This window comes from Medicago sativa, chromosome 7, assembly GCF_051527215.1.
Source record: "Medicago sativa cultivar Bolivia chromosome 7, Bolivia_mono, whole genome shotgun sequence".
Taxonomy (NCBI): domain Eukaryota; kingdom Viridiplantae; phylum Streptophyta; class Magnoliopsida; order Fabales; family Fabaceae; genus Medicago; species Medicago sativa.
Window position 1 is genome coordinate 79,588,362 of NC_140755.1, and position 59,854 is coordinate 79,648,215.

Below are 59,854 nucleotides of genomic sequence, written 5' to 3' on the forward strand. Positions count from 1 at the left end.
GGTCCTTTAAGTTTGACAAAAATATTACGTTAATATTTTAAGTTTTTTAAGTTTCAAACAAATCTTTATTTTAATGATCTATTTGATATTTAAAAACTTCAGATAAAAGCAATAAATTAACATTTGAAACTTAAAAAATTGGCCGTATTAAAAACTTACTTATTTGAAATTTAACAAGCGTTAAGGATTACCCGATATTTTTTTTAAACTTATAAGATAAAAAGGGCATTTTGCCTTAATTAAAAGAAGAAAAAAATTACTATACAATTTTCACTTTTCACATTTTCGTTTACTCACTTAGCAAGAAACCATGTCTAATTACTTTCTTTCTTTCATCCCAAGAAACCCTGAATTTCCGTAATCTCTAATCATTGCAAAATAAAAAAATAATAATGCATAAAATCATGTCTTTCACGTTCGTATACCCTTACATGTTTCCGATTCTCTCGTAATTCAGTAGGGTAATCGAAGATGCAAGAAGACACAACTCAGCTCTCTTCCACTCTCTTCTTCAAACCCAGTTACTCTCTCTCTCAGTTCTCACTCTCACTCACGCTAAGCCAAGGTAAGCACATAGATTCTCCCATTTCTTCTTCCTTCTGCGATTGTTGTTTGTTTTGGGTTTCAGAATTGGGGATTGGTTTAGGGTTTTAGAATTGGGAATTGTTATTTATTTTAATGTATATCTGCTGTTTGTTTAAATGCCTCAATGAATCTCAAACCTATAAGAGGGAAAATCGGGATATATTGGTGAAATAATGAAATTAAGCTTTGTTTTTTGTTGTTATATCAAGTGTTTGTTCAAATGTCTGAAAGAATCTCACTCACATTTTAGTCTGTTTGTTATATCCAAATGATTTTGTTGATTGTGGGTGGTGTGTTGGCGAGGTGGAGAAGTCAATCCTTGTATTTTTACGTTGTGAAATGGCCTATAATGTGTGGCCGTGTTTGTTTGTTTTGTGCAGGCCGCTGTTTTTGGTTTGTCTATGCTTATGTATTTTTGTGGTATTGTAACAGAGTTAGCTTGTGAACCTGATAGGAGTTTTTAGTGGAGGTACTTTTAGATTGTTTTTGGTGTTTATTACTTTTGGTTTGAAGGTTTTGCCTGATAGGAGTTTTTATGGGTGTGTCTTGTTTGAGCGCTACTGGCTCGTCGTGTATACAACCCTGTATGTTTTTCCTTGCACTCCATTCATGGCTTGTGTTTGGTTTTGCTTAATAATATATGCAGTTCAAAAAAGAAAGTTCTTCCCACCCCTCATTCCTCTCTGTGTTTATGAATGTTAAATTTTAGCCACACCAATATTTAATGTTTAGATCCGCCCCTGTTCATAGTTCAAGCTTCTACCTAGCTAAGACCATTTATGTACGCGTTGTCGTTTTAACCTTGACCCAAATCGCCATATGTGTCATTTAGGGTTTAATTTTCGAGTTGTGTTCAAATCTCACCACAACCTGTCATGCTTTAAGCGGACAATTAACTCAATTGAGTTTCTGGTTCTTAGTTCACCGATCACAGTATCTTAAAAGTGAAATCAGTCTTTTTGTTGTTATATAAGCTTGTGAAGAAGTATAGTATTTTAGTTTTTATCATACAATTTATTTATGCTGAGTTGTTCTAATTTATGTGTAATTTTTCAAATGTTGCTTTTAGATATCTTGTCTTAGTTCGATGCTAAATTAAATATTTTCTGCGCTATAACTGTTCCTCTGAGTGATTGCAATTTAGTGTAGACTTGTCAAATATGACATGATCATCTTATTAGTGAAATTCTGATTGTTGTCGAACATGTCTGGAATTTTAGACTTGTTGTTAAATGTTTCAACATATTTATTCCTTAGTTATCAAAAGGGGAATGAAAATGTGCATAGGAGTGTCTCCTTTGCAGGTGTTAGAGTTCTTTTATTATTTGCTGTGTTTTCATCTTGTAAGGAACCTGCTCAATTTATCTTACAAATTTCCTAATTCTGCATGTTCTGTTGGTTAGTAACAGAGGAAATAACCTCTGTTTTTAAGGAGTTAGCTCTGGTTATTTTTCTTTTTAGCTTAATAAACTGGTTTTCCATTGTGTTAAGGAAATAACCTCTGGTTTTAAGGGGTTAGCTCTGGTTTTAATGAATTGTGGAGTTACTGAAAAGAGTATGAGTACATTTGTTTTCGATTTTTTTTGAAAACAATAACTTGAGGAATAATGATAAATGCATGTTTGTTTTGTTGGATCCAACATTTACATTCTGGTTTATGTTATGTTTACTTCTCTGGTATTACAATTCATGATAGGTGTAGGTTAGTGTCCAATTTTATTAATTCCTACATATCATTAAATATTGCTGTATCAACTTTGTAGTTTCTCATTATTTAGATTTAATTTGTTTATGATTTGCTCTATATGTAGTGATGTCTCCCGATGAAAAGCTGCTTGCGGTTATGGGTTTTATTATGTTACTAGTGCGCCCTGCACTCTCCCCACTCTCCCCACTCTCCATTTATATTGATGTGTTTCGTAGCACACAAGTAGTGGTTGATGCATGGGAAGTCTTAATCTTAGTCGTACCTTTTATAGTATGGAGTGTATGGTTTCTGGCATGTTCCATCTTTTCAGGAATGGTAATATGGAATGAGAGTAACTTCATTAGGTGGTCCTTCATAGGCTTCACCATTTCTGCCTACATATACGGGGCTTCCACATTTCTGTTTACTATGATGAGGTTTGTAATTAATTACAAATCAGGTGAACTAAATCTAGGCTTGGGTGTCTTTATTATTTGTGCTGGGTTGCTGTTACTTTCGACATTTCTCTGGGTACTACACTTGAAGTTGAAGCCTCTCTTGTTGAAGTTTTGGCGGCTTACTGGTTCCTCCTATTTTGCATCTAAGGCAAAACTCTCATAATTGGTTACCTAATTGAAGTTGTAAACATGACAATCCAACATTTTCTTTTAGCTATTTTAATTTGTGTATATGATATGCTCCGTGATCCAACCCATATTTTACGAGAATCTGTTCTAGGTAATGGAAAATCTGATCCTACCTGATTGATCACTTGCTGATTTTGAATTTCTAACATATCAACTCAATGACATATCATCTATTATTTTTCTCCATTGTTTGTATATATTTTTAGTTTCAGAATGTTTGCTTGAGAGTATATTACTTGTAATTCAGATTTGCGGTTGAACTTTGAAATTTCACGATTTTTAGTGTTCAAGTTATGAAAGTGTTTTGATTTGGTTATAATTTTGAAAAAAGTAGAAAATATGCTTCTCTTTTAGGCCACTAGAAACTATTTGAAAAGGGGTCAAAAAGTAGGCAAAAATGCACTGGAAATGTGCTTCTCTTTTAAGCCGACATGAACAATCAAGTTTCCCTGCTTTGTGTTGGAGTTGCATCCTTGCTGATCATGCAACTAATAAATTCGAGTTGTCCGTTGCTACAAAATAGCACAACCATCGATTCATAAATATGAAAAATGTTCTTTTCTGTTAATTATTTGTTAAATAATTAAAAGTTATTAAAGTTAAAAATTATTAACCCGTTATTATTTACTTCTTACAAAAATGTGGTGATAAAATCCTAATTTTAAGTTTACATTAGAAACAAAATGTGGTGATAAAATAACTACATCAAATAGTTCCTCAAGTTTACTTGTGTAATGTATTTGTGTACAACATGCACGCCATTCTTTTGTCTCATTAATTATGGCCAGAACACTCAGCACAAAAGTTTTATCCAGAGACGTTAATTGGTTTCTCTTTCATATAAATAAATGACAATGCAAAAAAATATTTTATTATATCAGTAACACTGTCAGAATCCACATTTTTCTAGTTAGATTGTAAAGAAGAGACAATTATCTGTACAATGTTGTATAATTCAACCATACTATAACATAATTCATAAATACGCAAGTCAAGACTGAATATAGAATCGGGGAAAATAGAGTAAAAGATGCAAGTGGAGACAACAAGTAACATAATTTAATTAACAAGTCATTAATTGGTTCACTACGTACCCTCTACAACTAGATTGCATGCATCAAGAAAATGAAGGAAATTTTCAAACAGCTAATTGTTGTTGCTTTTGATGTGAAGATTCATCTTCATTGAAGCATACATGGGTATTTAGGGATTTTCCTAAACCTAAGGAAGAATCTGTAAAATTTAGAGGTTGTATCATCATCATTTCACTTTGTAGGTGAACACAATAGGATTGGAAAGTGTTTGGAGTTACATTTAAATGGAACCCTAAACCAAATAGGAAGTCCAACTCAAGAAAGTTCATCTCTATGGTCGTGATTCCTCCAACTTTTGCATAGTAAGCATTGTTGTAGTACCTGAGGATTTAAAAAAAGGGAGGACTTAGTTTTCAATATTCTTACAATTATAATTAATTGAGAGTGTTGAACTCTTCAAAATTCTTTACACCGACAATATGTATGAATTAAATCTATTTTCAATTTCAGAATTATGTACAAAAATACTTTTTAGAAAATTTCGTGACTATGCTTAAAAGTTAGTTGCTGGCATGCTGCCTGCATGCAATAAGGATCACATGGGTGGGTTGTCTACATCTAATGGAAAGCCAGCCTGGACATAGTATTATTCACAAGCAAAGCTATATTCTTTTAACATGTATGGTCATTTTCAATTTACTTAAAAATGTCACATAATTATTGTAGAAACTAGAAAGTTAAAATCAAGGAATTTTACAAGGTAACTAACATGCAACATTTGGTTTCCCAGAGATTTTATGAAAAAAAATGTCACTAACAATAAATTGAGTCATTTTTTTCTTTTATTTGATTAGGTGTCCTTAACAACAAAAATTTTATATGAAGATGTTTAAAAATAAAATCCCCCAATTTTTCTTAAATATGCTCTTCCAAATCAATTAACTTATTAAAGGAATATTTCACGGAAATTCTTTAGAGATCAAGGACTAAACAAAACAAAGGACTAAACCAAACAATATGTTTACTATAAACTTTCTTGCAATTATTGAATGAAAGAAATTTAGCATCGTGATATTGCATGTGTCTGGTGTCCGACACTGATACAACATCACAAAAATGGTTACATTTAATCATATCATATTTTTTTTCTTTCTAAAATTATTCCCGGTGTCACAGCGATGTAGCCCGTGTATATGTTTGTGTTAGTGCTTCATACTCTTAACAATAATTCAAGATGAAGAAACTTACATGTCATCCATGAATTTAGCAGCCACCATAACACTTGTAATGAGTAACCGATGAACATTGAAGGAGTTGATAGGCAAAGAGGGTTGTCTTTGAGTAAAACGATCAAGATAGACATATGCAACAATGAAACAAGATGGACTACAATTGGCATACTTGAAAATTCTCTCAAGGTAGTTCTGAATTGAGATATTGGGACAAGTTAAGCCTTGAAAAACTGAGATCTTCTGTTGTAGGAGTTTCTGGTTGATATCATTTGATTCAGCTACCCTTTTGAGTAGAGAAGAAAGAAAAGCTATAAGCTTTGGCATCTCATTAGGATTCTCAAGCTCTGCCATTGGTAATAAGCAAAAATTTTGTACAAGAGTGCTTGGAATTTATGTCAGATGGTATATGGCTATATATATATATATATATATATATATATATATATATATATATATATATATATATATATATATATATATATATATATATAGGGTTATGTTACAAGCCACCCTTTGGTGGTGTCCTTTATCAAGTCACACCTTAAGATGTGATTTTCACTTTTTAGTTATAACCTTGCTAAAAGACACCTTCATAAAAGTAAGTTGGTGTCTTTTCGCAAATGCTCATAGAGTAACTTGATAAAAGACACCTTCACAAAAGGTGTCTTCTATCATAACCCATATATATATATATATATATATATATATATGGGTTATGTTACAAGCCACCCTTTGGTGGTGTCTTTTATCAAGTCACACCTTAAGGTGTGATTTTCACTTTTTAGTTATAACTTTGATAAAAGACACCTTCCTAAAAGTAAGTTGGTGTCTTTTCGCAAATGCTCATAGAGTAACTTGATAAAAGACACCTTCATAAAAGGTGTCTTCTATCATAACCGTATATATATGTGTGTGTGTGTGTGTGTGTGTATTATATAATATAAAATATGTACATTAAAATTTTTGTTAAAAATGGTAAAAGTGGTTGTCAAGGGTAGGTACTTTAATTGGCCAAAATGCCCCCTTTGAGATTTAAATAGTGACATGCATATGGTGTCATTTGTGGTGGATTGTGTCTTTTTCAGCTTAAAATGTTTTTGGTGTTTGAGTTGGGTATAATAAAAGAATATCTCTTTTTGTTGAGTTGTATTATTTTGAAATCAAACTTTTATAACAAATTATATGGTTAAGATGCATTGTTATATTTATTAACCATGTATTATATGTAATTGGTTATATATTTAAATTAACCCTGAGCTGTTGGTATGATGATGTATAGGTTTAAGACTCAAAAGTGTGTTCTTTAGTTTAAATTCTTTAGGTAGTAACAATTTCTATGTTGGGCAAATGTTTGTTCTAATTTCATTTGAACTACACTGGTGAAGATGAGATTGGTCCACCGAATTAGTCGATCACTGGATTGGATACTGGGTCGGATATTGAATTCTAAAAAAATCATATCTGTTTTCGTTTAGTTGTATTATTTTAAAATCAAACATTTACAATAAATTACATGATTAATTATGTTTTGTGGATGATTAACTAGTTATGATACATTGTTGCGTTCATTAAACATGAAACATCTACGGTATATAATTAATAACATATTTAAATTAACCCTCACTTATTGGTTTAATGGTGCAGGTTTAGGATTTAGAAGTATGCCCTTCTTTTGGTTTCACTTTTGAAATCTCTAGGTGGTAACAATTCATGTGTTGGTCCCTCAAATTAACCAATCTTTGGACCAGATACCGAATTTAAAAAAAAAACATATATTTAAATTGTTATCTAAATTTAATTGTCAAATTTGTGTTATCTTCTCAATTACAAAATTTGATTTGCAAAAGAGGGAAGGTGGGCATGTTTATTGTGGATTCTATGTCTCTTTCTTGCAATGAAACTGTGGTCTAATGGTGATTTATTTGTGACAACAGAGATGGCATTCCATACCCATCATGTGAATACATGTGACAAATTTGTTACGGTGTATAGGGTCCCACGTTTTAGGGGACCTTTGCATGTGTTTTGATTCTGTTCAAGTGGGTAATACAACATGGATTTGCAATGTTGGTCTTTAGTATTAGTATATGCTGCTTTTGTTCCTACTTCCTTGCTTAACCAATAGAACAAATGCAGAGAAAGGTGGTGCTTTGATTTAAGATGGTTCATGTGACTCAAAATCAATTTCAGATTATTAATGGTATAATAATGAATAGTCACTAATTTGTAAGGTTCATGTGAAGGGATCCGACTTTGATTAGATTTAGAGATTTGGCATATCAAACAGTCCATTACTTTGTGTCTGGATCGGTGAAATATTTGGGTGCATTCCAATTATGAAATTCCTATTTTCTTCTGAGACAAAAAATTAATTAAAAATACATTTATTTTTTCTCTCTAATTTTCATCACCACATTTTTCTTCATTTATATAGCGAAGTTCTTTTTTACTATAGTAAACTCCTCTGTTACATTTCAAATTTGAGAGAGCATCATTGTTTTTGTTTTCCTTACATTACCGTGTTATTGGTACGAAATTTCCTACGTCGTTTAAGAGTGACTAATCTTCATCGGAAAATCTGTTGGATACACATGATGAGTTCTCCCTTCTCAACCGATTTTTTTTCCATACGTATAATCATGAATCGAACCTTTGATCACATGTTTAAGGGTTCCAAATCCCTTACAACTTCGACCGATTTATTGTTGGTAGAGCATCATTGTTTTTGACTTATCAATAATATGAAATAACTTTTCTTTTGTAACAAATGAAAACAGAGGAATATCATATTGTTAGTAGTTAAAATTACATTATAAATCTGTACCAAAAATAAATATTACATTATAGGTAATGATGTGATCACAAATCACAATATGAAATGTAATAATAAATGTAGCCACTTATAGTAAAAAAAAATGTAGCCACTCGACTAACAATATGATCAATGACATAGATTTGTAAAGTCTATAAGAGAGTTTGGGGAAATGGATAAATTTAAAAACTAAAATAGAAACTCTATATATTCAATTTAATCCTCTTGAAAAAATTGATGCTTTCAAGTCATATTTTAATCCACCTCTAAGATTATCGTGGTTAAATTGAGTTTGATTGCTCAATGAATGCTATGCAAAAGGCTTAAAGTTTTAACTTGTTAGTTGTTACACCTTTTTTCTTTTTGACGTTAAATAAATAGTAACTTTTTTTTTTTTTTGAGCAAGTAACTTGTTACACCTAAAATTCGGAAAAGTGTGAAGAAGCTTTAACTTTAACTTTAAAATTTATCATATCCCATAGCATAAACAATTTAAATATTGGTTATAACCTTTTGGTAAAAAATGACTAATCAATGTTTATAACATCCTCCAACAATTTCACCGAAATCACATGTATTACCTCGTGGTTTATGGGAATTAATCTGCCCATCAAAAAGAGGTGGAGCTGTCATGGAGTCTGGAGATTGATGCACGGATACTCAACTGCAGCACTCCAATAATGTCTTGTCATGTTTTAGATGGCGGGTGTGATTACCATAATAGAAGCGTCTTGCACACCAAACTTTTATGGATATGTTGTGTTTGGGTCAGGGGCGGATCTAGACTTTTGGTGTGGCAAAATTATAAAAGAAACCACTTGGTAATGCAAAAATAAAACAAAAAAAAGCACTACAGCAAAATGGATAAGGCAAGTCAATTTCACCTCTGTGCCTCAAGTTCAAATTCCGTTTAACACACAAAAGAAACTACTTAGCAATGCAAAAATAAAACAAAAAAAGGCACTACAGCAAAATGGATAAGGCAAGTCTTTGTGCCTCAAGTTCAAATTCCGTTTAACACACTTTTTATGATTGGCGCTGGGAATTGAACCATGGACATGACTATAGTTCGTTTAACACACTTTTTATGATTGGCGCTGGGAATTGAACCATGGACATGACTATAGTTAAAGGACACTCTACCAGTGGGTCACACGTTGATTTGTGAAACCTTGACACATTATTTGATATATATTATATTTTCGGGCTGCTAAATTAAAAAAAAATATTGGGCAATAATCTGGTGTGGCAACTGCCACACCATGCCTTATGGTGGATCCGTCCCTGGTTGGGGCGTCATCCCCAACACAAGATCTGCCTCCGTTCTTCCACCAAATTGAATTTGAGGTTTTGATATAACTTGTTAGAAAGCTCAAGGGTCAAAGGCAAAACAACGGATTCAAATGCTCCATGATCACAAAAGAGAGAGACACCACATCTCCACTTAAAATCGTAAAACATGTAAGATCAGACTTAACCACCTACGTTTTGTTCAAAGGAAATATTGAAAAAAAAATAGGAAGAACTTCTAGAGAAGGGGATGCTCCTACATAATAAAAAATATGAGAAGGCCTACAAAAGTGGTGAAAGAGTAAAAAAAAAAAATACAGGAAAACGATTCTACCACAATGCTTCTAAACTCTAAAAAGATTTATTTACTTTGGAGATTGATCAAGAGAAAAAATAAAACTAAGTAAAATTATTAATAATCAAAATTGTAATACATGATGAATCTTCATCACAACAAAAATTATTCATTGTTTGTTATTTAAGAAATCAATAAAATTACATTTACATTTCTCGAGGTCAATATGCAATTACTTGGAAACTACTAGGTACTATGAAAGTACAGCTAGAATGAGATGGATTTTGAATCCTAATTAGATACCCAAGTTGGAGCTATTGGCTGTAATTGATTATAGAAAATGGAACATAAACTCTTTTTATGACCTTTGCGTAACTAACGTGCTAGATAATTAGTATAAGATTTGCGACCCATATTCTTATGCATATATGTTGTCAAAATTTGCTATACAGCCATATTTCACTTGTCTTGTTTCGGATATATGTAGAGAGTAATTAAATAATCTTAGTCCAAACATAATGACAAATTGACAATGCTTGACTTTGGGGTAACAACTATCCATAGATAATCTTTTGTAAATTAAATCTATTAATTTTTTTTTTATATAGATTTTCTACCAATGCATTTAAATTAGGAATAACTCTTCTTAAACTGGGTTTTCTACGTGCACAACTGCATAGACCATTTCTCTAAATCTTGTTAAACTTAAATTTTGAACTCTCCCTAAAAGTTTTAATATTATTGAATGCCTAAGCTCCGTTTCAAATCTGAAACATTGTTCAAGGTAGAATAGATATGTAACATCTCATCTTAGAAGTAATAGGTAAATTAGCACAACTGTTTAGTTGTATCGAGACTCAGTGACGGATCCAAGATTTTTGAATAGTGGGGGCACTATATATAAAAATTTATAGCATTAATAATTGTCCTCTACGATTATTCATATTATGGAAACTTTGAATGATATGTCTCTATAAAAATAACTAAATAATCATTTAATCAGTCATTCCCTACTTGATTTCGCATCTGATTCTTAATAATAGTTTGAGATATATGATGATAGGTGTAGGTCAAGAGAGAAATGATTTGTGATAAGTGTGATCTATGTGGTTAAAATGTCAACTATTAATACATTATACTATCAAAAAAAATTGTTTCTAAAAATTTTGTGTGGGCACAAGCCCACAAATCCTACAACCTGCATCCGTCCCTGCTGATCGAGTCATATATCAGAACTGATGTATAATTAAGTTGTATGTAGTGATGGAAAAGCATGGATGTGAATGTGTTTGTGTATGACTATATACACTTGAACCGACAATTATTTCCATAACAGCAATTACACGTTTCTTTGTAAACAATAGTTTTTCATGCACGATGTAGAGATTAATACTGTTTTTAATTGAGATTTATTTAAGAACTTGAGTTTATTTTCTTTCAAAAAAAAAAAAAAGAACTTGAGTTTATAATAAATATTTTTTTTATTTAATCTGAAACATGAATCTATTATTTACATTTCATTACAAAGGAGATTTTTGTCATATGTCACGACAGGCACAATTCAGGAATCTCGCAAATATGTTTCGGTGTCAGACACGGACACATGTTGCTGCAACCAATGTTATTGTTTGCGAGAAACAACTATTTCCTTGCTAGAAATACTGTTTTTAGACACGCTTGGTAGCTAAAAAGAGGAATTAGGTTGCTAGTGCCTATGGCGGGTCATGATTTAGTCACACTATATGAGCATGATAAGGCTCAATGAGGTCAATTTCAGCAAACTATACATTTGTAACAAATTTAATAAATTATGAACAATGAGTCCACATAAAGAAAATGCATCCCTATTAACGAGAGGATTTCATTCACTATTGGATTTGGAACTAGACCTGTGCATTTAAAACTGATGAGATTTGACACAACCAAAGTATCGATATTGTTTAGGAAAATACTCAAGGTTTATGCATAAATTTTGTGTAAACCTCCTTATCTTTGCGATCACCTCTTTCTAAATTTTAAATTGCATTTGTGATTATTACACAATGATGAGAATAGTTAGTTTTGCTCTCTTACTTGCCATGCAAGTAACAGATATTAGGGTTACTGTATGCTATAGCTTGTTCATGTTAGGATATGGTACTCCCTATTATGTGTATATATAACCAATGTACTCATTCAATCATCAATAACAATTTACTTTTCTTCATTTTCTCTTGCTTCCTAATATGGTATCACGCGCCTTCTCTCAATAAGGGAAATGTTGTTACGATCCATAACGGTTTCGCAACCGTTTTACTCCTCCGCTGCACCTTCTTCTCCGATCATCCTTCTGATCGTTGTTTCTTGTTTTTCGGTGTTGATTCTTGTTTATCCACCGTGATTCTTGTTTTCTTGTGGTTGATTCAACCTTTTCGCCATTGAATTTCACAGTTCCATTTTTTTTCTTGCTATTCTTCATCTTCTTTCTTTAAGTTTTTCATACTCTGTTTTTGCTACCTGCAATCTTCTCTGTATTTCTATGGCGCCTCGTAATTCATCTCCTGATACTGAATCGGTTTACTTTGTTCATCCTAGTGAGAATCCAAATTCTCTTCCTATTACTCCCAAACTCACCGGTTCCAACTACATTGCATGGAGTCGTACAGTTGAACGTTCTTTGGGAACGAAGAACAAGCTAGGTTTCATCAATGGTTCTATTCCTATGCCTGATGAAGATGATTTGAACTATGCAGCTTGGGAACGATGTAATCATCTTGTGCAATCATGGCTCATCAATTCTGTTTCAGAATCTATTGCACCAACCATTGTTTTCTGTGACACTGCTCTTGAGGTTTGGCTTGATTTGAAAGAACGTTTCTAAAAAATTGATCGTATTCGCATAGCTAATTTGCGTTCATCTGTTAATAATCTGAAACAAGGCTCTAAGAGTGTTTTGGATTATTTTACTGAGATGAAATCACTTTGGGAGGAATTATCCTCACACATACCAATTCCAAATTGTGTTTGTGTTCATCAATGTCGTTGTATTGCTTCTAGAACTGCTAAGATTCATAGGAATGAAGACCAGATAATGCAGTTTCTCACTGGTTTAAATGATCAATTCTCTGTGGTTCGCACTCAAGTGCTTCTTCTTGATCCTCTTCCCTCTTTGAACAAGGTTTACTCTTTAGTTGTTCAAGAGGAGAGTAAGCATGGTTCTCTTCCATCTTTAAGTGTTGTTGATGATACTTTTATTCAAATCAATGCCACTGATACTAGAAGACCTCAAGGGCGTGGCAAGAGTTCTTCACAAACTAAACCTTCTAGGTTTTGCACCTTTTGCAACCGTGATAATCACACTGTTGATTTTTGTTACATGAAACATGGGTATCTGATGACAGTCAGTCATGCACTATTTTTAGAGTCTTTTTCATGATATTTTTGAGTTCACAAGCAAGTTTAAGCAGCAAGAAGAGCAAGAAAAGCAAGAAAATTGGAAGACTTGGAATCCAGGAATCGCGGTACGATTTTCACCATCGTAATACGATTTTTGAAGTCAGAACGCATGTTTTTGAAGAAGCTTAATCGCAGTACGATTCAACCAATCGTGATACGATTTCAAAAAGGATCTGGAAGGAAATTAGGGTTTAATGGACTAATCGTGGTACGATTTATCTAATCGTAGTACGATTTTGGGCGAACAGAATTGCCTATTTAAACTGAAGTCAGTCTCAAGCAAAAGAGAAAAAGTAATACATGGAGGTGTCACTAGCATTAAGAAAACTAATTGGGCCTAAACAATAATAGGTCACGTGGAGAAATTGGGAAACAAACAACTTGTGCAAAAAGAAAGGAAGTAGGTTACTTGCATTAACCTATAAAAAGAAAGTTGCTGCACAGTAGGATTCACGTTTTGCTTTTGGAAGCCAATTCACGATTTGGAAAGGCAAGAGGCACGCATCGCGAGAGAGGAGGCCACACAATGGAATCACGTGTTGATATAAGGGAGCTACAAGCATAAAGGGAAGATAACAGGAAGGGAAAATAAAGCTCACAAATGGTTTCATGGTTAATTTTGTTTTCCTTTCTATTTATTTGTATCTTTATGTCTAGCTAATTTCCTCGAGATTAGGTCTGAGATGAATCTGATGTAACTCTGTTTGAACCATGTTGCTGTGAAACTCTGTTTATTGTGAATGACAATTTAGTTTTTATTCAATTCAATTGTTCTTAATGCTTTTTATATCCTGATCAAATATAAACATGATTTAGTGAGAATGAATGACTACTGACCATAGCTTTCTACTTAGACCTAATTGAATTGTTCTAATAAACATGGTTAGTCTAGGAATAGATAATCGTTTGTTAGTGATATTAGGTTAACGTGCTTAAACCTTCAAAGATTATTAGACCACCTAAGGAATTAGGGGCTGTAGTTTGAGAAGAGGGTCCTAACTCAAGGGATTGATTATGACTATTTTGTTAACTATCGTGGAATTAGAAAATCATTCATAAGAATAGGTGCAGCATACCAATTAGGGGAACTCAGAGGATTCGAAAGACCTGATCTCATCTCTCCATATATTTTCCAAACAAATCTTTATTTTATGTTATTTAATTTTATGCAAATCAAATCTACTGCCTAGTGGCAAACAAAATATTTTACACATCCTAGATATTAACCTTATTGCTGAATTGAGATTAACACAGTCCTCGTGGGATCGATATTTTTACTACTTCGATGCATTTTTAGTACACTTGCTAAAAGTCTATCAAGTTTTTGGCGCCGTTGCCGGGGACTGTTAAGTCATTTCAGTTTGGCAATTTTGTTTTTATTTAGGATTTCAGTCATTTATATTTTTGTATATATATATTAAAAAAAAAATATTATGCTCTTTGTTTTCTTTTCATTGTACTGTGCTACTGAAAAGTTTATCCAAGTTTTGCAGCTATGATAGACAGGGTACTCCTCTATGACACAGAAGAGATTGCTAAGTTGCAGTATGAAAAATATATGCTATCTTTTAAGATCAAAATTTTGGACAACAAAATCTCGAGTTGTGGTCATTATGAGGCGAATCAACCAGGTAGTGATGGTGAAGGAAAGAAAGAGGTGATCAACATCGATTACAATACTCAACTTCAGAATATTTTAGATGATTTCTTGGTGTCAAATCAAGTTTTATTTGAAATGTTTGATGTTCAGTGTGGTGATCTTGTTGAGAAAGCACATGAGTCTCAGAGGAAGCTGGTTCAGATGGAGATTGAGTGTCACAAGGTTGTGGTGGAAGAAAATCCAAAAGTGAGGAGTGCTGACATTTTCCCGAAGTCTGAACAAACAGGGGTTAAAGAAATCACTCATGTGCAAATGGATAGACGTCCTTCTCTAAGGTGGGAGAGCTTAAATTCCAAAGGTTTAGCTGTGAGCGCATGGGAGCATCTACTTCTTTGTTACAAATACATGGAATTCCTACCAAACAAGAGGAAGAAGAAGGATGATGTGTTCTTTCTGACATATTTGCCACCCTAACAGTGGTTGAAGCGTCAAGCTCAATGACGTAAAAGAAAGCGCTTGGTGGGAGGCAACCCATCCTTTTTATTATGTCTTTATTTTCAGTATTTTATTTTTATTGTTGAGTCAGACAATTGTCAGTATGTTTGAATAACTCAGTGGTATCCCCCTGTTATGTGATTGAATCTGAACTTGTTTATTATTGATGAATTTGCTTGTTTGTTGACTTTTTACAGTTTAGTAACAAATATTTGTTCAAGTGGTATTCCAAAAGTTCAAAAGGAGGAGTGACTTGGTATTTCAAAGGCGAAGTGTACGGCATTAAAGATAGGTAGTCACAACTCCCAGATATCTAAACTGTAAGGATTCATGGCCAAATTTTATTTTTCCAATTTACTTATATAGAGTGTTCCATGCATTTACATTTCTAGAACTTGCGATTTTTCTTTACTGTTGATTGATCTTTGTCATTAGCACACTGAGGCAAAAGTGCTTGGTCCTGTGAGCCTTTTGAAGCCTACCCTGATTTTAATTGTATATATTATCCATTTATTAGCCAATTTGAGCCGGTAGGATTAGAACTTTTTGTTCGGTGACAAACTACATTACAAGCCTAGAGACTTTTAGGATTTGTCCCTTAATGTATTTTCTGAGTTAAGACATTGTAGTATGTTGCTAATGATTAAGTTTGGGGTTGCTATTGGAATTTGCAACCAACTAAGTTTGGGGTGGGGGTACTAGAGAATTAGAGAACAAAAAAATGAAAGAAAAAGAAAAATTGTCATGCAAAATATACACAAAAATGGTGTATGAAAAAAAAAAATGAAAATGAATGATGAAAAAGGGACAAAACATTGAAAATCCGAGTAACTTCAAACTCGATTGTCCCTAAATGTTAAAAATATTCTCTAGTACCTTTACATTGATTGTTATTCCAAAAGGGTGAATGAATGATGGATTGAAATTTTGTGCTATAACTTCCGTAGGAATGCCTAACTCAAATTTTGTGTAGCCTACTTATCCAAATTTATCCCACCTTCACCTAAGCCCCGTTATAACCCTTAAAGACCTCAAAAGTGTGTATTGACATTGATATTGATTGACGTTTAGAAACTTTTCAAGCGTATGGTAATATGTAGATTGCATGTCGACTGTGAACCCTATTCAAATTGTTGCGTGGAGTTGTGAATTGGTGGTTGCTAACAAGTCAAACTAGCTCATCTTTAGCTAGTAAGGTGTTGAACTTTTGGGTACTATCGCTTGATCAGGTAATTGTTATTTTACTGTCGATTGTCAATATTGCAAGTAGATTCCTTGAGGACAAGGAATGGTTTAAGTTTGGGGTTGTGATGACAGTCAGTCATGCACTATTTTTAGAGTCTTTTTCATGATATTTTTGAGTTCACAAGCAAGTTTAAGCAGCAAGAAGAGCAAGAAAAGCAAGAAAATTGGAAGACTTGGAATCCAGGAATCGCGGTACGATTTTCACCATCGTAATACGATTTTTGAAGTCAGAACGCATGTTTTTGAAGAAGCTTAATCGCAGTACGATTCAACCAATCGTGATACGATTTCAAAAAGGATCTGGAAGGAAATTAGGGTTTAATGGACTAATCGTGGTACGATTTATCTAATCGTAGTACGATTTTGGGCGAACAGAATTGCCTATTTAAACTGAAGTCAGTCTCAAGCAAAAGAGAAAAAGTGAGTCCAGGAAGCAATTCATAGTGGCATATATTTGAGTTGATAATACATGGAGGTGTCACTAGCATTAAGAAAACTAATTGGGCCTAAACAATAATAGGTCACGTGGAGAAATTGGGAAACAAACAACTTGTGCAAAAAGAAAGGAAGTAGGTTACTTGCATTAACCTATAAAAAGAAAGTTGCTGCACAGTAGGATTCACGTTTTGCTTTTGGAAGCCAATTCACGATTTGGAAAGGCAAGAGGCACGCATCGCGAGAGAGGAGGCCACACAATGGAATCACGTGTTGATATAAGGGAGCTACAAGCATAAAGGGAAGATAACAGGAAGGGAAAATAAAGCTCACAAATGGTTTCATGGTTAATTTTGTTTTCCTTTCTATTTATTTGTATCTTTATGTCTAGCTAATTTCCTCGAGATTAGGTCTGAGATGAATCTGATGTAACTCTGTTTGAACCATGTTGCTGTGAAACTCTGTTTATTGTGAATGACAATTTAGTTTTTATTCAATTCAATTGTTCTTAATGCTTTTTATATCCTGATCAAATATAAACATGATTTAGTGAGAATGAATGACTACTGACCATAGCTTTCTACTTAGACCTAATTGAATTGTTCTAATAAACATGGTTAGTCTAGGAATAGATAATCGTTTGTTAGTGATATTAGGTTAACGTGCTTAAACCTTCAAAGATTATTAGACCACCTAAGGAATTAGGGGCTGTAGTTTGAGAAGAGGGTCCTAACTCAAGGGATTGATTAGGACTATTTTGTTAACTATCGTGGAATTAGAAAATCATTCATAAGAATAGGTGCAGCATACCAATTAGGGGAACTCAGAGGATTCGAAAGACCTGATCTCATCTCTCCATATATTTTCCAAACAAATCTTTATTTTATGTTATTTAATTTTATGCAAATCAAATCTACTGCCTAGTGGCAAACAAAATATTTTACACATCCTAGATATTAACCTTATTGCTGAATTGAGATTAACACAGTCCTCGTGGGATCGATATTTTTACTACTTCGATGCATTTTTAGTACACTTGCTAAAAGTCTATCAGTATCCCAATGTGAATAATCGTATGAATCAACCTTGTGTCAATGCTGCTGCACAAGAAGATTCAGATGCTGCTACTTCGTCTGCTGGTTCACATACTTCTGTAAATTCCAATATCAGTTTTTCTCAGGACAAGTTGTCTCAACTTGTATCCATGCTCCAATAGGCAAACTTAGTTGTCCCTGCATATTCCACTCCACAAGCAACTTCCAATCACATTGCTGCTAGTCCTCTTCTTTCCACCAACATTTCAGCTACTAAGTCTTCTGTAGGTATACCTGTATCTCTTTCCTCTTCTTCCACACAAAAACGTTCATTTTGGCTTGTTGATTCAGGTGCCAATGAGCACATTTGTTGTGATTCTACTTGTTTTACATCATTCTATAGAATTAAACCTGTCCATGTTTCTTTTCCCAATGGAAATATTGTTTTGGTTCATTATGCTGGCACAGTTGAATTTAACTCCAAGTTTTATCTTAACCATGTTCTTTTTTCGCCCCATTTTTTGCTCAACCTCATTTATGTAGCCAAATTATGTGAGTCTTTAACCTGTTTCTTTCATTTTTCTCTTGACAAATGTCTCATACAGGACCAACAATCTTTGAAGATGATTGGTTTGGCTAAACAATTGGATGGCTTACACAAATTTTATCCATCTAGCAGTGAATGCAATTTAGAACTTCCTAGTTTCAATAATAAAGCTTGTAATGCTATGTTATCTTCCCCTTGTAATAAAGATCAATCTTTTGTTCCTTCTGATGCCTTGTGGCACTTCAGATTAGGGCATTTGTCTTCTCAAAGACAACATACTATGTCTCTTTTGTATCCATCTATCAAGATTGATAATAATAAAAATGCTTGTGATTTGTGCCATTTTGCTAAACATAAACATTTACCATTTACCTCTAGCACTTCTTATGCCTCTAAATGTTTTGAACTCATTCACCTTGATATTTGGGGTCCTCTTTCTACTGCATCTGTTCATGGACATAGATATTTTTTAACCATTCTAGATGATCATAGTAGATTTCTTTGGATCATTCTTCTTAAAACCAAAGCTGAAGTTTCTGCTCATGTTAAAAATTTCATCACCTTGATTCAAAACCATTTCCACACCACTCCAAAATTCATAAGAACTGATAATGGTCATGAATTCATGTTATCTTCTTTTTACTCTTCACATGGTATTGTTCATCAAATATCTTGTGTTGAGACTACCCAACAAAATGGTAGGGTTGAAAGAAAGCACCGGCACATCCTCAATGTTGGTAGAGCTTTGTTATATCAGTCTAAATTACCCCCTTCCTATTGGTCCTATGCCATTCAACATGTTGTTTTCCTTATCAATAGAGTCCCCACACCTACTCTCAATAATCAATCTCCTTATCTTGTCCTCCATCACAAACTTCCTAATAGTTCTTTATTCAAAGTTTTTGGATGTCTTTGTTATGCATCTACTTTACATTCTCACAGAACAAAACTGAATCCTAGAGCTAGAAAATCTGTCTTCATAGGTTATCAGTCAGGATACAAGGGATTCACATTGTATGACCTTCATTCTAGAGAAATTTTTATCTTTAGACATGTCACTTTCCATGAAAACTTCCTTCCGTATCCACATTCTCCTTCTTCAACTTCTCCTGACTGGCAATATTTTTCACACTTTCATTCTTCACCTGTTGACACCGTCAACCATTCTCCACCCATCATTGATGATATTATTGCTCCTACTCAACCTTCACATGACCCTCCCTCTCCTCCACCATCCATACCACCCAATATCCCAAGACATTCAACGAGAAATACTACTACTCCATCCTACCTTCATGACTATATCTGCAATAATATTCATGCTTCTACATACCCTATATCTCATTATGTTTCTCATCATCATTTATCTAACAGTCATTCCTCTTTTGTTATGTCTCTCCATACTCAACCTGAGCCCAAAACCTATGCTGAGGCAAGTAAGCATGAATGTTGGAAGCATGCCATGCAAGTTGAACTTCAGGCTCTTGAGAAAACTGGTACTTGGAAATTGGTGGATTTACCACCAAATGTGAAGCCTATTGGTTGTAGATGGATTTACAAAGTAAAATTTCATGATGATGGTACTATTGAATGTTACAAGGCAAGATTAGTGGCAAAAGGGTACAATCAAATTAAGGGTTTAGATTATTTTGACACATACACTCCTGTTGCCAAAATTGACTACTTTCAGACTTGTAATTGCCTTGTCTTCCATTCATAATTGGCACATTCATCAACTTGATGTAAATAATGCCTTTTTGCATGGAGATCTGCAGGAAGATGTGTATATGATGATTCCTCCTGGCATCACATCCACCAAACCTAATCAAGTCTGCAAGTTGACCAAGTCTCTTTATGGTTTAAAGCAAGCCAGCAGAAAATGGTATGAAAAGCTGACTTCTGTGCTTTATGATCAACAATACACTCAGGCTGCATCTGATCACTCTCTTTTTGTTAAGAAAACTTCCACATCATTCACCATTCTTCTGGTATATGTTGATGACATCATCCTTGCAGGAAATTCACTCACTGAATTTGATCATATTAAGTTTGATCATATTAAGTCTATTTTGGATTCATTATTCAAAATCAAAGACTTAAGCATATTGAAATACTTCTTAGGCATTGAAGTGGCACACTCCAAATTGGGAATTTCATTATGCCAAAGAAAATATTGCCTAGATTTACTTGATGATACAGACACTCTGGGCTCTAAACCTATATCCACTCCTTCTGATTCATCCCTCAAGCTTCATTCAGATTCCAGTGCCCCTTTTGAAGATATTCCTGCTTACAGAAGATTGGTTGGAAGATTCCTATATCTTAACAACACCAGACCTGCTATTACATTCATTACTCAACAATTGAGCCTATTTCTTTCCAAACCTACACAAGCTCATCATTCAGCAGCTCTTAGAGTTCTCAAATTTCTCAAGAGTTGTCCTGGCAAAGGCTTATTCTTTCCCAGAAGCTCATCTATCACTTTATAGGGATTTTCAGATGCAGATTGGGTTGGATGTATCGATACAATAAGATCCATCTCTGGCCAATGTTTCTTCTTAGTCAATTCTTTAATCTCTTGGAGAACTAAGAAGCAAATCACTGTATCCAGATCCTCTTCTGAAGCTGAGTATAGAGCCTTAGCATCTGCAACTTGTGAACTCCAGTGGATCCTTTATCTTCTCAGAGATTTACACATCACATGTTCTAAGTTGCCAGTGTTATATTGTGATAATCACAGTGCTATTTACATTGCAGGTAACCCTGTCTTCCATGACCGTACCAAACATCTAGAAATTGATTGCCATTTAATTAGAGAAAAGTTGCAATCAGGAATTCTCAAGCTTCTGCTAGTGTCTTCACAAGATCAAGTGGATGATTTCTTCACAAAAGCATTGCTTCCCAAGACTTTCAATGTTCTTTTATCCAAGTTAGGGTTGATTAACATTTATCAACCACCAACTTGTGGGGGGCTATTATACAATGATGAGAATAGTTAGTTTTGCTCTCTTACTTGCCATGCAAGTAACAGATATTAGGGTTACTATATGCTATAGCTTGTTCATGTTAGGATATGGTACTCCCCATTATGTGTATATATAACCAATGTACTCATTCAATCATCAATAACAATTTACTTTTCTTCATTTTCTCTTGCTTCCTAATAGTGATCGTAGTTGCAACCAATGAGAATTTGAAATTGTTGGTATTGTAATTGTTGTCCGTCGTAGAGTGGGTCATGAAGGTTTATATATTCAAGATAGACTTGGGGAATTACCCCATATCTAAACCCCTTTAAGTAGAATACATTGTAAAAAAATTTGAATATTCATGGAGAGTTGAACTTAAAAATTCCCAATTTTGTGACATGAACAAAATTTATCAATCCAGTTGAACACGAACAGTCGCAAATCAACAATTAAAATACCAAGTTTAGTACCCAGAATACAACTATTAGACATGAATTAAACAAAACAAAATAAATCCAACAGCAATACGCCACAACAGTGCTCCAAAGGTATTACAGTCAATATATTACAAGCACATAAAACAGCATGAAACACAAGAACAAATTAAAATTTTGCAGATTTCCCTCCAACATTCTCCAAACTTTCCCACGAGCAAACACCCCAAAGCAAACTATTCCAGAGTACCGGAACAAACATTGCGCTGACTGAGTTTACGATTTAACATGCATCGAGATGGCCCAAAAGATAAGCACAAGACTCTGCATTCGGATAAATGGTACACCATCAAGAATCATTATAGCAACGGCCCAAACAAACGCCATAAAACCAAAAAGTCTGAGTGAGGAGGCCCATATTTGACCATGTTGGACCTTCATAAGTGATGGTTCGATCCACGCGTCGAAGAAAAGCCCAACAAAAATAATGCACAAGACTATAAGAAATGGAGCAATTTTTGCAATTTCACTACGTATGAACCGTAATTTAGGATATGATCTTGGCATAGTGTGTTTGTGGTTTTGCTTGTTTAGATTATTACATCTAATGGAGTTGTCTTTGAGCTGTGAAGTCATTTTTCCATCTCTGGCTAATAATGGTTGTGTAAATTCAACGTTTTTGTTATGTCCAGATAACTTGTTTCCGGTGGTGTTGTTCATTTGCAACTCTTTCAACTGCATAGAATGTTAGGAGGGTCAGGGAGGATAGTAAAAACATCAAAAAAATCACAATAAGTCTTAGATTTTTAAAATTAAGTCTAATGAAAATCAATTATTTTTCTACATCAATCAACTTTAGAGGTAATTTACATGCCCCTTAAATTCATAATATTATCATTGAAATAATTTAAATGAAATTCAAATAAACTATTTCACATTTATTGAGAGAAAAAAAAAACTATTTCACACTGCCAATAATGACCATAATTCACAATTTTTAAATGATTGGTGACCTGATAAGTTGAATATACATACATAACGATCATACACACATACCTGCAACCCCTGGTGCTGAGATTCCATTCTGCGCAGCTTCTTCTGTTAGACGAGTGTTAGTAATTTAGTGAGTAATAAACAGCTAGAACTAAACTTACCAAATTGTATTTTCTAGATAATAATAAGTTTTCATTAAAAATTACCACAACAATGCAGAAGAGACGATGAACAAAAGCAAATTGATTTTTTATTTTTTTGAAAAGAAACGGAGACAACGAAAACAGGAAAATAAGGTCATCAGCTTCAGCTTTATTATCTATCATTCAGAGAAGAATAATATATAAACATCCTAAACTAGATTATGCTACACCCTATGTTGTTCTATAAATTTCAGCAGAAAAGCTAGCAAAATGATTATTAATAAGAGAAGAGAAGAGAAAAGGAAACTAGAATGGATGTGAACTTACCGAACAATCTTGAACGAAGCCAGAACGGTATTAAAGAAGAAATTCAACCACAGATAAATGATCAATCATACAATGATATGTGAAACTGAGGGATTACAAGTTTTTCAGCTGGACCAATACAACAAAAGATTACAAGGGACAATTCAAAGTAAGAGAGACGTGTTGAAGTGTGAAAACAAAATATTCAACACACAACACAACAAAAGTGAGAAATAAACTAAACCACACAAAAAATGAAATTAAATCTAGTAGTATAGAATACAACCTTGAAAGCAAAGTGGGGATTACAAAAAAGGAGGTATTCAAAGGAAGAGACGCGTTGATGAAGGAAAATTGAAAGAGAAAGGTGAGTAGTTTAAGGGACCTCATTCACCGCCCCTGTGAGAAAAGTTGAATAAATGCAACAAAAACATTTATTAATTTAACAAGACTTTGAATTAATGGAACCAAAATTCTATTTGTTAATCTCACTGGTCTTTGAATAAACAAAAACAAAAACGAAGCCACGGATGAAGACGTAAGCTACCTTGAATATCGTACACGCAAACACGTCTTGTCTTGTGCTTTTCCATTCCTCCGTCTCTTTGTTAATCAGTTATCTGTAATTGGTGATCGAAGAATTACACCTTTTATTCACTACGTTCTGTAAAGAGAAAGATCAAAATGGAGGAGGACAAAGCAAGGATGGCGGAGTTAAGAGCAATGGTGGCGGAGTTAAGAGAACAAAAAAAAAAATTAATGGAGTTAAGAGCAATGATGGCGGAGTTAGTAGAACAACAAAAAAAAGAATCCTTCTTAACCAAGGTCATCACAACGTTACTTTTGCATACATATTCATGTTATTAATTATCTGTGTGTGCTTTGCTTTCGTTCAATTTCCTGGCTGATATATGCTCCCTGCTTTCAAAGACCATGCATATAGTAGAAAAATAATAATAATTTCTTCCTTTGCTAACATATGCGGAATTTGTCTATCTGTGAATGGTTGCAGATGCGTAGACACTACGAAATTCTGATGGAACCGCGGCGTGATACAGGGGAGGAGGAACCCGATCAGGTAAACTTATCATCACTCAATCTATTCCTACTTAAGCTTTTGAATTAACTCTAAGTAAAGTAAGATACAATTTTAGTCAAAGTCCTTAACTTCTAGTTTGAGAAGTGTTTCATGTAGTCATGGATCCATAAGACTCTAACAGGTAACAACCATTCGTCGGAGAAATTTTCGGTATTATTTTCTCACAGTTGAGACTGTGGGTCAAGGGTGCAAGTTTGGTAAAAGATAACAGAAACGAATATTAGTAACTTATATTCATTGTCTTGTGTTTTTGTTGAATCTGTAAACTTTATTATCGATTTAAACATGTAAACAACATTAACTACACGTTTAAATCAGTAAGCGGAAGCAGAATAAGAGCATTTACCTCCAGCCATTGCTTGATGAAAAGACCTCACTGCTTATGCTTGCTACTATCACGGACTGATTTCACTGCTGTTCCAAACCTTCACTTTGCTCAAACTCGATGGTGCAGTATTATGAAGAGAGAAAGTAGGTTCAGTGTCTATGAAGTTGTGAATATGTCCTGGCTTTATAGTACCTTACCCATCATAAGGTCTACAGACATGTAACACAATATGAGGGAGTACTCAATTGAATATGGGATAAGTGGGAACAAAAGTTGCACAAATTCAGCAAACTTTTTCCCATAAAAACAGGATTCAAGTGGACCACTTCAGCAAACTTTTTCCCTGAAAAACAGGATCCACAACAACCAACTTTTGACTTAATATTGGTACATGTGGAATAGTAAAAACAGGGAAAAATCTAACATTCTCCCACTTGGTCCATTTGACCCATAATCAATCTTTAACAGAAAACTAAACATAAGAATCATGGCGATATGTCCTCTTATTATGAGTAGTATCTTCCATGTATTACAATATATCAAGTCTCTCATATCAATCCTCAACTGAATGAAATAACCACATGTTTATTTCTAGTCTAAATGAAGTGAATTTTTCTCAAAATAAATAGAAATATGTGCACATAAAATGAGGAAAATTCAAGCTAAATAAGAGTTTCATCAAAATAACAAAGGTTTAATGAAAGTTACATCATGGAACCAAGTCCCATCCGTACTACATGATCCTTAAAATTCTTTGGTGGCATGCCTTTAGTCAAAGGATCAGCAATCATCAACTCTGTGCTAATGTGTTCAATGACCACTTTATTTTCCTTAACACGTTCTCTTACAGCTAAGTATTTAATGTCGATGTGTTTATTTCGACTTCCACTTTTGTTGTTCTTAGCCATAAAAACTGCAGCAGAGTTGTCACAATACATCTTTAATGGTCTCGAAATGGAGTCGACAACTTTAAGACCAGATATGAAACTCTTCAACCACACACCATGCGAGGTAGCCTCAAAACATGAAACAAACTCAGCTTCCATAGTGGAAGTAGCAGTCAAGGTCTGCTTTGCACTTCTCCAAGATACAGCTCCACTGGCTAGCATAAAAACATAACCCGATGTAGATTTTCGGGTATCAATGCAACCAGCGAAGTCTGAGTCAGAGTAGCCAATTACTTCCAAGTTATCTGTTCGTTTGTACATGAGCATGAAATTCTTTGTTCCTTGAAGATATCTCATTACCTTCTTTGCAGCTCTCCAGTGGTCAACACCTGGATTACTCTGATATCTTCCCAAAACTCCAACAACATATGAAATGTCAGGTCTGGTACAAACCTGAGCATACATAAGACTTCCTACAGCTGAAGCATATGGGATTTTCTTCATGTGTTCCCGTTCAAAATTATTTTGTGGGCATTGACTTAATTCAAATTTATCACCCTTCACGATGGGAGCCACACTTGGTGAACAATTTTTCATATTAAATCTCTCAAGAACTTTGTTGATATAGGCCTCTTGGGACAAACCCAAAATGCCTCGATTTCTATCTCTATGGATCTTAATGCCAATGACATAAGATGCCTCTCCCATATCTTTCATATCAAAGTTTCTTGAGAGAAATTGTTTCACGTCATATAGCATACCCTTATCATTTGTCGCAAGCAAAATATCATCAACATATAACACAAGGAAACAAATATGGCTCCCACTGACCTTCTGGTATATACATTGATCCATGATATTCTCTTCAAAACCGAATGAAGTGATTACCTCATGAAATTTTAAATACCATTGGCGGGAGGCTTGTTTCAATCCGTAAATGGATTTATTAAGCTTGCAGACTAAGTTCTCACCTTCACTAGAGTAGAATCCTTCAGGTTGTTTCATGTAAACCTCTTCCTCTAGTGAGCCGTTTAGGAATGCTGTTTTCACATCCATTTGATGCAACTCAAAATTAAAATGAGCTACCAATGCCATAATTACTCGAAAAGAATCTTTCTTAGACACAGGAGAAAAAGTCTCTGTGTAGTCGATTCCCTCTCTTTGAGTGAATCCTTTGGCAACAAGTCTTGCTTTATATCTCTCAATGTTGCCTTGTGAGTCTCGTTTGGTTTTAAAGACCCACTTACATCCAATGGCTTTTACACCACCAGGCAACTTGACAAGATCCCAGACTTTGTTTGATGCCATTGAATTCATCTCTTCTTTCATAGCATCGTGCCACAAGTTTGATTCCTTAGAACTCATGGCTTGTGAAAATGTTTCAGGGTCATTATCGGCTTCTATGTTGTAGTCTGATTCTTGTAGATACACTATAAATTCATCAGGAATTGCTGACTTTCTGACTCTAGTAGATCTTCTTAATGTTATCTCATTATCTTCTTGAGGATCTTGTTGTTCAACCGGTTCAATAACAGGTTGTTCAACATTTTCTTGATGCTCCTCATTAATAACTTGATCTACATGATCATTTTCAACAGTTTGTGGAATTTCAGTTACTGGTTGTCTAGCACCTCTTTGTACTTGAGGGGTGTGTATGACAATCAGTCTGTCACTTGATGTAGAAGGTTCAGCCTCATAGTGATCTTTCTCAAAATTTATATCTTTGAACTGATCACTCCCACTAATCAAGTCATTTTCAAGAAATTTTGCATTTCTTGATTCCACAATCCTAGTTCTAAGTGATGGACAATAAAATCTATAACCTTTAGACTTTTCAGCATATCCAATGAAATGCCCGCTAATAGTCCTTGGGTCTAGTTTCTTTTCTTGTGGGTTATAAATTCTCACTTCAGACGGGCAACCCCATACACGTATATGTTGCAAACTCGGTTTCCAACCCTTGAATAATTCAAATGGTGTCTTTGAGACAACCTTGGTTGGAACTCGATTTAATATATACGCAGCCGTCTTTAGTGCTTCAGTCCACAAAAATCGAGGAAGATTAACATTACTCCTCATACTTCTAACCATGTCCATTAATGTTCGGTTTCTTCTTTCTGCTACACCATTCTGGTCAGGAGAACCAGGCATAGTGTATTGGGCAACAATCCCATGCTCTTGAAGAAACTTCGCAAATGGACCGGCTACTTGTCCACTCTCAGTGTATCTACCGTAGTACTCTCCACCTCTATCAGATCTCACGATTTTAATCTGTTTTTCACATTGTTTCTCTACTTCAGCCTTGAAAATTTTAAAGGCATCTAAAGCTTCATCCTTGGCATGAAGTAAGTAGAGATGCATATATCGTGAATAATCATCTATAAAGGTGATAAAGTATTTTGGACTACTTGCGTCCATGTCTGGACAACAAATATCTGTATGTATGATTTCTAATAAGTTAGAACTCCGTTGTGCACCCTTTTTGAACTTGTTAGATTGCTTACCCTTAATGCAATTCACACAAGTCTCGAAATCAGCAAAATCTAGGGAACTAAGTACCCCTTCATTTACTAATCTCTTAATTCTATCGATTGAGATGTGTCCCAATCTTCGGTGCCATAACATTGAGGATTTTTCATTCATAACACATCGTTTTAAACCAGCAGTAACATGCATTGAATTATAAGCAGCATTATTTTGTAAATTAATAGAATAAAGACCATCACGCAATTCACCATAACCAACAATTCCAGATTTATTACACAAAGTAAAACCAGAATCCTTGAAATTAACTGAAAAACCCAAAGGCGATAGTTTTGAGAAATTAAATTCTTCGAAAAACAAGGAACATAAAAGGTCTTTTCTAAAATTAAAATAAAATTGCTGCTTAAAATCAACTTGCACGTGCCAATGGCTTCCACATGTGAACGCATCCGCCCTCCTGAATAGATGAATTGTTCACTTCCCACCGGTTTCCTTAGGTTTTCCATACCCTGCAAGGTATTAGAAACATGGATTGTAGAACCAGAGTCAATCCACCATGTGTTATGATTTATATTAACCATATTAGATTCATAACAAACAAAGGTAAATGGAGTACCTTTCTTGTCCATCCAACTCTTAAACTTCAGACAGTCTTTCTTCAGGTGTCCTTTCTTTTTGCAAAAGAAACACTTAGACTCTTTCTTAATGGTTGGCTGAGGAGGAATGTTGCTCTTATTCTTCGCAGCTTCCTTCCTTTTCTTTCCTTGAACAGTCAGATTAACCTTCTCACCTTCCTCCATCATCAGCCTTTCCTCTTCCTGCACACACATGGTCAATAATTCATTGATTGACCACTTATCCTTATGTGTGTTATAGGATATCTTAAAAGGACCATACTGATGAGGTAGAGTGGTTAAAATGTAGTGAACAAGGAAAGAGTCAGACATTGTCACCTCCAAATCCTTAAGTTGAGCCGATATATCCCTCATGCGCATGATGTGATCACGCACTCCTCTCACCCCAGTGAGCTTCATGGTGGAGAACTTAATGATCAGAGTGCTGGCAAGGGCCTTATCAGATGTAGCAAACTGCTCATCAATAGCCTTAATAAGATCCTTGACATTTTCATATTGCTCGATGGAACCACGGATGCCAGCAGATATTTTGGTCTTTATGAACATAACGGAGAGACGGTTAGATCTCTCCCACTTTTCATAAAGATCCACTTCAGTGATGGCAGATGGTTCATCTTTCCTGATAGCAAAATCAATATCCATCCAGCCCAAATGAAGGAGAATTCTCTCCTTCCAGATTTTGTAATTGTCTCCATTCAATTCAGGAATGTCACACTTAAAGTCAGAAAAATTCGCAGATTGAACAACTGCAAAAATTCAGCAAACATGCTCATTTAATCAAAATTGAGACGAAGTAAATAAATTTCATGGTTTACCAATGCAAATCATGCTTAAATATATAAATCTAGTGACATAACACCTGCCTGTGGGCTAAGGTTTTACTCAATTAGATTTATATTATAACTTTATGATTAAACTATCAAATTATGTTCCTTTTCTTAATTCCTGTGGGTAAATCAAGAAATATAATCTGATATTTTATCCTAATTAAACACACAGTCATAACAAAATTCCTGTGGGTAGATTTTATTATACAAGCATGTTTAACTACAACTAATGCTTTGAATGTGATTCTAAATTCTTTATATAAAAATTCTAATTAATCAAAGATGCTATGGCTATTCCTTAATTAATCACAATTTTATTAATCACTTAACATTAATATTAATTAAGGCTTAAAGCTGAGCAATGCATTCAGCAAAGTAAACAGCAACTATACATAATACAGAAGCAGTAAAATTAAAACAATTGAATACTGCAGCACGTTTGGTTACAGACCCTTTTTGGATAGAGAAGGACACAGGTTCGATCCCCGGAGAGACCAAACGCGCTTCCCTTTACAATATTTTTAATCAGTGCGTTTTTTTTTTTTAATGCAAAAAGAAAATGTGGAGAGGAGATTCTGAGAATGTGGAGAGGAGATTCTGAGAATCGAACTCGCGACCTAAAAGCAATTCATGGCTGAAACAAACCGCTGCGCCGCATGCATTCATATTACTAAATTCCTCGTTGTTTAATATAAATACAAAACGTGCACTGATTAAAAACAGAATATTCATCGTCTTCAACCTTCAGCCGGGTCGTTTCGACCCGCGTCAGACCCGAGGTCCCCGAATAAAAACCCGACGGTTTTAGATGCATTTCGACGTCAAAAACGATGAATTATTATCCAGAAACACTTTATAAATCATTTCCAATACGTTTATGATTTTATTTTTGACTAAAAGGGTCATAAATGAAATACCCAAAAATTGAAATTTTCAAAAACATAATGGAAACGATTTAGCAAGACAGAGGCATGAAGGCTCTGATACCAAATGTAAACTTTATTATCGATTTAAACATGTAAACAACATTAACTACACGTTTAAATCAGTAAGCGGAAGCAGAATAAGAGCATTTACCTCCAGCCATTGCTTGATGAAAAGACCTCACTGCTTATGCTTGCTGCTATCACGGACTGATTTCACTGCTGTTCCAAACCTTCACTTTGCTCAAACTCGATGGTGCAGTATTATGAAGAGAGAAAGTAGGTTCAGTGTCTATGAAGTTGTGAATATGTCCTGGCTTTATAGTACCTTACCCATCATAAGGTCTACAGACATGTAACACAATATGAGGGAGTACTCAATTGAATATGGGATAAGTGGGAACAAAAGTTGCACAAATTCAGCAAACTTTTTCCCATAAAAACAGGATTCAAGTGGACCACTTCAGCAAACTTTTTCCCTGAAAAACAGGATCCACAACAACCAACTTTTGACTTAATATTGGTACATGTGGAATAGTAAAAACAGGGAAAAATCTAACAGAATCAACGTTGATAAGATCACTCTCTTGGCAGATACATAACACAAGAGATGGATGGCCATCATTGTTTGCTCCAAGGGAGGTAAATTATCTCTCAATCTATAATTACAATTTCTTATTCTTCTTCTTCCATTTGAAACATGTAAACGTCGGTTACTAAATTTACGAGATATTTAGAGTTAACTTCCTTTGCTTAACGATGCAACTTTATACAGAATGACATCTTTCCGAATAGTTAATTGAGAAAGATGGGAAAGTTAACTTCCTTTGCATTGCATGACTAATGACAATTCAGTTGGGCGTCCTTTTTCCTTTTTTGGCAAACATATGTTTTTACATGCATATGCTTTTTATTTACCCTTTGCATTGACTTTATTTTTTGTCTAACTAAAATTATTTGATTTATTGTTCATTTTTTACAGAGTGGTTTACCTGTAAGGCCGGATAGCATCAGTCCATTGTCTCTTGAATTTTTAGGTAGACCTGTTTTTTCTCAAAAGTTTTAAATATGTAGTTAGTGTTAGACTGTTAGACCCCATTTTCATAAGCTATGGAGTTTTAATTACAAAGTATTTGATGAAGGCTTACGGATTTTCTAATGTTTTGTTGTATGCAGCATCGGAATGGCCTCGTCGCTTGTACTGGAATTTTGAAGAGTATGTGAATGTGAGTTTGCTTTACTCTTTGTTTCGTCACATTATACCATGTTAAATAGTAGACGCCAACAAAGAAAAAATAAATTAAAAGAAAGATCGATTATTTGAAATTGATAAAATAAGAAAATTTGATTATAATGAGTATAGAATATATTTTATACAGTAACCACTAAGTTAACGAAGGTAATTCAAAAAAAAAAAAAAAAAAAACTAAGTTAACAAATTTTAATTAACTAGCACTCAATATTAACCATCCTGTGTCTATCGTTACCATACAAATAGCTTAGGTCATTATCACCCATATTCGGAAAACTGCTTTCTCTTCACATTTCATTTCAATGCCCTTTACCCTTAATCTCATTGATTGCATGTTGTGCTATATAACATTGCTGTTATCATTTGGAAACTACATTGATTGGATATTTCCTTCTTTTCTTTTAGGCAAACAGAGAATCTGGTCTTCCTATATTCAGTCGCCCGGATTTAAGAGACACTTCACCCGGATTTATGCGTTACCTACGTGACAGTGTGTTGAACATTCCCCCAACCTATAATTGGGGCTTACTGCTGCTATCTGGAAGTTACTTCACTTCTCAAATGAAAAACACAACTGCCCCATATCAGTATTTCCAATTGCTGGAAAAAACAACTGAGGCACCACCACAGCCAATGATGCTTACATGGGGGGAATCATACGATGCATTTTTCCCTGAAATGACAGATATGACAAAGTTCATATTGTGTTATATCCTATGTTTGACATTGATTTGTCCCCTGCACCCTGCAGTGCAGATTGTTTGTCTGCTACTATGGGTTCTTATCCCTTTCACTTACTTTCCCGACCTTTTTCGCAACTCTTCAAGGGCTGGTGTTACTTGTGGATCATTTAAGCTGGCTCCGATTTGGTTTACAAGTTTGGGAGCCGTTGGGATTTCCATTATCTGTCTGGCAGCGACTATGCTTATCTTCTACATGAGGTTTAGATTATCTAATGGGAACCCAAGAGTTGTAGTTAAAGATGTGGATGGTAGTCTAAATGGCTTGGCCGAAGTTTTAGAAGGATGAAACTGAGCACATTATGGCGTTGATCGTGTAAAACTACAATATCTCTCTCTCTCTATCTCTCTCTAGTTTTTTGGCGCTTTTGATTTGAAGCTTTTAGAGTTTGCAAATGGTTTGGTTTGAAGCTTTTATGACATGATAGATCACAATGTGTTTTTTTTTTTTTTTGGTTACGATCACAATGTGTTTGATGTGCAAGTTCTAATTGCATATATTATACAATACTATTCACAATTAGGTATATAACCCGTGCGTCCCACGGGTTTGATTAGAATGTTTTTAATACACTCTTAGTGTTGAATTGTTCTTTGATACTAAAAACTGACTTTAAAAATAATTTAAAATTTTTTTTCTCGTCGAGTGAATATAGAATATAATGAGTTAGATATAACATTGCTATTGACATAATGAGTCATTCATCTTTATATAGAAATCAATAGAAGTGCAATCGAATTAGTCTTGTCCTATTTAAACCTCAATGTATTTTTCAATATATATTTTAATTAAAAAAATAGTGGATTACAATTAAAAAATCTTTAATAATTTGTTGCACAAATTTTATAATAACATGTCTTTAGATTTTTGTCCCTCAAAAATAAAATAATTTTTTCATTTTTTTTTTCTATTTGGAAATTGAGAACAGTGTGACATTTGATGAACTTGAGACTCATTCTAACCGTTATTGTCCCACAAATGAACTTAGTTCCTATGAGCACTTTTTTGATATAGGAGATATGCTATATAGCATAATCTTCATCATACATTTTCAATGTTGCTTGATATTAGTTCTTGTAAGAACACAGAAATGATAAATAAAAAATTAAGATAACAAAAAGTAATGCTATAGAAAATTACAAAGAGAAACTTAAAAAGAAATGAGAAATGATATTTTGACAATCACTTTTTGATAACTTTTGGACAACTTTCTCTCTTATACTCACATGATGTTGTTATTCTCTCTCTTCCTTTTTCTCTTTCCATTGTTTTTGACTAATAAGAAGTGAGAAAAACAAAGTTGTCATCAAATGGATGTCAAAATATCATTACTCAAAAGAAATATATCCTAGTCATCCAATGGATGAGGGTTATTTCCAAAGGATAAACAACCTCCTCCATTCTCCTCCAAGCTTCCTAACCCAAAGAAAGTGAACAATCATATTTTTCATATCATGGTAAGTATGATCATATCAATTTATATTTTCAAAAAATATGATATTTCCGAAGTATGAGAATTTGTATTGATTTATACTGTAGATTTGTTAAAAAAATATTCATGACAATTAATAATTTTTTTTTTGTGGTTCTTAAAACGATTCATATGCTTTATAAATTATATTTTTTTCAAAAAAGATATATCGTATTTCATCATAGGCACATTTATCCCATCATTCCATTGTAAAAAAGGTTCTAAACATGAATAGAAGAAAATTGATGAAATTATTTAATAGTAAAATGAAACAAAAACCGTAGTGAAATTGATGACATTAGACCCATGTAGAAGGTATTATTTTGGCTATTGAATTGCATAAATCCATCCCTCTAACCCAAACAAAAGAAACAATACATATGCATGGGAAAATTGTATTGACAAATATCGGTTGGTGATATATAACGAAGCTATTTAAATTTTTGGTGATAAATAATGTAGAGATGCTTGAAACCTGAATTAGAAGGAAAGATACCCAGGAGTAGTAATTAAAACTAAGCTTTGTATCGTCAGATTAAAATAGAATTGAGGGCTGAGTTATCTTTGTGTCCTTTCTGAACATTTACTCATTTGTGATCTATGATTTCATGTAATACATTTACATATTCCACTTGTTACAAAGTTAGACATAAGATTTGACAAAAACTTGCAATTAAATTAGTGATGAACTTTGACAGGGAATACAAAATTCCGCCTTTTGTCTTCTGATTCAAGCTGGAAGCTTTAAGAAGGAAAATTAATTGATGTACATATGGGCAACAAAAAAAAAAGACTCCAATAAAAAACTCCATAAATTACATACTTGTTCTTCATTTATAGCATAGAAAAAATCTATTAGAACAATATATGACAAACACTACAAACAAAACATAGAACAAAAATCCAACATGTGATTTATCTTTGCCCGTGACACAATATATAATGAAATCCAAACTACAATTTTTGTTAAACTTTATAAAGATGATTTGTATATCTCTTCAGCCATATGAATGTCTATACATTGTAATACTTAGATAGAATAAGAAAGATAAGAATTTTTTTAGATTCTACAATAGATGTAAGTTATATTGTCACTACCACAAACGCTACTTCATAGTTCTTGAAAAGAATGTTGCCTTACCTGACACAGAGTTAACCATATGAAGGTATTCATGATCGCTTACCTTTGGATTTCTACAAGGATACCACAACAGGTTAAGAAGGGAGGGTAGATAGGTGGGGAACAAAAAATAGAACACTGCATTAAAGAATCACAACATTTGGTTTTCAATTAGTGCAGTAAATATGTGAACCTAAAAGGTATAAAATGAAAGGTCTCATGAAAAAATGAAGAGTGAACTTTCCATTTTTCATCCCTTGATAAAAAAATTGCATTCAAGTGAAAGAAAAAAAACTGTATCATATCATTAATAATTTACGTTACTCGTGACCCATCAATTGCCATTGAACTTTCATGCTTTTCTTGAGAGGAACTTCTTGGTTACCAACGAAAAAAAATTGTACCATAAATAATTTACTATGTTTCTAACTTAGCAATTGCAAGTCAATGAATTAACACTGTAACATCCCAGACGACTTTAACCATTCTCGATTGACCCTACAAACCAACACGAGTCTTTTCTGTGTGTTTTGTCCTTACTCGCACGCTTACCGGGAAACTTCCCAGTAGGTCACCCATCCAAAGATTATATTTCAAGTCAAGCATGCTTAACTGTGGAGTTCTTATGGAATGAGCTACTAAAAAGAAGATGCATCTTGTTGATATAGGTAGTACCAAACAATTCTTATAAGTCTTCCTTCAACCAAGCAGTCTCATACCTGCACGGCCTCGGGATCCCTCTCATTCTGGTGTGATTCGGTTCGTCTAGAAGTTGTCGGGAGCCGCTCATTGTCGTGCCTTATGCACCGGCGACCACTCCCTGCCCTCGTCAGCCTTGGGTGTTACATGCCCACCAGCTTCTGCTTGGTTCGTCCCCAAACCACACCGTACTGGGAGAGGTCTGCTCTGATATCATTTGTAACACCTACACTAAATTTATCTAGAATATTTAGCATGTGCGTTAACTTAGTACTGGATACATTAAAATTACAGCATAATTTTGACCGAATGAATATAACCAACAATGCAAGTTTGTACAACTGATAACTTGATACAACTGTCAAAATTCACCATAGGTTGAGGTGAGTTTCTCTAGTTAGTCCCCACCATGGGTAGTTTATGATTTTTGCCTTCTGAGAAAATTATGATTCTTATGATATAAGTGTTAGAATTAAGTTCCCCAAGTGATTATATGATTTTTGATGCACTAGTGTTGAAATAAGCTGTTTGGGAAGTTCTGATGCAAAATAAGTGATTATGTAGTGCATAAAGTGATTTTTGCAGGTAGGTAACCAATTAACTATTACCGTATAACACCCAAGGTTGACGAGGGCGGGGAGTGGTCGCCGGTACACAAGGCACGACAATGAGCGGCTCCCGACAGCTTCTAGACGAACCGAATCGCATCGGAATGAGAGGGATCTCGAGACCATGCAGGTATGGGACTGCATGGTTGAAGGAAGGCTTATAAGAATTGTTTGGTACTACCTATATCAACAAGATGCATCTTATTTTTGGTAGCTCATTCCATAAGAACTCCACAGTTAAGCGTGCTAGTGAGGACAAAACACGCTGAAAAAACTCTTTTTGGTTTGTACGATCAGTCGACAATGCTTAAAGCAGTCTGGAATGTTACAGGCACTATACATATCATTATAACTAAGTTCTGTTTTTTTCCTCCTTCCAATGTCAAGCAATATATTCAGTGACTTACCGGAAAGTTTCCCGGTAAACGTGCTAGTGAGAATAAAACACGCTGAAAAAACTCATGTTGGTTTGTAGGATCAGTCAACAATGCTTAAAGCAGTTTGGAATGTTACAGGCACTATACATATCATTATACCTAAGTTCTGTTTTTTTCCTTCATCCAATTTCAAGCAATATATTCATATTGATTGGTCCACTAATGAAATAAAACACGAGTGGACATTTAAAATGGTATAATATAGAATTTTGTTTTTAATTTATTTTAACCATCATGTTTAATGAAAGATGAAAAGCTTCTATAAAGGATGATGACACATTAACACGATAGAAGCTTAGGAATAACCCAAGGTTCGATTACAAAGATATTAATATAATAAAGAATAGAATAGATAGGTGTATATAGAGATAGTGGTAATAGAAATAAGAAATATCTTTTCATAGATAAGCATCATATATGTAGTGAAAAGAGGAAAGATTTCCTTCACCATGGAAAAACAAAGAATATACAATAACTTTAGTACAAATAAACAACCAAAATAAAACTTCAGTACAAATGAATAAGGTATAGTAGCAATAGCACCATGGTGGAAATGTTGAAAATTAGTTCATATTTCTTATAAAAAGGACCAAAATAATTCTCATTTTTGTTCCTTATAAAAAGGAACGGAGGGAGTGCTAGGCAAGCGCTGCACATTCTCAGACAATATCATGTCAAGATGCCTTTGAAGACCTCTTATTGATTATCACTACACATATTCTGAAATCATTATATTCCTCGTGCTAGTTATAACTATTCAGTTTCGGGAAATATTATGCCAACATGCCTATAGTACAAGAAATTTAACTTTAACTACACACATATTTAGTAATCTGGCTATAATATTTGTAGTTATACACAAACATTTATAGCAAAACACACATATAAATATCATAAATAAAATTAATTCATGATTAATGCACAATGTAAAAGACATATAAAAATTTAAAAGAGTTCGGGCCACTCTTGGCTCAATTGATTCTACCATACTACCATTGTTGAGATTCCTCACCCCCCCCCCCCCCCCCCCCCCCCCCCCCTACCTTGATAGTTTCTCTTCTTATTGAAAATTATAAAAATCTTCTCAAATCTAAATATATACAAAATTTCATAAAAATGAGTTTTTCCCTAAAGAAAATAAAAACATAAATAGAATGTGCAGTGAATATGAGAAAACTTCACCTTTAGGATCTACTAGTGGGATGCACAATTTAATATTTTTACTTTAGAGTGATGAAATGGAAGCTAGAAGATGATATTAGTTTAGGAGGTTAAAGAAGGTGACTAATTATTTAGTTACTAGCTTGTGTATAGTGGAATGTTTTTGGTTTGCTTGTGAGTAACTTGAGCAAAGAGTGTAGGTATTTATAGTGAAAGTGGAAGAGTAAGAAGTTAATCTCATGGTTAAAGTTAGTGCAATGTGGCACTCAATTAAGTTAGTCATGTATTTACTAAGATAAAGTCAGATTTATTATTGGATGAATTCATTACACATGTGCTTAATTAATATACTTCCTCCATTTTAAAATGAGTGTCGTTTTAGCAAAAAAAATTGTTTCAAAATTAATGTCACTTTTAGTTTCCAATGCAATAATAACCTTTTCTTTTCAATTGTACCCTTCAATTAATACTAGGGTTAAATATGTTTTTGGTCCCTATAAATATGTCAATTTTTCGTTTTAGTCCCTCTAAAATTTTCCTTCAATTTTTGGTCCCTATAAAATTTTCAATCACTACTTTTGGTCCCTATTTTTAATTTAATTTTTGTATTTTTTAATGAAATTGTGCAGAAATGTGTAAAATATTCTAAAAAAAATTCCTAAAAAAAATTAAAATTTTTTAACAAAACACAAATTAAATATGAATTTTTAACCTTAAAACATATAAATTCTACATATGAGTTTACTTCAACTTTTAGTCCCTATTAAATTCATGTTTTGTTAAAAAATTCTGAATTTTTTTTGGAGTAATTCTTATAAGAGAAATGATATTTGTACAACCATTTCCCTATAAATATGTCAACTTTTCGTCCCTATTGCTCATAGTATTAAGGGTTAAATATGTTTTTGGTCCCTATAAATATGTCAACTTTTCGTTTTAGTTCCTCTAAAATTTTCCTTCAACTTTTAGTCCCTATAAAATTTTCAATCTTCACTTTTGGTCCCACTTTTAAAGTAAACTTATATGTAGAATTCATATTATTCAACAAAATTTTCCAGAAAAATTCAACATATTATAAGAAGAGCAATGATATATGAACAACCATTAATAGACAACTTTCATGACAACTTCATTTTCCTCTATTTCTATTGGTTGAAAATAAAAGAGAGAGAGAAAAAGTAAGAGAGAGAATAAAAACATATTGTGAGTATGAGAGAGAAAGTTGTCAAAAAGTTGTTGGGAAATGGTTGTACAAATATCATTTCTCTAATACTATATGCATTACTTCCAAAGTATTATTTTTTCTTTAATGAAAAACAAACCAATGGCTGATTAGGATAATTTGGTAAAATAACATCTTTTTTTTTTGGTCTAGACATCTCTCTTTCTTTTAATTAATGCATTTCTTAATATGTGTGTAAAAATCTTAAAACGACATTCATTTTAAAACAGAGGGAGTATATTTTTTGTCCTAATCCATGAATCTAGTTACTATATCATTAGTTCATGCATGCATTTGCAGGGGTGGAGCCCTTTATAGGCTGGGGGGCCACGCCCCACTTGGAGAAATTAAAAAATTAACAATTATAGGTCTATTATGCGAGATTTTAAACAATTTCACGATGTTTTTTGTATTCAGCACATCCAAATCACTGTAAAGCGATATAGTGGTCCTGCCACAAAAAAAAAATCATAGATCAATTTTGTGAGATTTTAAACAATTTTTCAACGGTTTTCACTACTAAAAAAAGGTCATTTTCGGACGAAATTTCGGACGGTTTTGGGACGGAATTTACGGACAATTCCCACGGAATTCGGACGGAAATGTGTTTTCGGACGGAATTCGGACAGATAGGGCGTTGTCCGAAAAGACCGCGTCGCAAATAATATTTTCGTCCGAATTTCCGTCCCAAAAATCTTTCAGACGGATTTCGCACGGTTTGTATTGGACTAAAATTCAGACGGATTTCGGACGGAATTAAATTTAACTTCCTACGGATTTCGGACGGAATTAAGTTAAAATTTCCTACAGACTTCGAACTGAATTAAGTTAAAATTTCCTACGATTTTCGGACGGATTTAAATTAATTATTCCAACGATTTTCAAACGGAATTATGGGCTTATTTGCGATAAAATTGCCAAAAAACTAATAATTTAATTTGCTTTAAATTCAAATCCGTAAAATTTATATTAAATAATACATACTATATTTAAATAAAAATAAATAATAATTCAAGAGTAACCAAATGCTCATTGTCTGACACAAAATTTTACAAACTAGATTAATATATGTGCTCAATGTTCTAGCACAATATATCACAAAATAACATGACTAAATTGTTCATTACTCATTACTCAAGTGCACTAGCAAGGACATGGGCGACAACAACTGCCCTCAAAAAGTAAATAGCCAAAAAAATAAGGTAAAGAGGTTTGGAAACATAACTCCAACCAAAAGGAAATTCCAAGACAAAGTCAAATACAAGACAGCAGCAATCAAACACATAATTCATAAACCCAGCTAGGCCAAACTCATCTTTTTTCCCGCTCCTCCTCATATGGTGTCATCTTTTTCACAAGGTTGAGGCTCCAAACACACTCACACTACAAGCATTGATGATAAACAAGTCAAAACTATGGAAATAGCTAAGCATAATAGGATTAGAAAAAAACTAGAAAAATAATTACGCTCTATGCGCAATGGACACAATACAACTGCATTTAGGCTATGTGCAGGTCCTTCAATATATCAAATGTACAAGTCCTTCAAGAACTGTGTTTAGGTTCTGTTCATGTTATTTGTATTTCTATTACATGAGCTTAAAGAACTCTCCCCATGTGAATCCCAAAATAGGGATTTTGGGATCCCAAAATCTGAACTTTAAACAAGCCTAGTTTTAATGATGTCCTAGATCTTACAAGAATGTTCATAATGTGTTGTTATTCAAGCATGCAGCTCACAAAAAATGAGCACACGCATGACAGTACAAAATACAACTACCAGGGGCTGAAAAACACAACATGCCTGAATATATTATAGTATTCGTGAATATATTAAAGTATTCACTCATGCTTTATGCCTAGCATATATATGGATATGATAATAGAATATATTGTATGGTTTAAAAAAATAAAAATAGAATATGTTATATACCATGTTTAATATGCACATTGCTATGTTTTTATCATCAAAACATAACACGTTTGAACATACCAGCTGAATCAAAACTCATGAAAACAAGCAAAAAAACTTGATGGTTGTGTGGAGACAAATCTCTTTCGCATTTCTAAAAGTCTCCCCTGTAATGTGAAATTGTAAATATCAATGTGGCTGCAACTAATAAATATATGATATAGTGTCAAAAGCACTGCGAAATAATAAGGTATTATTTGAAAGCCATTATCAATGAAACTGAGATATGTTTATTGAAAGTCACAAACAAAAGCACTTTCTGCATCAAAAGAAAAATGAAAAACAAAAGCACTTTTTTGTTATATAAAATTAAAAGGAATCACCAATTGCACTAAAATAAGCTCACAGACTATGTTATTTGTGAAGAGCTGCAAGAGCATCCATGTTCTTCGTTATTCCTCAAATGGAAACTTCAGAATGTTAAAATGAGGAGAGATGAGTGCTTTTAGAAAACTAAAGGGGGTGTGAGCGACATTTTGACATATCTCAAGGGAGGTTAGTGTAATTTTCCCTTTATTAAATGATAGAAGAAATCAAACTATTTTTTGGACAGTACAAAATACAACTAGCAAGCTTCTAAGAGCAGGTAAAGCAATTGGCATACCAGTCCCCCACCACTAAAACTGAAACAACATAAAGCTTAAAGTCTATACCAGAAAAACAAGACACGCCTAAACAAATAGCAGTGTCCCTGCCTTGTGTAAACTCATGTGCCGAACAAACACACTGCCACAATAATCTGAGCACTTCCTATCCTTTAATCAATTGTTTTTTTAAAGACAAATTTACACTAAAGACTGTAGGCCGAGCACAAATATTGCACAGGAAACACCAATCCAACAATAACAAACGATAAGCAGAACCAATACATCACTGTCAGAAATTGGATCCCATGATTCAATAAGTTATTATAACCAATCAACAACCAACTTAATTATACGCAAAAATTCAAAAGACCTGTATTTAGAGAATGAAAACACTTAAACCCTCTCTAGGTGTTGATAACAACAAAATGAACAAACCTTAAGACACCCAAGAGTGTAAATCACAAGACCACTGAGACTGGAGGACAACAAAGTCGCAGCCGATTCTTCGTCGCGTGGTTCACCTTTCTTCACTGTTGGCTTCAATTATGGATTCAAAGAATCCAAAACACATAATAGAATCAAGAAAACAAAAGAATAAGAACAAACATGGTTTCTAAAGCGGCCCATTTGAGAACAAAAGCAATTCAGAGAACAAAAAAAAACATGAGTAAAAACATGTGAACAAAAAAGCTGAAACTTAACTGATGGGGTTCAATTTTAGTTGATTCAAATCCAACTTTAATCTAAGAAAACTAAACCAATTTATCCAACAAAAACAAAAAACAAAAAACAATTTCATGAGCTAACACTAAACATTGTTTAAATCAAACACATACGGTCATTGTTATTATCCAGAAAATTGTTTTCATTGTTCTTAATCCCAATTTTTTATAGAAATAAAAAACGACCCATATTCAGAGAAATGGTTCGACGAGGGATTCAATGAACAAAAAAAGTGACCCATATTCAGAGGATACAAAAATGACCCATTTGTGATTTAATGAACATGAACAATGAGATGACGAACAAACCTGATGAGATGAGAACAATAACAGTGAGATTTGATTTCACAAACTGGAACAGCAGCAATGCCTATGTACGATGAGAACAAGAACAGAAACAACACAGTGAGAAGAAGAGCAGGAACAACACGGTGAGAATAGAAAGCTAGAACTTCACTAATGAGGTTCGATTTCAATTGATTTTGATTTTGATTTTGATTTCAATGAAAAGGGGAAATTTTATTGTTGGGTTTAGGGTTGGTGTTCTTTTGAGTTCAAGTGAAAAGAGAGAAAAAGATGAAAAGGTAATATTAGGTTTAGTTTTTTATGAAAAGATGAAGAGGGAAATTCATTGAAGGGGGAAATTTTTGGCTTTCAATTTTGATGAAAATATCAAAGGGGGAAATTCATCCGCTCAAATGAAATTGTTCTTCAAGCTTTGTAGGCTTATTAATTATAAAAACAAAAGTAAAAATATTGGCCGTCCGAAATCCGTCTCAATATTTCACACGGATTTGGGACGGATTTGTTTTTTTAACGAAATTCGTGCGAAATTTGTGGGAAAAAACCTTGCTTGAACATGTCATAAAAATTTCACACGATTTTGGGACGGATTTGGGACGAAAATTACGCTCCTTAAAAACTGTCCCAAATCCGTCCGAAAAATTCAGACAAAAACTCATCCGTCCGAAAATTCCGTCTGAAAACGCTGTTTTTTTAGTAGTGTTTAGATTTCGGCGTTTCCACAAGTAGTATACATAATTTTTGTCACATCTATGTTTGGCTGGTTAGCGGAGGTTTATATACCTTCGAATATGTGGGGGTTTCCAAACCTCCCTTACATTGTCTCTCAACTAAAACTTGTTTCAATTAACATTTGTACTTTTTTTTAAAAAAAAAAAACTTCATAATTTAGTGGTCCACTCAAGCCTTTTTTCTGACTCCGCCACTGTGCATGTGCTTATTATTAGTTCATTAGTGGAGAATTCTACTCTTTAGTGAATGTACTTACGTGCCTTATCTTATGTCATATTACTTCTAAATTAATTAATAGGTTTTAGTTACTAAATGTTGCATATTTTTATAAAGATAAATAATGAAACCTCATATTTTGAGTTGTCAAATATACCACATGTAATACATATTTTCAAGCTAATACTCATTAATGCTATATTGTATATATTACTAAAAAAAATATTGAATTTTCACTGCAAAAATTTAATGTCTTACAAAAATGGAATGTTACACCCAAGGCCGGACCTTGGGGAGTGCAAGAAGCGCTACCTAACCGAGCCTCTAAAAACTATGGGCCTCAAAAAAATTATAATACTCACCTCCATTGAAAGAATCACAATTATTTCTTTTTCGCATAAACTATTGGTTTTCCCCTTTCCTACGACGTAGGAGTGACATTCCAAACGACAGTGTTAGGTAAATTTCACCTCTCTTTCACTTAATTTTATTTTGTTTTGTTTCATGTTTAAAAGTTTTTCTGATTATGATTTTTTAATGAAGCTTAGCTACACAAAAAGAATTGCGTTTTGATTTTATTGTGGTCTATTTTAAAAAAAAAAAACGAGCCTCCTATTTTATAGGAACGGTCCCGCTTACACCCCAAAAGTATGGTATTTTGGTATATATTTTTCAATGTAGGGTAGTTAGGTATATATTTTCTAAAAATGGGTTATTTAAAGTAAAAAATTCTCAATTTTCAACACAATCATTATGTTGGTTAATGGAAACCGCGTCCGTCCAGTGGTGTCATTGAGTCAGGTTCCATTCAACTTAAATTGTTGCCTATACGAACTAAGAAAATGAAACTTTATCAATTATTTGAATTTATTTACTTTTTTTGCACAATCATCCCTAATCCATTCATAATAAAGTTTCTTTAAAAAATTTTTTTTTATAGAAATCAAAATAATACTAGTAGATCTACCTTTGTGATGTTATCGGGACATTTTTCTTCGAGAAACTTCGAATTTCGGATAAGAAAATTTAACCCAAATATGTTGTAGTGATATTTGAACAACTATTTAAGACAACTTTGATGACAACTTTCCTTTTCTCTCCTTTTATTGGTTAAAAAACAATAGAGAGAGAAAAAAGAAGAGAGAGAATAAGAGTATAATGTGAGTATGAGAGAGAAGGTTGTCAAAAAGTTGTTACAAAGTGGTTGTACAAATATCATTTCTCAATATGCTGTAGCATTCTAAAAAAAAATCTTTAGTTGTAGCCAGCATGCTATTTGGCTCCACAACTTTTTAGCGGGTTACACACGAATCTATTAACTAGCCAATTAGATAAGAGAAATGATATTTGAACAACCATTTTTTGATAACTTTGACAACTTTCTCTCTCATACTCACATTGTCCTTCTACTTTATCTTTCTATTACTTTGATTTTTGTGTCACTACCTAAATTTCTTTGTTTAATTTGGTTGTCCAATAAGTTGTCACAAGAAATAGTTGTTGAAATAATGCTAGCTATAAAAAGTCAAAGTGCTGGCCGGAAATCATGGTGCATGTGGAATAAACCAACGGTGGTGATGCATTCGTCCATTCTCGTATCGTACCACAAAGCATTTGTCTTAATTAAAATACCAAGTTTAGTGCCCAACAGCAATACGCAAAGCAGCACTACCAATGAAAGGTATATTACATTACAAGCACATAATACAACTTGAAACACAAGCACATAGATGAAAAATTCGATGATTTAACTCCAATATTCTCTAAAATTTTCCACGAGCAAGTACCCCAAAGACAACTATTCCGAGTATTTGAACACGCATTGCAGTGATTGAGTTGTGAGATTTAAGATGCATCAAAATAGCCCAGAAGATAAACACAACACTCTGCACACTGACGAATGGTACACCAACAAGAATCATTATAGCAACGGCCCAAACAAACGCCATAAAACCAAAAAGCCTGAGCGAGGAGACCCATATTTGACCACGTTGGACCTTCATAAGGGATGGCTCGATCCACGTGTCGAAGAAAAGGGAACCAAATATAATGGTCAAGATTACAACAAATGAAACATATTGTGCAATTTCCTTACGTTTGTGCTGAAATTTAGGATATGATATTGGCACGGTTTCCTTGTGCTTATTTGGATTATTACTACTAGTGGAGTTGTGTTGCAATTGTGAAGTCATTTTTCCAACCTTGGCTAATGGTTGTGTAAATTCAATGTAAAAAACACACGGTTCATTTTTGTGTAAATTCCATGCAGTGCTCTTTATTTGCTCCTCTTTATCAACACAAATAAGGAACTTACTATGATTTGTTGGATACTCTATAAAAGTATGTAAGGGAACATTCTGCAGTGTATAGAAAGTTAGAAGGAGGATCAGAGAGGATTTAAAAACAACAAAAAAATCAAAATGAGTCCTGGATTTCCTTGTAATATCTGTCTTTCTAAGAATAATAGTAAAAGTCGGTCAAAAAAAATGGTAATGGTAAATTAAGAATGAGAACTCATACAAAACAATAAGTTGAGCAACTTACCTGGATATTGGAAGGCTTCAAACCATAATGAATGGGTTTAAGATTTCCTAAGCGTGAAATCTTAAACATATAATCATCTCTATCAAAAATTTCATCATCAATCAATTTCCTTCTGATCAACTCTTGATTTTGTCGTAGTTCATCCCACGTGAAAATTTGTTTCTTCAAAACATCAACAGCAACTCGCCGAAGATTTTCAGATTTGCACACTGAATTTTCAAGTTCATCCAACAAGAGGATTTCTTGGTTCTCAGAACCACCAAATTGCAGCATGTACTTGAAGTCTTCAGTTAATTTTTCCAACTCATAAATCGTAAATATTTTAACCATCTTATCAAATTTCCCCCTGTTATCCATGAAAAAGAAATGTGTACACATTGCACAGCTTCAGCTTTATTTTATATATCACTCTACAATTACAATAGTCAAGAACAATAAATAAACATCCTAAGCTATATTATGCTACATCCTATATTGTTAGGGTTTATGAAAAGATTCACATAGCAGTTTCATAAATTTCAACATAAAAACTAGTAAAAATAAACATATAAAATTTCTATTAAATCAAAACATTTCAAGGTTGATGATTCCAGAAAGAAAAAAAAAAATTGGACAAGAGAATAGGAAATTGGAATGGATGTGAATAATTTATCTTACCTAACAATCTTGAACGAAGCTATTGAAGAAAAAGTTCAAGCACTGAAAAATGATGAATCTTAGAATGTTGATTTGAGGATGAAACGGTGAGATTCTAAATATATTTGTCAGGATAACTTTTACTGTGGAATTTGGTAAGTTAAAAAGATGAAACAGATTATGGGTGATATATGTGAACCTGAGATATTACAGGATTTCGACACATCAAATGACCACATGGACTGATTCAAAGTAAAAGATGCGTTGAAGTGTGAAATCAAACTATACAGAATGTACTTTTTTTTGAACATACGACACACACGCGTCTTGTACTTTTTGTAATGTTTTTTTTTCTTCAAAATAATGTCTGTAAATGTTTTACACATGTATCAAAAGAGAAAGGGTAACATGCGCCTTAATAGTTTGAGAAATGATATTTATACGATTATTTTGTGATAATTTTTGAACAATTTTCTCTTTCATATTTATATGGTGTTTTTATTCATTTTCCTTATTTTCTATCTCTATTCTTTTTAACCAATAATAAAGGAGAAAAACAGATTGTCACAAAATTGTCATCAATTGGTAGTGCAAATATATCACTCTAGTAAGATAGTCACGCCATCCCAATTCATAAGAAAAAAAACAAATCCACACTTATTAAAAAAATGTTTTGACTATTCAAATTTTTTTTTTTTCAATCAATATTTATTATTTGTAGAATCTTTAACATGTGTCTTGAAGACACATGTTAAGATGACCAACAAACCATACAGAAAATTGAAGTCATACGCTATAAAGAAAGAAAGGTGTGGGTGGGAGTGGGACATGAGGGAAATTTCGAGGTACTTTTTTGTTGAATATCCGACACACACGTGTTTGTACTTTTTTTAAAGAAGCTAGACGCGGCTTGTACTTTTTGTAATTTGTTTTTTATTTTCAAAATGAATGCCGGTAAATGTTTTCACACATATATTAAGAAAAATAAATGCTAATATGTACTATAATGGTATAAGTTAAGACATCATAGATAGAAATTATATATCGAAACTTATGTTAATTTATTTCTTAAAATTTTGAAAATTATTTTTTCTCAACAAATAATTATTGTTTGTGGAATATTTATTCATGTTAGCATGACCCATTAAAAAATGTATATAAAGAAAGAGAATGCCAAAAAGTTTTTGTAATACCTTTAAACGATTTTTGCTTAGGCTATACTTACCTTACGGTCGAACTCTAAATTACTAAGGCCCCTTTTATTCTATGAACCGAAGGATGGACCAAACAAAAAAACTTTTAAATGATTGAAAGAGAATATTCATAAATCAATTCTACTTTTTTGTTACAAAATCAATTTTAGCCAATCAAAATTGAAACCAAACATACAGTTGATAATTGGTGATCAAAGAATTACAACAAAAAAGTGCATGTGGAAACAAGGAATTATATTTGAACACCTTTTATATTCTTACATTATTCAACATTGTATTTTCTTTTTATTTCACTCACATTTATCACATCTTATTCTCTATTTCTTTCTTTCTTTCTTTCTCAAGTGATAGATTTGATAATGTGAAAATAATTTTCCAAAAACGCGTGGGTGGGAGTGAACATGAGGAAAAAGAGAGAAAAATGTTTTGCTAATGTGAAAATGTTTTGCCGATGAATCTTGTTTAACCCCACCGCCACCATGTGCACGTTTTCTTTATACTGTTTTGTTTGTAGTGTGAAGTAACAATTATATTTGAACAAAATCAAGTACTTTTTCTTCATGATGAAATTTTTTCTTGCATAAGCTTTTCAATTCCACTGTTTCCCATTGTGCTTCTTTAGTTTGTTTAATTTCACAAAAATTATATTATGTCAAACAACAATTCTCCTTCACGAGAAATTGCTCTCACAACATTCATGGAAAGTCCTTCTCAGTATAAGGCCACAATAAAGCTTGGTCTACCTGGGTAAAATTTTGATTCATGACCACCAGTATTTATTCTCTTACTTAAGTTCATTTCTGACAAAAATTTGTTGATATCTGTGCTTATTATTTATCTCAAACAGTAGACAGAAGGCTAGATCAAGTTCAAAACCTGATTATGATTCAGCATCTATTCACAGTTCAAGTTCACAACCTTATCATGCTGTTAGTATTGAGTGGAGAGCACCTTCTTACCCGAACGACAGCAATCTAGCTGACCTAAATTCTACTTACAACAATCAGGTAAAACCTATACAAAGTGCTTCTAATAAAATGTTACTGGAAATTCCTTGAATTAGATGAATATATGCTGTTTATTCTTCAAGGCATATATATATATATATATATATATATATATATATATATATATATATATATATATATATATATATATATATATATATATATATATATATATATATATATATATATATAGTTTTGACTCGTGGTTAGGCTTAGGAGTCAAGGAATGTGGTGATAATGAATTTTGATTATAAAGATCAATGTGTGTTTCACATAATAGTGTTATCAACTGTGAAAATCTGAGTTGAGTACGTGACCACGAAATTAAATAATTCTAAATATATTATATTTACTTTAATGAGGGTAATGAAGTGTAACTAATAATTGTACTAAAGAATGATATAGTTTGAGGTAAATACTTTCTGTAGTATACTATATATCTATATAAAATATCTTCACTGGTGTTTCTGTGTATATATATGTTAATATTGTTGTGATTATATTGTCTATTGATATTCTTTTTGACAGTTTAATATTATTTACTCACAATATTTAATTGAGTTAAATGTGTAAAGTTAAAATATGTTTGCCAAAAACTAATTTTTTTTGTGGTAAAAATTAAATTGATATGTTCACTTGTCGATTTGATGAGATACTCCATTTTATTTTTGAGAGTTCATCCATATGATGTAGGATAATGTATACCACAATGTTGGAGGTTGAGTTTATACTCTTAATAAATCTATAGCTCACATATTTGAGTGATGTACTTGACTAGTATACACTTGATAGATTTACCTATATGAGTGTTGAAGATGATGCCACTTCTATGAAAGTTTGGGCAGACTTTCTAGAACCACTAATGAAATTCAAGCATAGGTGCAATGCCAAAATCCCCCACACCGCATTGAACAACTTTGAACGAGAGGTCAATGTGAGTGATGAAATCACTGGTTCATATGTGGAATGAGGTTCATAGAGGTTATAATCTCACAAACATTCTAGTGGGTCAAATTGATTTTTCATGCTTCTAGGAACACTTAAAATTTTAAAATAAATAATTGTGCAGAATTGTTGAAATATGTGATTTTTTAATTATTATTTAAAGTATTAATATATTAATTATTATGTTTATTACTTATTAATTAATTAGTTTCCTTTGACTTAGTCATATTGCTATTTACTTGGTCTTCTACATGTTTTTTGTAACTCCTTATAACATTCATCTATTGCCATATAAAAGGGAACGCTATACAAGAGAGAAGAACAAAGTGACAAAGACTTTAAGCTATATAGGTTTATGGAAGCAAAATATACTTCTAAATATTTATGTGTAAATTATAAAGAGAATTAAGTTTTTTGTGTATTCAAAAAGCTATTTCTGAGACCTTGTTAATTTAGATGTGGTGATAGAAAGAAGTGACTAGTGTATCATGAAGAGTATTAGCTATGAGACCAACCGCGTCGAGTAACTTATCTGTGGTGCCGAAATACTTTTAAGTTCAGTGCCTTTGCACGCCTTAGTCATTTAGATCGATAAGTTTTATTATGCTTTATTTAATTTTATTCAAAGTTCTTTCAAAACAAAAAATTTATTCAAAGTCTTTTTTTTTTTGCCAATTAATCTAGCGGATAGATCACACATTTTTTAAGATGTGGAGAAATGAGAAATCCAGAGTTCGAACTCCGACTCCTGCAAATAACGTCTTTTGTTGCTACCAACTGAGTTACATTTACAAGACTATTCAAAGTCAATTTATTTGTGTTAATGTGTATATTTAATTTATTTCCTAATCATAATTCTATGTCTAATTTTTCTAATAGTTAGAAGTACTCATAATATTTTTTGCTCAAAATTACTTCATTTTACCTTTAATTTTAAGAAAAACTAAAGCATGGGATATCTCAATGAGTTCGTGAAATTAGTTTTGACGCCATGCCATATTCTTCTGAAACTACATTGATTGGATATTTCATGTTTTTCTTCAGGCAAAAAGAGAAATTGCTCTTCCTTTATACTTGAAAAATTTAGGAAACACCAAACGGAAAGAAAAATTGTTGACATGGAAGGCTTTTATACATCATGCACGTGACAGTGTGCTTAACATTCCTCCGAAGTATCACTTGGCCTTACTGGTAGTATGTGTCAGTTTCCTTGGTTATCAAGCAAAAAACACAACCGCTCCATTTGAATATTTTCAATTGGGAAAAACAACTAAAGCACCACCACAATCACTAGTACTTCCATTTGGGGAAGCATTTGAAGCATTCTTTCCAGAAATGACGCATATAACAAAGTTCATGTTGTGTTATTTTCGGACATTGATGTTGGTTGTTCCACTACAACCTGGACTGCAGATTTTCTTTATGCTACTATTAATTTCTGCACCCCTTTTTTACTTTCCCGAGCTGGTTCGCAAGGCTTCAAAGATTGGTGTTGATTGTGGATTGTTCAAGCTGCCTCTAATTTGGTTTGCAACTTTAGGGGCCGTTGGGCTTTCCCTTATTTGTGGGATACTGACATTACTATTAGCTTACTTGAGCTGGAGGTTTCTATCTAAAGGGAAACCAAAATTTGAAGATGTTGATGTTAATTTTGATGGTTTGTCAGAGGTTTTACAAGGATGGAACTGAGGATATGATGGTGATTTAAACGTGGAGGTGATGATGATCATGTAAATAACTTTTCTATTTATAAGAGACATTTGTCAACAAAAGTTAATGTATTTAGACCAAATTACATCAATTTTTGTTGATCCAAATATTTTTTATAAATAGGACTTATACTCTATCTTTCCTTTGCTTTATGCACTAAACAATTTCATGTGTGAAACTACTAGTAGTGTATATATATTGTTTGGTTGGTTTACATTGTTTTTGGCAGCTGGCCGCCTATCACCACCACAACTATTATTAATAATATATTGTAAGTTGATATAAGATCATTTACATAAATCATGCACTCTTGAGACCAATTACACAATTAAGCAAAGTTATCTCATAGTACAAGTACTTTGGGTAGAATTTTGGAATTAGTGCTAATGCTCATAGGAATGAGAAGATTACACATCGCTTAAAAGTTGCTCATTGAGACTTTTTCAGGTATATATATCAACTTACAATTTAAATAATGCATATTAAGACATGTGTAAGCTGTTTAGAAATTATTTTAGAGGTTAGAATAGATAATAAGGGGATTTTGTGATTAACTATAGTTAGAGAAAATGTAGAATGAGTTTTTAAATCTTGAGAAAATATTATTGATGTTCAGATATGACGTTGAACACTTTGCATGCTTCTTTAGGAGTGATTGGAGAGCAAACTTAGTTGATTATTTGTCACAAATATGAGTTGATAACGATCATTATCATATATTTTAATTATTGTTATTATTGATATTTTGCTTATTTTTTATGTTAAAGTATTTATTGAAAGTGAAAAACCTAGGTGCATTTTCTTAGTTGTTTTTTGTATGATTCTTAAATTAACCATGATTTCCTTAAATTTATAATTTTTTCAAAGTTTTTTATTTTTGTTGAGCAAAAGTAAACTTAGTGCATTTCATTCATAATCAAAGAGTACATAATAGACGGTAGATTATAGAAAACATAGAGACTACAATGAGATAAGGATGCTCTAACAATATTGTGAACAACCCTATTAGATTGCCTCTTTACAAACAACACTACAAAGTCAGAATTACCAACAAAGTAATTCAACATTGAGATACAAGATCTCTAAACTCAGCATAGGAAACAGTAGACTCAGAAAGGGGATCATCATGAGACTTGCAATATGTTCAAACCAGATATGATGCATTCCATTTAAAATTGCCATTTTGATAGATTATAGTAAAGTGATGGCTTCAACTACTGGAATAGAGGCATATGAGAGTAAGTAACTTGATTTACCAAGCGATAAATGTCTAAAAGAGTTTCTAAAACACATTCCATATCCTATGATAGAGTTGTTATTGAACAAGTTGCATATGTGTTACATTTTATTGTACCAAATGACGGTTTCACCCAAGAGGAGGTAAGCACCTGATTTTGCACTTGAAGCTTTGCTCTTTGCATACAACTCCATTCTTGTAGAGTGTCTTTTTCCGCAAGGGATGATTAAAGTGGAAGATGACTCGGATGCTTTCCATAACTTGGTGTTGTGATTTTTCCATATACTCCACATAAGCATTGCGGCCCATGACGGTTTCACCGCCCGGTGACCCCGAGCACGCACCTGGGCTCCAGTCCAAATTTTTTGTAATTTCTTATGTAAATTCCTCTGAATTTCTTATATAAACCCCTATAAATTGGGCAATTTCTTTAGATTTTTTTATTATTTGCTTGCAATTTCTTATGAAAACATCTGTAAATGTGTTGCAAATTTTTTTTGCCCAGCTTTGTAATAATCCAGGCCCCGCCACTGATTGCGCCTAGGAGTTGTTGGTGTGATGGAAATCTGTCAAAAATATCAAAAGATGTAGTTATAAAATTATCGGCTGTGAGAAGTAAATCACGGATCAAGTTTCCCATTCCAATATTCTCATAATATTTTGCAGCCTTTGGACGAACAAAAAATGTGTGCATATGAGTTTTCACCAAAATCTCGCAAGAGACATGTGAATGCACAAAAAATCTTCTTGAGTTGGTCAACATTGATGAGCAAGACACCAAAGCAATGACCGAAATCATGGGGGAACTTTGAGGTTCCATGATGTCATCCAGTTATGATTGTCGTGGAAGCAAGAAGGTCCATATATAGACAGCAGGCTGTTTTGACTAAGTAAGAGCTATCTACCAAAACCTTCCAAATAGAGTATCCTCACTTTGACGGGAGTAGAGAGGTGTCGCAAGTATGGTTGTAGCATCAAAGTGATTGGATAAAGATTGCACAAGCATACGGTTCCAAGAATTCATACACCTATATTCATGAGGTGAGAAACCGCGTGGTCTTCATAATGTAAAGGCATATTAGTGGAAGGCTTTAGTGAGGGAAGGTTGTGGATCCATGGCATACTTGAAACGTTAATATTAGTGCCATCACTAATCTTCCATACGTTCCCCAAATTAAGCAAGTGTTAAGTACTCCAAAGACTCCTTCAATTATAGCTTGGATTATGGTCAAGAGAGGCATCTAAGAATTTCCTTTGCATAAAATATTTGGCTTTGAGGATATGAGTAAGTAAGGAGGTAGAGTCGGTTAAGAGTTTTCAACTTTGTTACCGAGCATAGAAAAAGCTTACATGTTGTGGAAACCAAGGCCACAAGACTTTTGTTCTAAGTGAGCTTTTACCACCACATTAGTTAATACCGCGTCGGCCGTTCTTCTCAGAACCCCCAATGAAATGAATTCATCATCCTTTCAATTTCCTCACAAAGGGAAATTGAAAGGCACCTAAGGAAATGCACCTAAGTTTTGTCTTTGTTTTTTTTTTTTTTTTGCTTACTTATGATTTATAAAGTATAGGATATAAAATTGAGTTTTGACCATATTTATTTTGACATAAGTTTCAATATGTTGTGAAACATGGTTTTAGAGATGTGTTTTGACAATCACAACTATAATAATGACGACTTAGGAACACCTCGTTATGTAAAGTCAATTAGGAAGAGTTACTCATTAGATTGAGTCACCCTTATGGAATGGCCGCCATTATGAGAAGATGGCTATCAATGGGATGTAGACTCCCTAACTGAGAAATATCTTATGTTTTTTTAGTCGAGAGAAAAGAGATACGGTTAGATGGAGCTACTGCTAAGGGAAAGACCTCTCATAAGATGAAAGAGCTATCAATGAGATGGAGTTGTCTCTTGGAACTCTCATTATGATCCTTTTTCATTAAAATGAGTTTTCTATTCTTGCTTTTAAAGGTTTAACTCTGAATTTCTCCTTTTTACGTCATTGGATTTTTGAAATAGTCTTATTCGATTGGAAAAAAATACAAATTTGTAAATCTTGATGTGTACACATGATTATGGATTAATTATATTTTGTACGCTTACTAGCTTTGTAAATTGAAATTAAATTTGAGAAAAATGACTATACATGCCCTTGTGTGTTTTCCTTCTAGTTGGTAATGGTTTTTATAGATTTGGAGGTCCTCTGGTTTAAAGATATCCAATTGTGTTTATACATGTGTTTTTATAGTGTTTTTATCCCATTGTCACACCTGTGTGTGTGTGTTGTTTTTATTGATATAGTATATAAATTTACAACTAGTGAAGTTGTTGTCCAGCATTTGTGAAGTCATTTTTCCATTATTGGCTAATGGCTGTGTAAATTTGAAGTGAAGAAAGGGTTCATTGTTTTGTTCACACAGGTAAGCTCCATATAATGGCTTATTGGGCACTCTACAGAAGCATGTACCAAATCATTCTGCAGTGAATAAAAGGTAAGAAGGAGGAACAGAGAGGATACTAAAACTTTTTCACATCGATCAACATTGTAATTGTATTGTAAAATTAATGAAGTGACAAAATAATAGATTCTCATAAGACGATGTTTACATGAAATTATATGTTACACATCGTCTTATGAGAATCTATTATTTTAAATAAAATTCAAATAAAGTATTTCACATTTTCCATAATAACCATAATTGACATCTTACAATAATAACTGGAAACCAATGTTAGTGATTTTATGAATGAACTTAAATACATTATAAAAAAAAATCTGGAGGTGAATGACGTACCGAACAATCTTCAAGTAAACTTCAACTTAACTATCTTTTTTCTTTGTTTTTGTGCTTTTGAAGTTGGTTAGTTGGTTTGCATTTTTCTTTCTTTCTGAACACACAATTTCTTGTGATTTTTTTATTTTTTAATAAACATCAAACAAACTGTCCAGACAATAGACACACAATAAGCGTATTTGCATTCTAAAGAGTAAATTCATGATGCATTTATCGATCTTGATCATCTGATCTAAACTCAATAGTGAAGCTTATGTAAAAATGGTATGGCCAAAATGTAATGTGGCCAATCGATAGTCAAAATCAATTAATTCCTGAAAATGCATAATTCTTTAAATGGAAGAAATCTCCGTCGGCAATATGCATCGAAAAAAAGCCAACAAGGATGATAAACTGATAATTGAGACAAACTACATTGAAATTGTAAAGTACAAATTAAAGACTACTATGAGTGAAATATTTTTCAAAAACATTTGTTCGTGGTCACATATATGGTAGGAGAAATCACATTTCGTCTTAATTCATTCTTAGGTTTGAACTAACAGGTTACGTAGTCGTCCATGAGATTTTGGAACCTGTGCGAAATTCAAACACGTTGCGAGATTCAAGTTTTAATTCATATTCTCTTAAAAACTTTCAAAGCTTTCTGGAATGAGAAATTCAAAATATATGCTCTGCCATTCCAAAAATATCTTTAGTTGTAGCAAGAATTTGCGATGTCCCAAAGTTTCAAATTGAAGATATGACAAATGAAGTAGTTTGGCACTACTAGATTGCAAATGTGAATACTAACTCCAATAAAATTTATCAATCCAATTGAACATGAACTGTCACAGTTAATTAATTAAAATAGCAAGTTTGGTATTCAACAGCAATACGTCACACTAGTGCTCCCAAGGCAAGTTATTACAACAATATATTACAATCACATATTACAACATGAAACACAAGCACATAAATGAAAATTTTGCTCATTTAACTCCAACATTGTCTAAACTTTTCCACTGCGTTTTCAACACTTGTTTCAACACACTCTTTTAGACACATACTCTCTTATTGGTTTAATACATATGATTCCAGCCAATTTATGTTGAACCTATTCCCAATTGGTGCGACCCACATATATTTCATCCAATAAAAAAGTTGATGTTAAAAATAGTGTGTTAAAACAAGTGTTGCCAACATTACTCTGATTTAAGATGCATCAAAATGGCCCAGAAGACAAGTACAACACTCTGCACACGGATGAATGGTACACCAACAAGAATCATGACTACAACGGCCCAAATAAACGCCATAAAACCAAAAAGCCCTAGCAAGGAGTCCCATATGGAAACACTTTGGACCATCACATTTGGTGGCTTGATACACAAGTCAAGGAAAAGACAACAGAAAATAATGCTCAAGACTACAACAAATGAAACATGTTGTGCAATTTCCTTACGCTTCTTCTGAAATATAGGATATGATTTAGGGATGATTTCCTTGTGATTCTTATGGAAAAATGACTTCAGGTAATGAGATTCCTCTCCGAGGAGCTGTGAAAAAATGACCACAATGTAAAAGAGCACAATGAAGAAAAGCAAAGTAAAAAAAATGTATGAAAAAGAAACGAAGACAATAGTAATATCTTTTTAGAGCAGCCTTCTCAACGATTCTGTATATGTTAATTCCAAATTCCAATCAATGCAATGATAAAATTCATACCAGTTTCATAAATTTCAACATAAAAGCTTGTAAAATGATACTAACAACTGATAAAAGAAAACTAGAAATGGATGTGAATAATGTACCGAAACATTTATCTCATTCAAAGTCATCTTATCGTCTTCAAACTTTCCCTGCGGAATTTGAACAGCCATCAAATCAAAGCTTAAAAGATGAAACAGAAGTAGTGGTTCTGGAACTTCAAGGATAACAAAAGTGTGAAACAAACAAAAACTAGACAGGAAATTAAAAGCAATAGCATAGAATACAACCTAGAAAGCAAAGTGGCAATTACAACGAAGAATCCAAAGTAAGAGACGCGTTGATGTGAACATGAAGGAAATTTCAAGGTGCTGAAAGAGAAAGCTGAATAATTAATTTTATTTGATAAGTGATGGGATCAAGAAAATGCAAAAACAACAAATAAATAAAACAAAGACAACGGCATTGATGAAGACGAAAGGTTCCTTGGATATTATCGAACGCGCAAACGCGTATTTTTGTTTTTAACTCCATTGTTAATTATTGCCAATGGTGATGCAATAGTTATAGTTTCTGAAAAGAGAAGATAGATGCAATACAAAGTCAAAATGAAGGAAGTGGAAGCAAGGGAGTTGCAGTTTCTAAGTGAATTCTCACAACTTGATCACGTAAACTTAATTACTAGTCCAATCTTTAATTTCAATTGTTTCTTCTTCAACGCGTGCATTCGCTTCAACTAATTCTGTTATAATGAAGAACGTAATACACAGCTAACCTTTTCTTAAGAAAAAAATTGAAAGTACAAAGACATCATTATGAATCTCCCAACACCTTTTAACTAATTACTAACTTATATCTGATTACAGGTGCTTGAGGATCTTGCATGTGCAGGTGTTGATTCTTCCAATCTTATTCTTGGAGTTGATTTTGCCAAGAGAAATGAGTGGACAAGTTAAGCAATATTTATAGTTTCGTAAGATGAGATTTTAATTTATGCATTATGGTGTTATGAAGTATATGCTGAGCTAGATTTTGGTTTCAGGAAAGCATTCATTTAAGAGACAGATCATGCATCACATTGGGAATAGTCCAAATCCATATGAACAAGCTATATCCATTATGGGGAAAACCTTGGCTGCATTTGATGAGGATAACTTGATTCCTTGTTTTGGATTTGGGGATTCATCAACACATGATCAAGATGTCTTCAGTTTCTATCCAGACGAAAGACGTTGCAATGGATTTGGAGAAGTTTTGAGTCGGTATAGGGAAATGGTTCCTAATATTCGACTTGTAGGCCCTACGTCCTTTGCACCCATCGTTGAAACGGCCATGACAATAGTTGAGCGGAGTGGAGGAAAATACCATATTTTGGTGATACTTGCAAATGGACAGGTAATGTAACCTATTATTTATACAGCAGAAAGACTGACTCTTTAATTCAAATGGACAGGATATTTTCTGATAGCTCCTACCGCTGCAGACGGCAGCACCATATTGCAGATGTAGAGGATCCAAGTCCTGTTGTTGGTGAGAAACTAATCTTATGAAGTTGGTGCAGGTAACAAGAACTCGACATGGAAGGCTTAGTCCACAAGAGAAAAAAACTATGGATGCCATTGTTGAGGCCAGGTGATTATTCTCAATAATTAATGTTGTAACTTTACAAATATCTTGTCTTATTTATCTGCTTACTTTGTTGCCACAGTAAATTTCCTCTATCAATCATATTGGTTGGTGTTGGAGATGGACCTTGGGACAAGATGAAGGAGTTTCATGACAATATTCCAACTAGGGCCTTTGATAATTTTCAGGTAGATAATGAATATTGATTTAATACTTGTTAAAAAATGTTGCAAAATAATTGGAATTCATCCCCTGAATTGTTGTGAAATCTCTTTAGTTTGTGAATTTCACGGAAATTATGTCAAACAACATTTCTCCTTCACGAAAAGAAGCAGCATTTGCTCTCGCAGCATTCATGGAAATCCCTTCTCAGTATAAGGCCGCAGTAGAGCTTTTGGTCTACTAGGGTAAGATTTTGATTCATTACCTTCAGTACTGTTCTCTATTAAAAAAATTGTTAATATCTGTGCTTGTTATTTATCTCAAACAGTAGTCCAAAGGCCCATGCTCCTAGGAGAGTTTCCCTCCCAACACCCCTTTATGGTTCAGCATCTTTGGGCACTCCAAGTTCTACTTATAACAATCAGGTACAACCTACAAAGTGTTTCTAATAAAAATGTGTCATGTTTTTGATTGGGTGAAAACATTAATGTTACAATAAATTGCTTGAATTATATGAATATATGTTGTTTAGTACTCAGGCATATAAGGTTGGTTTGGCGGTGTCATGTGAGTTTTGATCAGTTGGTAGGAACATTGTGTGTGTCTATATGTATATGTATATGTATATATATATATAT

At 33.4% G+C, this 59,854-nt stretch overlaps 4 protein-coding genes, 3 long non-coding RNA genes and 1 pseudogene across 11 annotated transcripts; 3 read left to right on the forward strand and 5 right to left on the reverse strand.

Moving 5' to 3' along the window:
- The first annotated feature begins 295 nt into the window (after positions 1-295).
- LOC146908977 (uncharacterized) lies at positions 296-3,103 on the forward strand. Its single transcript, XR_015020601.1, has 2 exons — positions 296-565; positions 2,397-3,103. It is a non-coding gene; the product is annotated as an uncharacterized LOC146908977 (long non-coding RNA).
- An 853-nt stretch (positions 3,104-3,956) lies between these two features.
- On the reverse strand, positions 3,957-5,579 carry LOC146908978 (cyclin-U4-1-like; annotated as a pseudogene). Its single transcript, XR_015020602.1, has 2 exons — positions 5,202-5,579; positions 3,957-4,334 (listed from the first exon to the last, which is right to left on the reverse strand). The product of XR_015020602.1 is annotated as a cyclin-U4-1-like (transcript).
- A 17,273-nt stretch (positions 5,580-22,852) lies between these two features.
- Positions 22,853-23,904, reverse strand: LOC146908979 (uncharacterized). The gene is made up of 3 exons (XR_015020604.1): positions 23,766-23,904; positions 23,505-23,617; positions 22,853-22,874 (listed from the first exon to the last, which is right to left on the reverse strand). It is a non-coding gene; the product is annotated as an uncharacterized LOC146908979 (long non-coding RNA).
- LOC146908980 (uncharacterized) lies at positions 23,663-32,972 on the forward strand. Of its 2 annotated transcripts, XM_085730565.1 has the most exons (6): positions 23,663-24,043; positions 24,231-24,296; positions 30,996-31,043; positions 31,384-31,438; positions 31,578-31,627; positions 32,059-32,972. In XM_085730565.1, the coding sequence occupies exons 1-6, from the start codon at positions 23,903-23,905 to the stop codon at positions 32,680-32,682; spliced, it is 984 nt and encodes a 327-aa protein (XP_085586691.1). In that variant the 5' UTR covers positions 23,663-23,902; the 3' UTR covers positions 32,683-32,972. The 2 variants fall into 2 exon arrangements, with proteins under 2 accessions (XP_085586691.1, XP_085586692.1); XM_085730566.1 differs by lacking the exon at positions 30,996-31,043.
- LOC146908981 (uncharacterized) lies at positions 25,298-30,748 on the reverse strand. 3 transcript variants are annotated; one of them, XM_085730563.1, is made up of 3 exons: positions 30,556-30,739; positions 28,970-29,397; positions 28,187-28,834 (listed from the first exon to the last, which is right to left on the reverse strand). In XM_085730563.1, the coding sequence occupies exons 1-3, from the start codon at positions 30,563-30,565 to the stop codon at positions 28,187-28,189; spliced, it is 1,086 nt and encodes a 361-aa protein (XP_085586689.1). In that variant the 5' UTR covers positions 30,566-30,739. The 3 variants fall into 3 exon arrangements, with proteins under 3 accessions (XP_085586688.1, XP_085586689.1, XP_085586690.1); XM_085730564.1 differs by having other exon boundaries at positions 28,237-28,525; positions 28,633-29,397; positions 30,556-30,748; XM_085730562.1 differs by having other exon boundaries at positions 25,298-29,397.
- A 7,150-nt stretch (positions 32,973-40,122) lies between the features above and the next one.
- On the reverse strand, positions 40,123-43,086 carry LOC146908982 (uncharacterized). Its single transcript, XR_015018623.1, has 4 exons — positions 42,703-43,086; positions 42,107-42,208; positions 41,106-41,191; positions 40,123-40,495 (listed from the first exon to the last, which is right to left on the reverse strand). It is a non-coding gene; the product is annotated as an uncharacterized LOC146908982 (long non-coding RNA).
- A 2,159-nt stretch (positions 43,087-45,245) lies between these two features.
- On the reverse strand, positions 45,246-47,103 carry LOC146908983 (uncharacterized). The gene is made up of 3 exons (XM_085730567.1): positions 46,846-47,103; positions 46,189-46,534; positions 45,246-46,001 (listed from the first exon to the last, which is right to left on the reverse strand). The coding sequence occupies exons 2-3, from the start codon at positions 46,516-46,518 to the stop codon at positions 45,408-45,410; spliced, it is 924 nt and encodes a 307-aa protein (XP_085586693.1). The 5' UTR covers positions 46,519-46,534; positions 46,846-47,103; the 3' UTR covers positions 45,246-45,407.
- Positions 47,104-48,302: 1,199 nt separating this feature from the next.
- LOC146908984 (uncharacterized) lies at positions 48,303-52,020 on the forward strand. The gene is made up of 3 exons (XM_085730568.1): positions 48,303-48,785; positions 48,886-49,045; positions 51,035-52,020. Exons 1-3 carry the CDS (start codon positions 48,688-48,690, stop codon positions 51,677-51,679), a joined length of 903 nt encoding a protein of 300 aa, XP_085586694.1. The 5' UTR covers positions 48,303-48,687; the 3' UTR covers positions 51,680-52,020.
- The last annotated feature ends 7,834 nt before the right edge of the window (positions 52,021-59,854 follow it).

Bases quoted from the DNA above. Each gene is read 5' to 3' on its own strand.
- LOC146908983 (XM_085730567.1), bottom strand. From the start codon at position 46,518: ATGGTTAAAATATTTACGATTTATGAGTTGGAAAAATTAACTGAAGAC. The intron at 46,002-46,188 runs GTAAGTTGCTCA...TATACACTGCAG, and splicing joins TGAAGCCTTCCAATATCCAG to AATGTTCCCTTACATACTTT.
- LOC146908984 (XM_085730568.1), top strand. From the start codon at position 48,688: ATGTCAAACAACAATTCTCCTTCACGAGAAATTGCTCTCACAACATTC. The intron at 48,786-48,885 runs GTAAAATTTTGA...TATCTCAAACAG, and splicing joins ATAAAGCTTGGTCTACCTGG to TAGACAGAAGGCTAGATCAA. The intron at 49,046-51,034 runs GTAAAACCTATA...GTTTTTCTTCAG, and splicing joins ATTCTACTTACAACAATCAG to GCAAAAAGAGAAATTGCTCT.
- LOC146908980 (XM_085730565.1), top strand. From the start codon at position 23,903: ATGGAGGAGGACAAAGCAAGGATGGCGGAGTTAAGAGCAATGGTGGCG. The intron at 31,439-31,577 runs GTAGACCTGTTT...TGTTGTATGCAG, and splicing joins ATTGTCTCTTGAATTTTTAG to CATCGGAATGGCCTCGTCGC. The intron at 31,628-32,058 runs GTGAGTTTGCTT...CTTTTCTTTTAG, and splicing joins ATTTTGAAGAGTATGTGAAT to GCAAACAGAGAATCTGGTCT.